Source organism: Rhinolophus hipposideros, assembly GCF_964194185.1.
Source record: "Rhinolophus hipposideros genome assembly, chromosome: 19".
Classification (NCBI taxonomy): Eukaryota; Metazoa; Chordata; class Mammalia; order Chiroptera; family Rhinolophidae; genus Rhinolophus; species Rhinolophus hipposideros.
Genome location: NC_138065.1, coordinates 23,885,469 through 23,957,557, shown reverse-complemented (window position 1 = coordinate 23,957,557; position 72,089 = coordinate 23,885,469).

The following is a 72,089-nucleotide window of genomic DNA, read 5'->3' as shown; positions in this document are numbered from 1 at the left end:
CAGTTTTAGATGAGTGGGGCTAAGTGGTCTGGATGGTAGTTTCTACAAAGTCAGTGCAGTTTTTGCTCTTGCCTCCACATATGCACACTGAAAGTAACACAACCAGCTCTGTGCCCAGGTCTCTTGAGTCTTAGGGCACTGCTTTTGTGTGTGTGTGTGTGTGTGTGTGTGTGTGTGTGTGGAGGGCGGTAGATTTCTGAGCTGCTGAAAGCCCAGAGCTGCATCTGCCACCTACTGCTGATCCCTGGCAGTGTCTCTGCAGTTGTAATTGCCCTGCCCTAGGCAGGCCAGAAAAGGTGGGGGCTGGGGGTGGAGGAGTCTTCTCTCTCTCAGTCCAGTAGTATCACACTCTTCCTAGCATCTTCCTTGGGTCAGAGCTGCACGCTGGGTCTTCCCTGAGCACTATGGCTTCTCTGTAATCTGACACTACTCCTCAGTTCAGGGGCCAGTTTAAGTCTCTGGAAGGGCAGGGGTAGGATTGGGAGAGTGGGGGGAGGGGCCCAGATATGGAGTTTAGATCCTTTGTCCAACCTTGGCCCAGCTGGAGGTCTCAGCTGAGGATATTGCCTCAAATGCTGGATATGCTGCTCTTTTGGAGGGAGAGATCAGCTGTGGGACACAGAGAAAGAGCCCACCTCCTGGCTTTTGTGATCTCTGTTCCATCCTGGTACCCCCTGCGTCTCTGCAGCCGTGGATGAGGGCCGCGGTCTCCACTCTGCTCCCTTCTCTCTTCCCCTGCTCACCCAATTTGCCCACCTTCAAGTAATCCTCGTACGAGTCTCTTAGCTGTTCTGTGTGATGAGCAGAGAGTCCTTTGATGGGTTATAGGTGTTCAATTTGTGGTAAGCTCCGGAGGAGAATTCAAATGCGCCTCGCCTCTGCCATTCATATGACGTCACTCCCAGGGATGGTATACTCTGTGTTTCATGTGCCAATCTACAGATGTTTCCCTTCCCCTGGGAATTTTCTAGAACTTTCATACAATGCTCATACATGGTTGGTGTTGAAAATATTAAAGCAATTATTGAATTACAAGGATAAACCCATTTATGTACAAGTACAATTACTGAACATGCTTACAGTATAAAGCATGGCTGGGATACAGCTGGAATAGTTTTAACCCCTTCCTTCCTGCTCTCAAACTCTCAAACTGAATTATATAGTGTAGCTGTATTTTCTCTCTCTCTCTCTCTCTCTCTCTCTCTCTCTCTCTCTCTCTTTCTCTCTCTCTCTCTCTCTCTTTCACACACACACACACACACACACACACACACACACCTACAAGAACGTGCTGGCAATCAAGTCACATGATTCAGCATTTGCTTTAGATTTAAAATTTTTTCAATGGCCTTTGACTGTCTCTAAAATAATTACTCTAGTTAATATTTTAGAATCCTTTGATAAATGTCCGAGATATAAATCTTTTTGAGTGCTGTTCAAGTGCACTCTGCAATGAATATGAATCTCTGTGTTTTCTGCAGATGGAGAACTCTGTTCTGGCGGCCACATAGATTTTTATTAGTGAAAGTCTCTCCTCACATTTTAGACATACTTGCGTTCAAACTCAGAGGCTGGCTGTATAGAGCTACATGATCTTGAGAAAGATGCTTAACTTTTTGAAACCTGTGGGCTCATCTGTAGAATGTGATTAAACATAAAAACATGGTTTTGTTGTGAGGATTAAATGCATTAATACGCTGTGTCTTTCTGATAGTGAGTACGCCATAAACATTTGCTATTGTGGTTTTTCTTGGGTTATAGTGGTTTGGATGAATTAATCTTAAGCCCCATTTTGAAGTGTTTTATGTAGACAACTTTAATGAACACACTACTACTTTCCCACCTTATGCTTGCATACGGCTTTTTATTTCTCAGCAGGCTTTAAGTGTGTTGTGGGGACAGAGCCCCAGAAAGCAGTTTCCAGGCTCTTGGCCTCACATAGAAAGGTACTGGCTCAGGTAGTAAATGGCCATCAACTGTGATCAGATGGCCATCAGCTGTGGCTAGTTGGCCGTCAGCTGTAACCCGTAAGCCATTGGCCATTAATGTAACTGCTGTGGCTACGCTAGCAGAAAAAATGACGGCTAGCGGACTGCTGTTAGGACGGCGGGTTGCAGATTATATAGATCCTGCTTCCTGTGTCTCTAGCCCAGCCACCAGCGAGAATATATTGGTTTGACTTCCCTATCTATGGTTCTGTGGGTGTTCCTTTTTGGCCTCACCATGTCCTGCGTTCTTATGTGGGGAGCAGGAGAAGAGACCCCGCCAGACACCCTGCCAACATATGTTATCTCATTTGAAGTTTATAGCCACTCTGTGAGGTCATCAGGAAGGCATTTTCATCCCCTTGGTCAAGGCTTCTGAGGTGGGTTTGAAGTCCACATCTCTTTCTCCTTGGTGTTGCTTCCCAATGTGAGAGTTTCTCATCTACAAGAAGGGGTATTTGCTTTTCATCTGAGGACTATGAATACAGCAATTTCTTAGGTGTTCTTTTCAGAACCTTCTGAACCAAAATTAATCCACACTATTCCTCTGAAAGGAACAAAGGGAAAAAAAATACATGATCTCTCGTTTGTAAAAATTGCCAAGGCTCCTTTTTCTTTATTTTTTAATTAAATGAGGATGGATGCCTTCACTCATCCGTCCTCTTTTTAATTTCCTATGTTCAATTTGATTAAGATGTGTTTCTTGACGATATGTGCTATCTGGTTCTTGTATAAAAGGTTTAATATCTTTCCCCCTTTTATTGGACTAGTAAGGCTTTTGACATTAAAAATAATAGCTTTGAATTTTCCTGTTGCTGTCTGCATTCAGTAGGGGGAATATTAAGAACAGATGGGGAAATTCATTTAGTTCTTTCTCTGTAGGGTCTCTCAAAGCATTATATTTAACATGATCTACTCTATAATCTACAGATGCATAGAATAAATAAAATAGAATGATAACAAATTCCTTAGCGTCTAATCCAGGAAATGAATGTCTTTTAAAGAAATATTAGTAGCACTAATATTTAATAAGATTAGTAGCCACTAATCTTCTAAAAGTCACTGAAAACTTATTTATTACCTTTGTGTTTAGCTGAAGTGAGTATGTCAGTTTATTCTTAAGAGAAATTGCAAGAGACCTTAAGAATACAATATTCTGTTTGTCGTGTGGAGCGGCAGGCGGGGTCTCTTTTCCCGCTCCCCACATAAGAACGCAGGACATGGTGAGGCCAAAACGGGACACCCACAGAGCCATAAGTAGGGGAGTCACATCACTATATTCTCGCCGGCGGCATCCGCCTCTCTGCAATCCGCTCTTGCTAGCCCCCATTTCTCTGCCAGCATAGCCACGGCAGTTATATTAGTGGCCAATGGCTCACTGGTTACAGCTGACGGCCAACTAGCCACAGCTGATGGCCATCCAATCACAGTTGATGGCCATTTACTATCTGAGCCAGCACCTTTCTATGTGAGGCTGAGAGCCTGGAAACTGCTTTCTAGGGTTCTGTCCCCACACTCCACCCCTACAGGGTCTCGCCTCACAATCTATGTGACAAGCGTCTTCCGCAAGGGGCCCTGTGCAAGGAGCCTGGAGGTGAATGCAATATCCTGGACACAGGCAGGCTCTCTGGGCACAGCCAGGGTTTCTCAGGGCACCACCAGTACTTCTGGGCACAGCCAGACTTCCTGGGCTTCTTAGGGTACCACCAATCTCCCCAGGCACAACCAGGACCTCTCAGGGCACTGCCACTCTCTCTGGACACAGCCAGACTTCCTGGACTCAGCCGAAGGTCTCAGGGCACTACCACTCTCTCTGGGCACAGCCAGACTTCCTGGACACAGCCAGGGCTCTCAGGGCACTGTCACTCTCTCTGGGCCTCTCAGGGTACCGTGCTGGAACAACAGCAACTCACAGTCAAGGTGCTTACATATTCTCGATGACGGCCAGTCAAGACACAAAAGCAAACCGCCAGTCCCACTACATGGCGGTATGTTCCCAAACAGTCAAGTAGTCCATTAAATTAGGGATGAAAGGCAATTCCCCATAGTCCATAGTCATTTGCCAGGGCTGTCCTGGGGGTGAGGGACGACCTTGACCTCACTCTCATCTCCCAAGGAGGACTCAGCAAGTGTTTTCTCCATCAAACCTGGGAAGTTTCCTGCGTCAGCAAGCACTTGCCAGCCCACAGGGCTGAAATAACCTTCGCTTTTTCTGGCCTCTGCTGGTTGGGGAACCATCTACGTCTTCCCACCCCTCCACGAGGGTCCAGCTCTCAGGTAACTGTTCCTCCTGGTCTTCCTGAGACCGAGTGTTCATACGCACAAACTGCTCCACTGCCCTTCGGAAAGCTTTGGCCAGCACCGTATCCTGCTGACTACGCCATGTGTTGTGCGGAGTGGCAGGCGGGGTCTCTTCTCCCGCTCCCCACATAAAAACGCAGGACATGGTGAGGCCAAAAAGGAACACCCACAGAGCCATAAGTAGGGGAGTCACATTACTATATTCTTGCCGGCGGCATCCGCCTCTCTGCAATCCGCTCTTGCTAGCCCCCATTTCTCTGCCAGCATAGCCACGGCAGTTATATTAGTGGCCAATGGCTCACTGGTTACAGCTGACGGCCAACTAGCCACAGCTGATGGCCATCCAATCACAGTTGATGGCCATTTACTACCTGAGCCAGCACCTTTCTATGTGAGGCCAAGAGCCTGGAAAGTGCTTTCTGGGGTTCTGTCCCCACACTGTTTTACTATTTAAACCTGCCAAGTTAGTACAACCTCTGAGTTGTGTTCTTTTATCCATCCCAAGTCTTTGTTTTTGGACAAAGACTTGGATTTGGGCACAATTTCTAGTGGAAGATAAAAGAATAAGCAAACAGCTGAGGTTTCTGCACTGAAGCACTACAGTGTCCTGATAAGATTTCCAGTCATACTGGAGTCTAATGGAGTAGAAACTTGCAGGTTTAAATAAGAAGGGTGGACCTCTAAATCTGCATGTTTTACTTTATCCTTGATTTCTATCATATTGGCTCCATAATGGCTTAGTTGTTCTAAAGGACAGGGGCTCCCAATACAATGTCGATTTCTCCAGGACTAACTTGACTCTTTGGGCATCAATATTTATGGTAGCCAGCTTCCAAGACAGTCTCCAATGAGCCCTACCTTGTGGTATTGATGCCCTTGTGTAATCACTTCTCATATTTACCAGTGGGTCTGGGTGACCAACAAAATATGCAAAAATGATGGTACTTCATTAATGAGATTAGGTTATAGAAGACTGAGACTTTCGTTTTGGTGGCTTTTGCACTTTCAGATCACTTGTTCTGACGGAAGCCAGCAGTTGTGTAGTAAGTAGCACCAGAGAGAGACTCACATAGAAAAGACCTGAGATCTCCTGCCAAAATATACCTGAGTGAGCTTGGAAGTGAATCATCTAGCCCTAGCCAAATCTCAAGTGACTGAAGCCCAAGTCAATATGTTGAGTGCATCCTCCTTAGATCCCAGGTCAGAACTAAGCTGCTGCTGGATTTCTGACCCTCAGAAACTGTGTGAGATAATATTTGCTGTTTTAAGTTGCTAAGCTTTGGGGATAATTTGTTATGCAGCAATAGATAAGCCATACAGGTTTCTCACTGGTAAAATGGGAGTGATAGTAGTAATAGTACCTACCCAGGTACTAAGTGAGATAGTATATGGAAGTGGTTAAATGTTCAATAGTTGTTATTATTGTTATTAGCACTTTTGAGCGGCCAGTTGACTCTTTTCTCAGATCTAAAAATAGTACATGTAACTTTTTAAAACTGGAAATTTTGCCAAAGCCATTTTGTAGCTATGCCTGGGTGTCTACATCTACATTTAGCAAACACTGTTCTTTTCTTTCTTTTGGTCAGTCCTACTCTGCTCATCACTGCTTCCAGTAGAGCGACTGGATTCAACTAATTTATCATAGAGTGTTTGCTGAGTCCTTGCCTTGGTATGCCCTAAGACACTGGATCAAATCAGCCTGGAAAAATCAGCCCTTAGAACAAGAAGGTTGCTTTCGAATGGAACTTTATCAATTAATTTTTCTCTTTTGACAAATGTTTTCCATTTTGAGAGAAGATGGAGAGTAAGTCATCAATGAAAAAGATAAGAGTCTTGGATGGAGTCAAGGGAGTGAATCTAAATTTATTTTTCAGTAAAAATGGAACAATGCTTTTTGAGTCATTTCTACTTTATTCATTTTAATGTGAGTTATCAGTATGCATTTGTAAGACATTGGTTACATAGTATTGATTTTCTTCTCCTGGAGAAGTATAATGCAGCTACTTGCAAATATTTATCAGAGAGGTGCTCACTCCTGCTCTTTTGGAAAGTCTTGGCTCTAGTTTATAGCTCTAGGAATTGTAGGAGAGGAAAGGGACACCAACCTAATTGGCCAGTGTGAGAGAATCGACCTTGGCAAGCAGTGGGAGAAACAGATGTCATATGTCGATGTCACAGATGGCTCTCACAGACCGGTTCTTTGGGCATTCACAGCTGTATATGTTATGAATGGGTCAATATCCTTTGATAAATGTGATATTTTCCTCCATAGTTAAAGGTTTTGGTGAACAATGGTTTTTTTCTGTGAGGGGTATGGAGGATAAACAAAATAACTTTTTTCACAGTGGGGTAAACTGAAGCACTGAACAATTATGCTATTTATCTCAAGACAGATAAAACTAAAAGCCAAGGATTTAGCTTCCACAGTAATATATGTTGCTTTATTGTTATCAGTGCTATTATTTTTAAATCAATGCAGCAATCACATGGCAAATGCCATAGATTATGGAGATACCAGATATTTTTGTGAACATGGTGCCATTTTTACTTTATTTACTTTAATGAAATATATTCAGATGAGTCCGTTAGATGTCTATCAGTCTTACAGTTCCATTTTGTTTCCAAATCTTTGGATATCAAAGATGTTCTGGAATATTCTACAGGTAAAAGAAAGCAGCAGATTTATCAAGTATAGACCTAGAGGGAAAAGATATAAAATAGTGACACGAGGCAGGGTGGTTCTCTAACCTTTAGGTGGAGTTGTTGATGGAATTAGGGCTTGGTTGCTGGCACAGTATCAGTTGTGTTTCAGTACAACCTGAGGGCTCCTATTTCTTTTCTCTTTCTCTGAGTCACTGCCCAGTCAGTATTACTGGGCAGTCAGTAGCTGGGCAGTATTTGCCCTGTGGCAATACTTTTGTGACATTTTCTTAAAAAGAGCCTGGAGATATATTATTGAAACATGACATCTCTGTTTTTTTTCCCACTTGGGTAATACTCATCATGTACATGTAAGAGTCCATAGGATTGGGGACACTAACAGAGGTGCTAATGTCATCGCCTCAGAAAGGCCTTTTCTAATCATGTCCTGCAAAGTAATTTTCCTTACTCTTTTGTTTATCACCTCCCAGTTTCTTTCCTTCATGCCACTTATGACAGTTAGGAATTAACTAATTGGTTTGCCTGCTTGTCTATCTCTCCTGGACTCTACACTCCCCAAGAGTGTAAAGTGTTGTATGCCTGGCATATACTGCAGTGCTTTGAAAGAGGAGATGCTCAATAATTTTTGGTTTAATCAATGAATAAAAGAGGGGAGTTGTGGATTTTTCTGCTGTGTCTGCTGCCTTCCCTTGCTGTGGCTTGTGTTCAGTGGATGTTGCGAGTTCATGCACTGGTACCATGCTCTTGCTCATGCCTTGCTACCAATGCTTGTATTCAGTCCACAGTCATTTCTCCATGAGAAAAAGAGTGAGAAATCTCTTAAAAAGGAATCTTGATACGTTTCCTGTGGAAGATATCTCTGCACATTTAACGTGGTCCAAAAAATAGGAACATTTGTTGAGTCACTCACCTGGAAATAGAGAGGTAAGGGGAGAGGTTTTAGTGTTAGTAACCCATGATGTGATAAAAACTCAGGTTCTGTCTATATCTGTGCTCTGTTGTCTTGTGATAGATTTAATCTAGCGCGGAAACTCCTTGTGGTTGTAACAGGTAGTTTGGGGGCTACATGTTTTGTCTTTCATATCTAGTGTGTGTGTGTGTGTGTGTGTGTGTGTGTGTGTTTGAGAGAGAGAGAGAGAGAGCGAGAGAGAGACAGAGAGAGAGAGAGAGAGAGAGAGAGAGAGAGAGAGAGAGAGAGAAGACCCCTCTTTTTAAACCACTTAACAAAAAGTTGTGTCTTTCCTTTCTTTCTTTTTGTGAGATTTGGCCAGATTGGATCATATGCCCATGTCTGAACCAACAATTCCCTCTGGCCTTTACCAAATGTCATCTACTCAATAAGGCCTTCCCTGACCACTCTGTCTAAAATCACAGCCCCAGCTTTGTAGCTTTGTTTCTGTCTAGTTCATTTACTATCATGTAACTAGCTACACATTTTATTTAGCTTTTTCTTTGTTTGTTCATAATCTCCATAAATGAAGAGTTTTGTTTGTTTTGTTTCCTGCTGTATTCCAGTATCTAGAATAGTACTTGACTTAGAAGTCATTTAATTAATATTGATTGATTGAATAAATGAATGAACATGGCCTGGGAAATTTCATGGTTCTTTTGACTTTATTTTTTTTGAAAACAGCTTTATTGAAATAAAATTCATATACCAAACAATTCACCAATTTGAAGTATGCAGTTTAATGGCTTTAAGTATATTCACAGAGTTGCGCATCCATTACCACAATCCCTTTTAGAACATTTTCATCACCTCCCAAAATACCTCCCCACCCTCTATTCATTACCCCCCAACTCCTCCATTTCCCCTCAGCCCGTGGCAGCCACTAATCTATTTTCTGTCTCTAAGGATTTACCTATTCTGGACATTTCCTACACATGGAATCTTATACTATGTGGTCCTTTGTGATTGGCTTCTTTCACTTAGCATGATGTTTTCAAGGTTCATTCATGTTGTATCATGTGTCAGTGCTTAATTTTCTTTTTATTGCTGAATAACATCGCAGAGTATGGATGTGTTGCACTTTATTTGTCCATTCATCAGTTCATGGACTGGCCTTGATTTTTAAAGCAGTCATTACTAAGGTGAATGAGTTTGCCATAATTGGTTTATAATAATTCTGACCCATTTTCATGTCAGTTTCTCCAGATGAAGTACTGACTCTCACAAAGGGAGGGACATAATGGATGCTAGTGGTCATCCACTAGCAGATCAAAATTGTGTCACAGAAAGTTTTTTCCTTCCACCTTGTATTGTCATATTTTTTTCCTTCCCAGTCATTAGTATTATTTTTTATATTGGAGTGTCAATGGCTGGTAGCATTAAAACCATAGTAAGGCTAGCAGCAGAGTGAATTATATTAGCTCTGTCTTCAGTTTAATTTCTTCATAAAAAAACTCTCATTTTTCAATGGATACACAGGTGTTATTCTGAAAAACTGCAATAAAAAAAATCACCATTCACCTCAGATGTAAAATACTTTCCTAAGGCAGTCTGTTCTTAATTTCCTGTGTTCTGTCTGTTGGAAGGCTCGCTTTTGCAAAGCCAATATGAGCTATGTTATATATCAACCAAATGCATTTTTGTTCGGGGAGACTGTGTACTCTTTTTTCTTTTCCAAGTAACTAAGCCAGTCAGGGGAAAAGATCAAATGTCATTTTGTTCATTTTTGGTCTCCTTTTTCTCTCTGATCAAGGTTGGAACATTCTTCTCATCCAGAGTATTTCCAAAGACACCTTTATGTAGCAAGTGAGGACATTGTCTACACTTTTTAATTCAGTGGCAGAAGCTTTGGGAAAGCAGCATGTTACTTGTAGTCCAAGCAAAGAGGTGTAAATGGCTTTATTGAAAATCAATGTGCTCTTATGAAGTGCTGCCCATTTCAGAGTTCCTGACCATTTGTTCTTTTGCACTGATGAGTGATACAAGGAAGTTTACAGCTGTATGTCTGATTTGAATGTTTTATTTTTTTCCCTGTGTTTTCTGCCATGAGCAAAAGGTTAAAGGATCATTTGGTGTTTTATTTGTTTACTCTTCGGAAGACAAGAGGGTGACTTTTTCTCTTTTTGATGACAGGAGTTGAACTGCCACTGAGGAGTGCAATTGTCACCCACAATATGATCTCATAAGTGAGGTCAAATTTGGGCAGAGTTTTGAAAGGGTGTTTGAGGCTTCAGAATGCTATAGAAAACTTACCGGGATTTCCAGAGACTAAAAACTGAGGTACTGGAGTGGTGAGTTCTGTCAGTGTGAGAGGGCGGATGTCTTCACATTATGTAGTGTCTAAGGAGCCAAATTTAGGTCTCATTCTGACCATTACTGTAAGAACACAGACCAATTTTAATTGGTCACAGTTGTGGTGAAAGATTAGCTGTGAGATTGGATTTATCAAAATTTATGTGCCAGTTACTGTTAATCTGAGAAAGATCAGGGTCATTTGTAATGACTTCATTTGATTTGTACAGATTTCATTGATTTATCACATTTTTCCTGTGCTGAGAAACTAGATAATTCCTCATAAATTTCCATCAATGCTTTAAAAAGTTTAACCTTCATTTTAAGCTTAGAGATAGCATAAATCTGAAAACAGTGATGTTAGCTGTGTCATAGCAAGGTCTTAATAAAATAGAGCATGAAAGGGGGCCATAAGAAACAGAGGACTGGAAAGTGCGTCTTAGGACAATTTTTTAATGAATCAATGCTCAAGGGTCCCTTCCTCCCTCCCTTTTTTGCTTTCTTCCTTCCTTCCTTCCTTCCTTCCTTCCTTCCTTCCTTCCTTCCTTCCTTCCTTCCTTCCTTCCTTCCTTCCTTCTTTCCTTCCTTCCATTATTATATTTTTAAAGGTTTTTATTAAAATATAGCTAACATACAATATTATATTAGTTTTGAGGTAAAGAAATTATAGGCAGTCAGGAAAATGTCAGTGGTAGATGGGATTTAAAAAGAAAACATAATAAAGCCAAAAGAAATAACTTTATTCAAGCTGTAGGACCATCAGAGCAAACCCTAGGTGTAGAGGGCAGAGGGCCAACAAAGCCTAGGTGTAGAGGAGAGAGCCATCCAGCTTGTAACAAAGCCAAGCTAAAAAGCCCATGAAAGCCCAGGTACAGGAGAAGGCCAATCAGTTTATAGTTAATAATTTCAAACTATAGAGAACATGTGCAGTCTGAAAAAATAAGGTAATTTCCTCTTGTCAATCACAGGTGTCAATCAAGTGGTCCCACACCTGGACAAGAAGAGCCCATCCCAGATAAAACCCTCAGGCTCCTGTGAGCCATGCCATTTTAAGCCTTGTTGTTGCTTGGTGGCCACTCCAAACCCCGTGGAGTGCACTTTTTCTCCTAATAATGCCACCTTGGGCCTTTGGGCCTTTCTGCCCCTTCTTGAGCCCCCTCTTGAGTTTGGGGCCCGCTCCAAACTCTTTGGAGTGTACTGTGCCTTTTAATAATGGCCCTTGAGCCACTGATTTCTGCCTGGGCCCACTTCTATTTCTTCGAAGTGTTCTTTTTCTTCTAATAAACTGCTCTTTCACTACTTTACTTTGGTTTCTCGTTCAATTCTTTGTTCGAGACGCCAAAAACCTGGACACCATGCCAAGGAGGGCCCAATCCCCAGGAACATAACAGCTGAGTTTCCCAGTTATCCTCCCTGAGGCCCAGGTTTAACCCCTGGTGTGGGAAGTTAGCCTAGACTCCGCCCAGACTCCTCTGGGTTGGACCCCCAGTGTGAGAACCAAGCCTAGACTCATCACCAAGAAGGGCCCACTCTCCGGTAATAGTTTCAGATGTATATAATCATTATTCAAGATTTATATACCTAAAGAAATGATCACCATAAGTCCAGCAACCACCCGACACCATACTGTGCTATGTTATTGACTATATTCCCTATGTTGTACATTATATCCCGATGACTATTTGTTTTATACCTGGAAATTTGAAACTCTTATTCCCTTTCATTCCCCACCACCCCTTCTCCCCTGTTTTTAAATTTTTCAATTACAGTTAACACTCTCTATTATTTTATATTAATTTCAGGTGTACAGCGTAGTGATTAGACATTTAAGTAATTTAAGAAGTGATCCCGCTGACTAGTCTAGTACCCACCTGACACTGTACATAGTTATTATCAGATTATTGACTGTATTCCCTATGCTTTACTTTACATCCTGTGACTATTTTGTAACTACCAATTTGTACTTCTTAATTCTTTCACATTTTTGACCCTGTCCCCCAAGCTCCCTCCCATCTATCACCCCAACAAATCTACCATGTTTCCGTGAAAATAAGACCTAGCCAGACAATCAGCTCTAATGCATCTTTTGAAGCAAAAATTAATATAAGACCCAGTCTTATTTTACTATAGGACTGGGAATATAATATAACATAATGTAATATAATATAGTATAATACTGGGTCTTATACTAATTTTTGCTCCAAAAGATGCGTTAGAGCCGATTGTCCGGCTAGGTCTTTTTTTTGGGGAAACATGGTAGTACCCATCTGACACCATTCATAGTTATTATAATGGAAGGATATTCCTTATCCTTCCATTACTTTTTTGCAAATACATGGTATTCAATGAATTAAGTTAAGCTGATTGGATTTACATTTACAGAGAGAATGAGACTTGACCCAAAATAATTTTGACTTTTGATTGAGAACAAAGTATTTTATATTTTCGTATTGTGGATCAGTAGGGAGTTGAGGACAAGCTCAGGAGTAGTTGAATACTCTTACTATTTAGCTTCCTCTTTTTTTTTCCTATAAAATTCTTACCTACACTTAAGCAAATAATATTCATCTTTGTCCTCATTTGCCACATCCTTTACCCAGACTGGTGTCTCCTATTTTTTCAATTCCTCCCAATCCTGTCCTGACACCTTTAGGCAATCCCAACAAGGCTTGCTAAGTCCCTAAAGAGGGACTATTACAATAAAGTATTACTAATATTCCATAGTGTAACTGAAGTATTGTCTGCTGTACAATTTGATTACTAGTTAATTAGGATTCTGTTTAATTTGATCAGGACCTCTGGAATTAAATCATTTTATATTAAAAAAATTACAAAATTTGATTGTTCTAAGAAAAGATTATTAGAGTGTCAATCAGGTGGTTAGAAAAAATTGTCATCAAATAATAAGACTAATTTTATAAATGAATTGGAAAACAGCCAGAAATGCTAGTCTAAGCTTGTTCTCAAAGTGTGCTCCAGGAAACTGAGCCAGTGGAAATCTTCCTAATGTTTCCTTGGGCTGACCTCTTGAAGCTTATATGTTTGTAATAAAACAGAGGCTCCATGTTTATTGTTGGCATGGATTGAAAATTTACTTGTGATAGTTAGTAAAATAAAGCCTAGGCATACCCACTATTGTTTTGACGTGTTAAGTGATATTATTCATTCACTTATTTATGTGTGCATACCTTTATTTATTTTTGGTGATTCTTCAGATGATATAAACTATATTACTCCTGGAAGGTTTTCTGGAATAGAGATCATTCATTTGCCAGTATTTGAACAACCACATCATCCATTTTTTTCTTCCTGTATATGCTACTGTATGTCATATTGTAGGTTAGAGTTCATGCCACTTATTTAGGCTATATTGAGAGGAAATGGTATCAGAGGTATTTTTCAATGACATTTTAAAATTGTTGCCTAGGAGATTTGACTTACTTCACTCTGGCTTGACCAGGTGAGGAAAGGCTAAAGGACTGCTAGCACTGGCCAGCAGATTTGGTTGCCTCAATCAACTTATAACGGGACAACTCCACGCTGACGTGACATGATCGTGTATCTACCTCTTGTTTTCACAAGATATGACTAATTTTGGGACATTTAAATACATATAACATGTTATTAAATAAATGAGGAATGCCATATGGACCTTTGTTAAAATAACAAAGAATCCTCTAACTACTGAATAGTATATTTGAGCACTTAATCTAATTTGCTATGTTCAATTTCCTAATGTAACTTCACAGACTGAGCTAGTTTTGCTTTTTTCTCCACCATACTGTGTTTTTGTTTGTTTGATGGCTTAGTTATTCTAAAGAATAAAACTTTTATCTCCGATAAAGGCCCTATTAATCTAACTATTCAGTGAGAGTTTTTCTATTGCTTCAGTTTTCTCCTGGCAAAACCCGACAGGTTTCCCTCACCTCTCAAAACCATATTTTTTTGTCCCTTTTATTTTTTACCAAAATTTTACCTAAGGGGAAACAACAAAGTTAATATATTTTATAGATGTAAGATGAGAACTTGGAAATTCTGTAGCTTATTACTCTTAACAAATTAGTATTATTAATATCACTACAGAATGTATAATATGGCTTATGTGAAATGTGTATCTGTCTTACTGGTCAGGTCTTGGAGATTACAAGAATAAACATTCACTTATTACCTCAGTAAAGGAAGATTCTTGGAAGGTAGCAGAATGCCATAAAAAGAGCATGGTCTTTGGTGCCAGAGACTGGAATTTTCATTGCACCTTCATCTCATACTAGTCTGTGACCTTGATCATATGGCTTTGCCTTTCAAATCCTCTACACTTGTAACATTGATGTAAGAATGGATGAGAACATTTATATCAAGTGCCTAGCCCAGTCACTAGTACATGGTGGTTTCATCATAAATATATGACTACTTTTTTCAAAGGATGGAGAAACCAGCTTCTGTTTATAGAGCAAAACTGCTAAATCTTAAATAATAGGGAACAATTTATGTTATTGCAAATGACTGAGAATGCCGTGGAGTTCAGTTCAAAGAAGTTGATGAAAGAAGAATTAACTAACCGGTGAGTCTGATAGGTGATAGTGTGGGTGGCCATCTAGAAAAAGCTGGAGCATTTAGGTAGGAGGTTCATAAGTACTTGCCATATTTAGAAGACTTCCTGGGTAAGAGTATTTCCCACTGAAACATGCTGAGCTATTTGTCAACGTCTTAGGTACTGAGGACCTGCCAAATAGCAACCCCAGTTGGGATGCAACCTCTGGAACACGTGGCTCTTGGATGGTATGGATGTCTTTCAGCAAACAGATAGTGGGATCTGTTGCTTGATTGTTACCTCCAGTGAAGGGCACTTGTTCAGGAGACAGTTGCCAAATTGCTAGCCAGACTTATCTATACTCTGGAACATTTTATTTATGCACTGCTTTCCATGTAGCCCATCTTCTAAAAAGGTTTCGGCCAGTAGTTTTGGAGAAAGGATTTCATTCTGCCCTATAGTCCCATATTTTGACTGGTGGCCTTAAGAGAGTTATTACTTTTCTTGGCTAAAGAACACTAAAATTTTATGACATTCTATATGGAACTAAAGAAATGAGGAGGTGACTTCTTTTGCATGGTATCATCAGTTCTGAATGTCACTCATCTTCTACCTTCAGCCATTTTTCTGGCCCCTGGATGAGGTGTATAACAGTGGTCTAAATTAATATTGTTTGGCTTCTAAAAGCTGTAATTTTCCTGAGGTGGCAGTTGTACTAGAGCACATTTTCCCTCTTTTTAATTTCCTAGATACGTCAACACATGGAAGTGAAATGGCCTCTCTTTACCGGCTGTGCGCATGGGACCTCTACACCTGTTCAGTCATGAAACCACTAATGAGGCCTCTCCTGTCCTATTTAAGATTTTGATGGGATGTGAAATCTCATTACCCAGAGTCAGTGAATGACATCTGTTTCCCATCCCACTCCTGAAGCCATCATTCCGGCTGCTTGGTACTCTGAAAAACACATGCCACTCAAAGAGAAAAGTAGAGTCCAGAAAGAAGGTGTCCCTCCCTTGCCCAGCTTTCCAGTATTTTGGCCCCCATGTACACCTTTGTTCTAGAAGAATTAGCACAAAAGAAAACTTTATTTCAGACTTTTAAAAAATCCAATTATTTATTTCTGAAACAACTCAAAACCTGGAAATGTGGGGTTTTCTTAATAAAGAAGATAAGAAAGACATGAACCTAAAAACATTCAGCTAAATAGATAAATGCCTGAATTGGTTAAATGTTAAATTGATTTAAAATGGGTATGATATAAAAGTTATTTATATAGTTTGGCCTCTCTCAAATCCTTCTTTTGGAATGAGGAGGGCTATAAATAAATATACATGAATATAATGAATAAATATCTACCATACAATTTTCATTTGGGGAGTAGCCATGCATTGTAATACACATATAACACAAAATCAATGTAAAATGCCATAGAATTACTTTATCTAAAATATTTCATGGTTTTCATTCATTTGTTGTTCATTCATTAATGAGAGTGGTCATTAGATAAACATTTATTGAGGATCCGTTATGTGTCAGACATTATTATTGCTGCTGTAGACACAAAATTGAATAAAAGCTCAATGTTTAGAAGAGGAGACGTGATAAAGTCAACCATTATAGGCTTTGAGGTGAGTTCTATGGCAGATGGCTTGGAGGAGTGAGATCATCGCTCCCTGAGAGGTGAAGGCCTCAGGAGGAGGAAGACACTGGCTGGAGTCTTAGGGTGGCCAGGAAGACGTTTTTATGGGGTTTTAGGTAGGGATCAACAATTATTTTTTCTACAATGAAGCAATTTTCCCAACACAATAGTTGTCTCCATGCTTTCTATTCTGTTTAATTAGTCTATTAGTCTTCCCTTGCATTAATACAACACGATATTGAATAGTATTCTTTCATTGTATTCCTTACTAGCTGGTAGGGAGAGTCTCCTCTCTGTACATCTTTTTGATAAGGCTGGTTTAGTTGTTCATGGATATTTATTATTTCATGTAAATGTTATAGTGTACTTATCAAATTCCTCATAAAATTGCAAACTGGCATTTGATTGGAATTGTACTGAAGAACGATAACCTTTTGAGTCTTTACCTTGCACTCAAATTTTATTGATAATTTGCCTGGGGACAAAAATCTAGGTTTAAAATTATTTTCCCTGAGAACTTTGAAAGCATGATGAGAAGTCATTCTTTGCAGGTAAATTTTTTTTTCTTTGAATCTTTCAATATCTTTTCTTATAGTCAGTGTTTTGACATTTCACAGTGATGTGTTCAGATATTTTTGTTGTTGTTGTTTTGTTTTAATTCACAATCCTGGACATTTTATTTCTTTTTTTAAACTGAAGAAAAATCTTTCAGTCTTTCTTTAGCATGGGGAAATTTTCTTTTATTTCTTTGGTAATTTCCTCCCTATTAGTTATTTTTCCCCCCTCTTTTTGGAATGCTTGTTAATTGGATGTTGGTACCTTTTAAATTTCTTTTTTCATATTTTAATATCCTTTTCCTTTTGTTCAATTTTAGGAAAATGTTTTGATTTTATTGTCTAGTTTTCTTCTAAGCATTTTATTTCAAGAATGATTTTAAATTTCCAATATCTTAATTTGTAATTTTCACGAATTATTCCTTGTCATAGCATCCTGATTTTGCTTTATGAATGCAATAGCTTTTATTAAATTGTACTGGGGCTGATCATGGTTAGTGAGATAAACGTTTCACAGACATTAAACAACACAATGCCACTAATGTATTTATTTTAAAAGTAAATAAAACTTCTAGAAGTCATCTGTTTCCAATCAAAATTAGATTAGTGGTATAAAAATCTGCTCTGGGTCAACAACCAATTTTAACTATTTGGGAAATATTGCCGCCAATATATATCTGCTAATGAATATTTTTCTCAAGTATTCAGAAAGTGACTCTTTAAAAAGTTCACACAAAAATGTTTACTTTAAAATCACATGTCTTTTGCACTTTTCTATTCCTTTGTTTTTCTCAGGCATCAGAAAATGCTTGTGTAACTGTCTGACCTTTTCAAAAATTATGGCAGTGCTTCATGGTACACTTTTGGGTCTTCTCTCCATATATAGAGGTCTTCTGCATCCTAGGGCATGGTCATTTCAACATTATGTTCTCTCTTCTTGGTTTTTATCTGTACTACCTTGTACAGAAAGTGGGAAATTTTACTATTCCTATTTCTAGCCTATAATGGTGCACAAAAGGATTAGGGATATAATGTATGTTGAGCATTTATTATGCACTGGCTGAGTCATAATTTTGTGACACAGAGACCACTAGCCTCTTTATCCAACTGAAGAAGGTGATTCTCAAAGAGGTTAAAAATATTGCCCCAAATCCTAGAGATAGTTAGTAGTAGATGCCAATTTGAGTTCTTATTCATCTGTCTTTGAAACCAACAGTCTTTACACTTACTAGGGTGTCCCCTGGTTAAGGATTTCAAAGAATATACCGAAACTTCATCAACCCTGTATTTTTTTTTTATTAGTTTCAGGTGCACAAGACAAATTAATACTTAGACGTTTATCATTTATATCCCTCACACTGTGTGAACCCCTCTCTCCCCAACCACTATCCCTCTGACATCGCACAGAGCCATTACATTTCCACTGTCTCTGTTCCTAATGCTGTACTCTGCTTCTTATAAGTATATACATACATATATATATATATATATATATATATATATATATATATATATATATAAAATTATAGTTGGCCTTCATTATTGTTCAGCTTCATGTGTACAGTGCAGTGATCAGGCATCTACATCATCCCTGAGGTGGTCTCCCAAATGGGACACGTGTCCATCGGATACCCTACAAAATCTTTACAACATTATTGATTACGTTCCCCAAATTAATTTTCAAAACCCCGTGGCCATCTTGTGGTTACTGACTGTTTTCTAATCCCCTCACCTTCCCCCTTATCCCCACCCCCCGCCCATCTAGCAACCCTCAGTTTTTCCTCTTTGTCTCCAAAACTGTTTCTGATTAGTTCATTCACTTATTCTCTTCTTTAGATTCCACATATAAGTGAGACCATATGGTATTTGTCTTTCTCTGTCGGACTTATTTAACTTAACATAATGTTCTCTACGTCCATCCATGTTGTTGCAAATGGTAAGATTTCTTTCTTCTTTATGGCTACGTAATACTCCATTGTATAAATGTACCACAGTTTCTTAATCCAGTCGTCTACCGATGGGCATTTCGGTTGTTTCCATGTCTTGGTTATTGTGTACAGTGCTGCAATAAACATAGGAGTGCATACAGATTTTTGAATTGGAGTTTTGGGTTTCTCCGGATAGGTACCTAGGAGCGGAATTGCTGGGTCATAAGGTAGTTCCATTGTCAGATTTTTGAGATACCTCCATACTGTTTTCCATAGTGACTGCACCATTCTGCAATCCCACCAACAGTGCACAAGGGTTCCCTTTTCTCCACATCCTCACCAGCACTTGTTGTTTGTTGATTTATTGATGACAGCCATTTTGACTGGGGTGAAGTGGTATCTCATTGTGGTTTTTATTTGCATTTCTCTGATGGTTAGTGAAATTGAGCATTTCTTCATATGTCTGTTTGCCATCTGTATGTCCTTTTCAGAAAAATGTCTCTTCATGTCCTCTGCCCATTTTTTAATTGGGTTGTTTGTTTTTTTGGAGTTGAGTGAGTTTTTTTATAAATATGTGATATTAACCCCTTATTGGATATGTCATTAGCAAATATCTTTTCCCATTCAGTAAGATCCCTTTTTGTTTTATTGATGGTTTCCTTTGCTGTGAAAAAACTTTTTAGAGTTATGTAATCCCACATATTTATTTTTTCTCTTACTTCCCTCACGTGAGGGGATATATCAGTAAAAATCTTACTCCAGGTTATGTCTGTGAAGTTTCTTCCTATATTTTCTTCTAGGAATTTTATGTCAAAGATATAAAGACAAAACAAAACCAAACAAAAACAAAACAAAACAAAAAGCAGTGCCAGTCTTGGCTTAAGCCCACCAAGTAATCTCCAAGTTGTCCTCTGCTGTACCAAGGAGTCCCTTGCATATTGTGCAGGCAGAGCCGGTCACCTGGTGCCCAGAGTGAATTTGGGAGTGTAGATTTAAATGCGTGGGGCTGAGGGGTCTGGAATGTAGTTTTTACAAAGTTAGTGCAGTTTCTGCCCTTGCCTACACATATGCATACTGAGAGTAGCACCACCAGCCCTGTGTCCAGTTCTCCTGAGTCTTAGGGTACTTCTTCCGTGTGTGTGTGTGTGTGTGTGTGTGTGTGTGTGTGTGTGTGGCTGGAGGGAGATTTCTGAGCTGCTGAAAGCTGGAAGCTGTGTCTGCCACATACTGCTGATCCCTGGGACTGCCTCCGCAGTTGTAATTGCCCTGCCCTAGGCAGGCCAGAAAGGGTGGGGGCTGGGGATAGAGGGGTCTTCTCTCTCCCAGACTAGTCATGTCACACTCTTCCCACAGGCCAGAAAAGGTGGTGGCTGGGTATGGGGACAAAACCCCAAAAAACAGTTTCCAGGCTCTCGGCCTCACATAGAAAGGTGCTGGCTCGGGTAGTAAATGGCCATCAACTGTGATCAGATGGCCAGCAGCTGTGGCTAGTTGGCCGTCAGCTGTAACCCGTAAGCCATTGGCCACTAATATAACGGCTGTGGCTATGCTACCAAGGAAGGAATGGGGGCTAGCAAGAAGATGGTGGCTGGCAAGCGCGGACTGCTGTTAGGCAGATTATGTAGATCCTGCTTCCTGTGTCTCCAGCCCAGCCGCCAGCGAGAATATATTGGTTTGACTCCCCTACTTATGGCTCCATGGGTGTTCCTTTTTGGCCTTACCATGTCCTGCGTTCTTGGGCGGAGAGTGGGAGCTGAGACCCTGCACGACAAATGGCGCAGCAAGCAGGGTACCCCGCGCCACACTAGGGGTAGAGGAGTCTCTTCTCTCCTAGCCTAGCAAAAATCACACTCTTCCCAGCCTCTTCCCTGGGTCAGAGATGACTGCCAGTCTTCCCAGAGCCTGAGCACTAAGGCTCCTCTGTAATCTGACACTACTCCTCAGTTCAAGGGCCAGGTAAGTCTCTGGAATGGCGGGGGTAGGATTGGAAGAGCAGGTGGGGAGGGGCCCAGGTATGGAGTTTGTGTCCTTTGTCCGGCCTAGGGCCCAACTGGAGGTCCCAGATGGTTATTGCTTCAAATGTTGGATATGCTGCCCCCTTGGCGGGAGAGATCAGCTGTGGGATGCAGGGAGAGAGCCCACCTCCTGGCTTTTGTGTTCTCTGTTCTGTCCTGGGATCCCCTGGGTCTCTGCAGCTGCGGATGCTGGTGGCGTTTCCACCGCTGCAGATGTGGGTGGTGTTTCCACTGCATCAGATGCGGCCACGTCCCCACAGCTGAAGATGCGGACTGCGTCTCCACTCTGCTCCCTTCCCTCTTCCCCGGCTCGCCCAATTTGCCCACCTGCAAGTAATCCCGTTTGTGATAAGGTCTGAAGGAGAACTCAAAAAGTGCGCTCTGTTGCCGCCATTCTTATGACATCACCCCTCACCCTGTATTTTAAGCTTTAGTTATTTGTCCCATATTTCTACTGCGTAGATACTTGTAGCTTCTGGAGATGTGCTCTCCTCCAATTTTTTCAAGTAAACCTACTTCAGCTGCTAATGATGGGGTGAAAAAAAGAAGTCTTATAGATTTCTCTGCTTTTTGGTGAAAAACTTCCTGACCAAGTTCCTCCTGAAAAAAAAATTCTCCAGTACTGAGAAACCCTTTTATTTATAATTGCTTTTCAGGTAAGATGAGCAGAGACCTCTCCCTAGCTGCAATAGCTGGGTTGTCAATTTTCTGCACTCTGTCTTGCTGAATTCTGATGGTTTAATTCTTCCGTGCCACTTATATGGGGCTACATTTACAGATGCAAAGAGCAGGTGGCCTCACATGTAGCCATTTTGCACTCTGGAGTTTCTCATACCCCAGGAAAAAGGTTTGTATCCAAGATTATCCTTCCTCTGAACCGTTTTCCTTTCTGTGTTTTGACCTCCCCAAAAGCAGTAGAGTCACTTTGCATCTTGGGAAAAATGGAGAAGGGGAAGGATTTATGATTTGCCGAGTAGGATAGTATCTGTCACTGCTCAGTCTTTTTTCTGTTCTGCACATGAGAACCTCTGGCTCCAATCTTTTTTGGTACATCACAGACTATCAACGATCTCATATCTGGCACTCTGAAGTAAACCCAATGCATTAACTAGTTTAATAAATTTTAGGTATTGGGGCTGTGAAATGTCTGTAAAATTTGGTAGGAAACTTTGTTCTTGTTGTTGTTACTCTAGTTGCCATTACAATTCCTGGTTGGGGCTAATGGTGTTTGTCTTTCATCTTTATTGATATTGGTGTTTGTCTTTTTGGCTTTTTAAGAAATCTGTTCTAGAAATCTGATGTAAAAAGCACAAGAATCTTCATTTGCATTCCAACAGTTGTGGTGACAGTGGTGAGTTTGAGTAGGAGGACGCAATTGGCCAGGGAAAAGGTAAAAACTTAGACCTATGTCATTGATTTATTTGTCTTCTTCGATTATTCGTACCTTTAAGACCAGTGGTGGTATATCAAGTAATAAGAGGGGCCCCAGTCTTTTTCTTGCCTTCCTCCTAAAGGCAGTCACGGGAGATGTGTAGGTAGCATAGCGTATTATGTTGTCCCTAGGTTCCATATCAGCTAACTGGCCTCGCCATTGTAAAGTCATTTTTATTTGAGGGACCCAAGCAGCTCTTTATAATGTACCATTATAGCAGAACTTCTTCCTACATGAATGGCAACCCAAATTAACATAATAGCATTCCAATGGGTCATATCACTTTCAACTTGCCAAATATATTCAGAGTATGTTTCTCTATAGCAGTGTCATACCCAGTCAATCAAGCAATCCATTTACCCATTCACTCCTAGTTGAAGGAAAGGTCATATGTCTGCCTTGTAATACAAAATAGGATTGTTGCAAAACTGAGGTCCATTGTAGCCTATTTCATATGGCTTTTGCTACTTGAGAATCCTAAACTTGACTAACCTCATGATAGGTAATACCTACTGAGTCAGATCTAAGTAAAAAAAACAAACAAAGAAAAACCAGACAAAACAAAAACAGAAGGCTTTTCACTCTTTGATTGAGGGCCTTATTTCAGCTTTTGTTTAGAAGAAATGATTGCTATCAATACTCAGGAAGCCTCTGTGAGGTGTTCAAATGTGATATGGCAATAGTCAAAAATGCCATGTAAAGAAATATTAGAGAAGTAATTAGATATTCCTCAGTTCATTCTCTAATTAGAGGGCAGGTTAAAGTCCAAAATAATGAAATTAAAATCTAACCACTGTTAAGACTGTGATGTTCTTTGCTGAGTGCTACCAGAGCACTTGGCACCACAAGGGACATGAGGACTTATATGCCCTGAAGGCTGAGTAGTGTAAGGCTTGAGGTAGAATGTGACAGGGTTTGATTTGAAGCTGGGAGACTAAAAAATGAATCTGCAACGTGCCAGAACATAAGTGTGAATCCTTTGTAGAAAAAAGAATAATACTAACATATAGAACTCTCAATTTCATCAATTTCTAGGTTATTCAAATTTTCTAATAGGCCTAATGAATGGTTACTTTTCCTTTCCTTTCTTTATTTTTAAATTTATTGGGGTGGCAATTGTTAATGAAATTACATACTTTCAGGTGTACAACTATGTATTACATCATCTATAAATCCCATTGTGTGTTCACCACCCAGAGTTAGTTCTCCTTCCCTCACCACATATTTGATCCCCCTTACCCTCATCTCCCTCCCCCTACCCCCTCCTCTTACCCTCTGTTAACCACTAAACTATTGTCTGTGTCTGAGTTTTTGTTTCTCATTTGTTTGTCTTGTTCTTTTGTTGTTTTTGGTTTATATACCACATATCAGTGAAATCATAAGGTTCTCTGCTTTTTCTGTCTGACTTATTTCGCTTAGCATTATACTCTCAAGATTCATCCATGTTGTCACAAATGTTCCAATATCATCTTTCCTTAACTCCGAAAAGTATTCCATTGTGTATAAATACCACAACTTCTTTACCCATTCATCTATCAAAGGACATTTTGGTTGTTTCCATGTCTTGGCCACCATAAACAAAGCTGCAATGAACATTGGAGCACACGTGTCTTTATGTATAAATGATTTCAAATTCTTTGGGTAGATACCTAGGAGAGGGATTGCTGGGTCATATGGTAATTCTATTTGTAATTTTTTGAGGAACGTCCACACTGCCTTCCATAGCAGCTGCACCAGTCTGCATTCCCACCAACAGTGTATGAGGGTTCCTTTTTCTCCACAGCCTCTCCAACACTTGTTACTGTTTGTCTTGTTGATGATAGCCATTCTGATTGGGGTGAGGTGATATCTCATTGTGGTTTTTATTTGCATATCTCTGAAGATTAGTGATGTTGAGCATTTTTTTATGTGTCTATTTGCCATTTGTAAGTCCTCTTTGGAGAAATGTCTCTTCAGGTCCTCTGCCCATTTTTCAATTGGGTTGTTTGTTTTTTTGTTGTTGAGTTTCATGAGTTCCTTGTATATTTTCGATATTAGCCCCTTATCGGAGGCACTGTTTGCAAAAATCTTCTCCCATTCAGTCGGTTGCCTCTTTATTTTGTCGATGGTTTCTTTTGCTGTGCAGAAGCTTTTAAGTTTCATATAGTCCCATTTGTTTATTTTAGCTTTTACTTCCATTGCCTTTGGAGTCAAATTCATAAAATGCTCTTTGAATCCAAGGTCCATAAGTTTAGTACTTATGTTTTCTTCTATGCAATTTATTGTGTCAGGTCTTATGCTTAAGTCTTTGATCCATTTTGAATTAATATTGGTACATGGTGACAGATAACAGTCCAGTTTCATTCTCTTGCACTTGGCTATCCTATTCTCCCAGCACCATTTATTGAAGAGGCTGTCTTTCCTCCATTGTATGTTTTTAGTTTCTTTGTCAAAAATTATCTGTCCATATTTATGTGGTTTTATTTCTGGGTTCTCAATTCTATTTCTTTGGTCTATGTGTCTGTTTTTCTGCCAATACCATGCTGTTTTGATTATTGTAGCCCTGTAGTACAAGCTAAAGTCAGGCAGTGTGATACCTCCAGCATTGTTCTTTTTTCTTAAGATTGCTTTGGCTATTTGGGGGTCTTTTGTGGTTTCAAACAAATCTGATGATTTTTTGTTCTATTTCTTTAAAAAATGCCAGTGGGATTTTGATGGGGATTGCATTAAATCTGTATATTGCTTTGGGTAATATGGCCATTTTAACTATGTTGATTCTTCCAATCCATGAACATGGAATGTCTTTCCATTTCTTTGTGTCTTCTTTAATTTCTGGCCTTTATTATGTTAAGGTATTATCTTTCTATAACTATTCTATTGAGTGTTTTAATTATAAATGGATGTTGTATCTTGTCCAATGCTTTTTCTGCATCAATTGATATAATCATATGATTTTTGTCCATTATTTTTTTTATGTGATGTATCACATTGATGTGTTTGCAGAGGTTGAACCATCCTTGTGCCTCAGATATGAACCCCACTTGGTCATGATGAATAATCTTTGTAATGCATTGTTGTATTCGATTTGCTAGAATTTTGTTTAGGATTTTTGCATCAGTATTCATCAGAGATATAGGTCTGTAGTTTTCTCTTTTTGTGTTGTCCTTACCAGGTTTTGGTATCAGGGTAATGTTGGTCTCATAAAATGAGTTAGGGAGTACTGACTCTTCTTCAATTTTTTGGAATAGTTTGAGCAGGATTGGTATTAGATCCTGTTTGAAGGTTTGGTAGAATTCACTAGTTAAGCCATCTGGTCCCGGACTTTTGCTTTTGGGAAGGTTTTTAATGACTGATTCAATTTCTTTACTGGTGATCGGTCTGTTTAGATTTTTCAGTTCTTCATGGTTCAGCCTTGGAAGGCTATATGTTTCTAAGAACTTGTCCATTTCTTCTAGGTTATTGAATTTGGTGACATATAGTCCTTCGTAGTATTCCTGCATGATCCTTTGTATTTCTGTGGTGTCCGTGATAACTTCCCTCTTTTCATTTCTGATTTTGTTAATTAGTGTCTTCTCTCTTTTTATCTTAGTGAGTCTAGCCAAGGGTTTGTCGATTTTATTAATTTTTTCAAAGAACCAGCTCTTTGTCACATTAATTTTTTCTATTGCCTTTTTGTTCTCTATTTCATTGAGCTCTGCTCTGATTTTTGTTATTTCCTTTCTACTGCTAACCTTGTGTTTCACTTGTTCTTTTTCTAGTTCTTTAAGGTGTAACATGAGGTTATTTATTTGGGATTTTTCTTGTCTCTTGAGATAGGCCTGTAATGATATAAATTTCCCTCTTAAAACTGCTTTTGCTGCATCCCAAAAATTTTGGTAGGATGTATTTTCATTGTCATTTGTTTCTATGTATCTTTTAATCTCTCCTCTAATTTCTTCTTTGACCCAGTCGTTCTTTAAAAGTATGTTGTTTAATCTCCATGTATTTGTGTTTTATCCTGCTTTTTTTTTGCAGTTGATATCAAATTTCAAAGCCTTGTGATCAGAGAATATGCTTGGTATGATTTCAATCTTCTTAAATTTGCTGAGGCTGCTTTTATGCCCCAATATATGGTCTATCCTTGAGAATGTTCCATGTACACTCGAAAAGAATGTACAGTCTGACGTTTTAGGATGAAATGCTCTCTATATGTCAATGATGTCCATTTCATCTCATGTGTCATTTAGGGCTGCTATTTCGTTATTTATTTTCTGTTTGGATGATCTATCCATGGCTGTCAATGATGTATTTAAGTCCCCTAGTATAATTGTGTTTTGGTCAATTTCTCCCTTTAGTTCTGTTAGTAGTTGCTTGGTATATTTTGGTGCTCCCTGATTTGGGGCATAAATATTGATGACTGTTATGTCTTCTTGTTGCATAGTCCCCTTTACCATTATGAAATGTCCATCTTTGTCTCTTGTTATCTTTTCCACCCTGAAGTCTGTTTCGTCTGATATCATTATGGCTACACCTGATTTTCTCTGGGTACCAATTGCTGGAGTGCCAATTTCCACCCTTTCACTTTGAGTCTATGCTTGTCCTTGTAGCTGAGATGTGTCTCTTGGAGACAGCGTATGGTTGGGTTTAGTTTTTTGATCCAATCTGCTACTCTGTGCCTTTTTATTGGTGCGTTCAGTCCATTGACATTTAGGGTGATTATTGATACGTGAGGATTTCCTGTCATTCTATCTTTAGTTTTCTGGTAAGGCTGTGACTCCATTGTTTCTTTGCCTTATTGTTGTTGTCTATTATTTCTGTTGGTGATATTCTGTTATGTTTCCCTCTGTTTCTTCTTTCTTACAGTATATATTTCAGTTCTGGATTTTTTTTGAGTGGTTACACTTAAGTTTATGGAAAAGAAAGTTTGATATTTAGAGTATTCCATTTTCTTCAGCACGCTTACTTTCTCAATTCCCATATTCCGATTCAGGTCTTACTCTCCCCTTTTTTATGTTTCGGTTGCCACAAATTGTCCCCGTTGATGGTGGTCGATAGCCTCCTTTAGTATTTCTTGTAGTGCAGGTCGTGTATTAGAAAATTCCCTCAGCTTCTGAATGTCTGGAAAGGTCTTTATTCCTCCTTCATATCTAAAGGAGATCTTTGCTGGATATGTTATTCTTGGCTCATAATTTCTCTCTTTCAATAGTTAGAATATTTGGTTCCACTCCCTCCTGGCTTGTAGAGTTTCTGCTGCAAAATCTGATGATAATCGAATGGGCTTTCCTTTGTAGGTTACCGTCTTCTTTTCCCTGGCTGCCTTGAGGATTCTTTCTTTGGCGTTGATTTTAGACAGATTTAATACAATGTGCCTTGGAGAAGGCCTGTTGGGATTGAGGTAATTAGGTGTTCTATTTGCTTCTTGGATTCGAGGATCCAGTTCTGTCCACAAATTTGGGAAGTTCTCATTAATAATTTCTTTGAGTATATTCTCTGTTCCCTTCTCTGTTTCTTCTCCTTCTGGTATGCCCATTATTCTTATATTGCTCTTTCTGATAGAATCAGAAAGTTCTTGTAGAGTTCTTTCATTTCTTTTAAGTCACAAGTCTCTTTCTTCTTCCATCTGTGTAATTTCCAGGTTTCTATCTTCGATGTCACTGATTCTTTCCTCCATCTGTTCAACTCTACTATCTAAGCTGGTTATTTCATTCTTAATTTCTTCTATTGAGTTCTTAATCTCCAGAAATTTCATTTTTTTTTTTAAATTTCAATTTCTTTCTCAAAATGCTCATGTTGTTCTTTGGTTGTGTTTCTGAGTTCATTAAATTGCCTTTCTGTGTTTTCTTGCATCTCTTTGAGGTTTTTCAGAACCGCAATCTTGTATTCTCTATCATTTAAGTCTCATATTTCCATATCTTTAAGTACCTTGTCTGGAGACTTTTCACTTTCTTTCTGAGCTGTCTTGTTGCCTTGGTTATTCATGACAATTACTGATGTATTATGTCTCTTGCTAGACATCTAGAGGAGTGGCTTGTGCAACAGGTTGATAGGAAGAGATCTTTCTTTTGTTTTCCAATACTTGTTGGTAGAGTGTTTTATTTTCTCTCTTACTGCAGCCTTTTTTTCTCTCTCTCACACAGTAGTGCTATGTTTTCTCTGCGGTATTCCAGCTTCTCACTCAATGGGGGGATTCCCTGGGAGACGGGCCTCTCCTCTGTTAACAGTCCCCCTGGTTTATAGGGCACCACGTCCTTGTGGGGGTGCGGAGAGCTTTTGAAGTTCCCAAGCTCTTTCTGCATCTGATTCAGAGCCTGTATGTTTCAGCAGTCCTGTTTACTCCTGCAGGGATCTGCCCAGATAGGTGGGGTTAGGGGCGAGGTGAGTTGTGAGAGGTGGCCCAGAGCAATCCAGCAACCACCACCACAGCTGGTCCTGCTTCCACAGCTCCCTCCTTTTTGCCGGAACTTGTTGGGCTGCAAATCTGTGTCTGTGGTCCACAGTTCTCAGAACAGCAAATATCGTGTCCTTTTGATCTGACACTGCTACTTTATCGCTTCCAGCACTAGGCAGTTGGTGTGGTTTGAGCTCTGGGAGGGTAGGGAGGGGGCGGCTATTCTCAGTGCCTCAGGCTTCTGTTGTCCGCTCGGCAGTGAGGGCTTAAACCACTGTTTTCAGCCTTCTTCCCTCAGTTTTTGCTCCGAGGTCTCTGCCTTGAACGTTGGGTTCAGCTGTGTTATATGCTACCCCCTCAGCCCTGTGGGCCGTAAACGGAGCCCTAGCAGTCTGAGTTCTTCCCTCTCCCACAGCTGCGGTAGTTCCGTGATGCAGCGAGCTCGGAGTACTGAGCTATATCTGCGTCCTGCGCCCATGCTGCTCTGCCCCCGCACCCACCCCTCCCTCCTCTCCCGCTGGAGCAATTCGCCCACCTGGAGGTGAATTAAGTAGTGGGCCTCTTCGTCTTGCCTGTCTGCTGTGCAGGGAGTCCTTTGTGGAGTTATTGTTGTCCGATTAGTTGTAAATTCCAGGGGAGCTTTACAGAGGCTCACTTCATGCCGCCATTTGATGACTAACAACTGATATGTTTATAATACTGTCATGCGGGGCACCCTGCTCGCTGCGCCATTTGTCGTGCAGGGTCTCAGCTCCCACTCCCCGCCCAAGAATGCAGGACACGGTAAGGCCAAAAAGGAACACCCATGGAGCCATAAGTAGGGGAGTCAAACCAATATATTCTCGCTGGCGGCTGGGCTGGAGACACAGGAAGCAGGATCTACATAATCTGCCTAACAGCAGTCTGCGCTTGCCAGCCACCATCTTCTCGCTAGCCCCCATTCCTTCCTTGGTAGCATAGCCACAGCCGTTATATTAGTGGCCAATGGCTTACGGGTTACAGCTGACGGCCAACTAGCCACAGCTGCTGGCATCTGATCACAGTTGATGGCCATTTACTACCCGAGCCAGCACCTTTCTATGTGAGGCCGAGAGCCTGGAAACTGTTTTTTTGGGGGGTTTTGTCCCCACAAATACACTCTTCCTATCCAAGAATAGTGTATACTTTCTATTTATTCAAATCTAAGTCTCTCAGGAATGTTTTAAGTTTCCTTCAAATAGGTTTTGCTTATTTTGTATTAGTTGAATTACAATGTCAGTGACAGTCATTCTATGGAGCTCGAGGCAGTGTTCTGATGTGTTTTCCTGCAGCCTCCCATGTGTTTATCACTTGGTTTTTGCCTCCTCTGCACGATTTCCCTACACTTCAGGCTACTTGTTTCTTGGTCTTCACACCTGTTCTTTCTGTTACTGGCTCTAGCTCAGAAGGAGAACATATTCAACAGTGGAGAGGCAGAACTAGAAGTTTATAGTTCTACTTCAGCTTCCTATGAAAGGATGAAACTATCCCTTTGTGTTTCCTTATTCCTTCAAAGATGTTAAAAGAATGAGAAATTGCTTTAACCAGTGGTAAGGGAAATTTGGTGTGTGTGTGTTTGTCTGTGTGTGTGTGTACTAAACCAGTAAAGTATTATCCAGGAAACTCCCAAATAAAATTCACCAGGTATGCTTGGTAAAAGTACAGATTCCTGAGCTCATCCTTATACCTGCAGAATCAGAATCTTAGAGGTAATGCCTGGAAATCTGCATTTTAAATAAATACTAAAGTCAGTGCTTCTTAAACTGTAATTGGCATGGTGTTACAATGCAGAAGCTGACTCAGTAGTGTTGGAAGTGGAGGTGAGATTATAAATTTTTAACCAGCATTCAGGTGGTAGTGATGCAAGTGGTCTATGGTCATAACTTGAGTAGCAAGGCATTTTTTGCTCCATGAACATGACAACCACTGAACTGACCTGTAATGGGGTGTTAGGATAGAAAGAAGACTTTCCCATAGAGTGATCCTTTAGAAAGAGAATGTATAGTCCTCTGTGTGGGGCATCTTATAGGTAGAACCCTGATCCTGACCCTCTTTACTCTGCTTCATGAAGTTTAATGTACTCATCACTTCTGACTGAGGATTTAGACTACCCTAATTCCTGAGTAAGTCTGACACAGGCAAGGGCTGTCAAACAGCCTCTTCCACGCCCTTCCTGGGAAGGCCCAACCATGGGAAGGCATGATGGAGTTCAACAATGCCTTTTTATCAAGGTGTAATCTGAGGCTTGCAAAACACAGAAGACTTCTTCATAGGAACTTCTGGTGCCCAGAAGTCTTCTCCCTTTCACGTGGACTATGCACATGCTGGTGTGGTAAATGCAGTGTGACTAGAGGGCCCCTGGCATTGGAATGTAAGTGGGAGGACTCATACACTACTATTAATGAGCAGAACCATAGAATGAAGACTAAGATTCTCTTTTCATCTCTACTGACCTCTGGAATGAGAATCTGAATAACCCACTAAACTCTCTGCTATGGCTTTTTCCAGTCTTCGGTACCCTTCATCCTCCCACATTTATGATGGGTGGCCCATGCTACTGTGTAGGTGAGTCTACAGTCATAGAACACAGCTTTCTGTTCTTATACAGCACACTAGTCTGTTTGGAGCACACCTGATCATTTTCCCTTCCATAAACTGTATGCTAACATGGCTAAGTGCAAAAGCTAGTTGTACTCTCTTCAGTATAAGTAAGAGTGCCCATAATGGTCATCAGCAGGGCTTCTGTGTAGACTATGTATTGTGCAATTCCAATGGAGGTGACTCACATTTGTAGGAGGAACTTCTGAGGTTTTGCAGGGTTGTGGTTCTAAAACACTTGCAAAAAATCATGGAATTGGGAGGAATTGGGAGTAGGAGAATGTTGGTCAGAGAAAAGACAATGGGAAGAAAAACATTGTAGTTACTCAAATTTTTGTGAAAATAGAAACAAAAAACAGAAACGTGTGTCCTCCCTTACAATTGGCGAAGAAATTGAGACTAGATAAGATTGTAGTAGGACTCTTATATAAAGTGATAGAAATTTAAATCAAGCCAATTTAGACAAAAATGGAGCTTATTGCCCTACATAATCCAAGAAAGGACTGAGCAACAAAATGTGGGGAGAGCAGCGATACAGATAAGCCCAGGAAGGTCTGTAGCCAGGGATTCAAATTGTTTTAGAATTTGTCCTTTGTCTCCGAGTGTTGGCTTGATTCTCTCTCTGCAGGCTGCCTTCCTTTGTGAAGGAGAAAACATGGTCTGCTGACAGCTCCCAAATTTTACATTTTGAATCTTCCATTTCTACACACTGATTCTCTTTCTTGGTTCCAGTGTGCAAAATCCCTAGGGAAGATTCTGGTTGATCTGATTTGGACCAATTGGTTGTGGCCACGTAAGCAGTGTCATGTAGGCAAATGACAGCTTTCCCATAGGAATCATGTAGAGTGGAGTTAAGTTTGGAAAAATTCCCAGAAGTAGGAAAGTCTGCTTAGCAGGCAAACTAGTAGATGTCCAGCAAGAAGCTTATTTGCCCTTCTACATATACTGTAATCTCAGAGGGTTGCTGTGGACTGCCTGAAATCCCATCTGTATTCAGCAAGAACTCAGCTCTCTTCCGCCGTTTGGTTCCACTGACGGCTTTACCCTAATGCTGTTACAAGAGGCAGCTGTATCATAGCAATAGTTGCTTATTTATTCACTGTAGTGACAGTTACATTTCATGGAGCAGCTGCTGAAGCCAAAAATGTTCAGCAAGGGCAAAATGTGATAAAAGTTCAATGCAATTTGCTTGCACATTATTAGGTTTTAATTTTTGGTTCAGGAATAAATTTTGTTTTGTGTAGCTATTTTTAACTTGTTTCTACAGTCGAAAAAGGAACAAATTACTCTCACCCTACCAATTAAACTGGCTAGAACTCTCTCTTGGATTTAAGACCTGAGTTAACTCTGAGTTGAAAGACAGGCAAAGTAAGCGTTTATTTTGTGGTGGAAGTAGGGTCCCACTTGTGCTAGAAAATGAATTTATAATGGAGTTAACTTTTCTGCATTATTATTTCTTTACCTGTAAAATGAAAATAAAATTAGCATCTTGTGTGGATCAAATGAATGCACAGCACTTAGAATGCACAGCACTAAATGTTAGCTAATGTTACTATTTTGTTAATGAAATGTTTTGTGTTAAACATAGTCGACAACTTTATTTGCAAGCAGCAGACATCCTCTCAAAAAGTAGGGTTTATTGTAAGACTACATTAGACAATGTCATGGGCAGAGAAAGGCTAAGATTAAGCATAGGTGGACCTCAAAGAGGCAGGTGTCAGGAATGGCGATGATCTCTTTCCCAGGGCCATGTTGTTTCTTTCACCTGATTCTCTGTGTTTCTTTCCCATTCTCTTTTCAGACCAATTTCTTCTCCCTATACATGCTTTCTCTCTCAAGGCCCACACTGCAACTTACCTGTGGCGTTGGTTTGGCACCAACTTCAACCACAAACCTACATGGTTCTAGTTCCGGAGCCCATCACAAAGAGGTATATTCTCAGTGTCTCAGTTGGATTCTTGGCCATAGATGAGATGTTCCACCCTGGGACATCCACTGACATGATAAAAAAGCAGAGAGGTCATGTAAAACTACTTGGATTTATCCCTTCAACTGCCACTAATTACCAGACAGAGGACTGTGGGCAAGAAAGGTATTGGAGACCGTGTCTGCTGCAAATGGTTATGAGTGAAATGATGAATTACCAAGGTCCTTCTGATTATAAATCCTGAGGATGGGATTGTTCAGTGCTCAGGGCTGCCATGGCAGCAGGAGTGTCAAACACAGTGCTCTAGAGGTTGGTGCTAAGCCAGCTTCCAGACATAAATATTCTAGGATAGTTACCTCAAAGGATGAACATTCAGGTGAATAACTCTTTAACATGCTTGAGCCTTAGTTTCATCTTTAAAAAGGTAATAATGTCTATCTTATAGGTATTTGGATTAAGTGAGGAAAGGCATTTTATACCTAATCCGAGACACGTGGCGCTTAGTAGGTGCTCAATAAATGTTACTGCCTCCTTTTTTCTTTCCCTCAACATTATGCATTGTCCACTGTGGAAACACATCCATTTAAAAGTAGCAATTGATGTAGGATGTCATATGGGCACTTGTCTTATTAGGGAGACCACTTATGGACTGTGTAGATGCCTGACCTCTGCATTGTACACCTGAAGCGGAAAATATTGAATGTCACTGTAATTATAGTTGTACAAAATAGGGAACAGAGTCAATGGAACTGTAACAGCTTTATATGATGTGAGAGGGGTAGTAGATTGGGGAGGGTTATCACTTTGTGAGGAGTATAGATATCTATTACATTGTTTTATACACCTGAAACTAATTAAAATAAAAAAAAGAATTCTTGTCAGCAAGTGGGATGGGAGGGAAGTAGGGCAAACACACAGCACTTAATATATCACTTTGTATCCCATCCCAATTAAGGACATGCCTATATTCTCATGAACCATTAAAAAAAAGTGGCAATTGAAATGATTTTTCTATTTTGTTGTACTTGAAAATAAATTCAATTATTTGTAGGTAATTGATTTAAGTGATATCTATCCAAATAGCTTACTAGATTTTTCCTGTTTCTGATGGTAAAAGGAAAATCAGAGCCACTTAATACTTCTTATTGATTTCTTGAGATAAATACTGGTGTGACTTTGTAAATACCATTTGTGCATTGAATTTGTAATGATGGACTATTTCAGGGTCCTTTCTTAGTACACAGCTTTCTCTTGGTAAAATGGTGTCAGTGTCTTTAAGATGCAGCCCATGTGGAAGGTGAAACTTTTCCTAAGCTGCTTCCTGACCTCATATTTAGAAAAGGGCACCTGGTTATTTTACCTTTCTAGTCCTGAAGACTCACGCTCTCTCCTAGATGAAGCATTCTCAGTTCTTTCTTCCAAGGCTCACTCCATCTCTGCTCTGAATCCTCTCTTCGCTCTCCCTTGGGCTTTCTCCCACAGCTGTGCCCTTCCTCTCCTGAATCTTTAATCTCTCATTTAATCCACAAATATCTTATACTTTTCCTTATTTTAGAAAAGTCCGCTTGAACTTGCTTCCTTTTCAAGCTTATCTGTTATGTGTCTCCTTCCCCACCAAACTATTAAACAGGGTATAATGGGTTGATTTTCACTGCTTCCTCATGTTTCAGTCACTCTTGAACTGACAACCACAAGTTTTTATTTCATCCACCCCACAGATTCTGCTCTTCAAAGCCATCAATGGCCATCTAATGCTAATCAGAGAACCTCCCAGTGTTTACCAGCTTGTCCCTTTCTTACTGGTATTTGCTGCTTCCTTGGTTTCTCTGACACAAGACTTCACTGCTTATTTTCCTACCTCTAAGTAGGAAAATAACTTATTAACTCTGCTTATTTTCCTTCCTCCCTCATCACCTCATTTTCCATCTATTGGTTTCTTTTGTAGAACTTGACATATTTTATTAGCTTACTTATTTATTGTGTGTCTACACTAGATTATCAGCTTCAAGAAGGCAAGGCTCATGCCTGTCTTGTTCACCATCATATCACTCTGGTCTTTGAGGATGTCCATGTGCTCTTTCCCACACTTCTTCATCTCACTAGGCAGAGAGGCCAATTCTACCTCCAAAATAGCTTTCAACTTGGTCTCAACATTCCCATTCCCACTTCTCTGCTTGAAGCCCTCATGAAGCTCAGCAGAGTAGGCTTTGGGGTGAGTTGACAAATCGATGTCCCTGCTTTCAGCCTATTCTCATGCCATTCTCTCCCTGTCACTGCTGCCACAGTGACCTTCATAAAACACAGCTCGGATGGCCTCACACCCTGCTTGCAGACTTCCAATTCATCACAAGTTAGGGAATCAAGTTTGTATTCCTTTCCCTTCTTACATTGCTCTCAGTTTACCTTTGATTCTCCTCTCCTGCTGCTCTCCTGCTGACTTGTGTGCATGCAAGACACAGAGGTACCATCAGGCTTCCAGAGACGGGCAAGAGAGTGACTTTGCACTTCTTTGGGGTGGTGTCTGTGTCACTCTAGAACTTCAGTAACCACCTATTACATTGGGATCGTGAGACAAATTTAAAAAATAATATCTATAGCACAAACTAAGGAAAAACAATAGCTAAACACAAGAAATATTCTGGCTGTTTTTTCATCAACTATTCATTCATTCCTCAACTTGGAATGAATAGACTTTGAGTCTGGTGGCAGGATTAAACCTAAATGTCCCAACATAGAGACAGTAGAGAATGGTGGTTGAGACATGGACTCTGAAGCTAAACTGCCTGGAATTGAGAAGCAGTTCTGCCTTTTTCACTACCATGTGTCTCTAAGCAAGCCACTTAATCTCTCTGTGACTCAGTTTCCTCATCTGGTAAATGGGGATGATGGAGTTATGAAAATTATACAAGTGAATACCTATAAAATGTTTTGATGAGTGCCTAGCCTATAGTGAGCCTATATAACTTTTAGCTATTAGTGGTGCTGATTCAACAAATATTCACCAAATATATATAATGGGCAAGGCATTGCCTAACTATTGGATAGGTAGGGAGGACAGGAGTGAAGAGGAGAAGATGAAAGTTGGAAAAGAAAGTCTAGGATAATACTTTTTTTTCTGAGTTGCACGCACACTCAGTGAAATATTTTTACGCAGGGAAATACAGAAAGAAAAACACGGAGTAGAACCCCCTGTGTTCAAGCTTTATGTTTTAATTTCCATTGGTTTATTTCTAGATCTTTTCAACTGACCAGTATCTCTCAAAATGTGGAACACACAAATGTATATTATTTTTAAATAACTTTAAGGGCTAAGAAAAGCATATCTTTAAGTAGATTAGAAAAAGGATTCGCAGATAGGAAGAAGTAAAGGTTTATGGGATCATATTCCTATTCCAAACGATCCCTAAGAGAAAGCATTGGTGAAATTAGAAAATATGGCCAGAATATGATATAATAATGGGTCTCTCACTCTACGTCCTACGAGTAAGATAAGCTGTGAGGGACTGCTTACCCCCTTTCTCCATGGACCCAGCTGGGGTCATATTCTAGGTCTGAGCTGTGCAGTGTTGCTTTTCTCCCTAAGTTAAAACAGCAAGTGTCCAAAGAATAATTGATATAACAACAGTGATGGATGTTAGATGTTTATATTGTTATTAATAATAACCATCAGCTACTCAGCACTTAAGTGCAAGGCATTGCATTAGGAACTTTACAAGTATTATTTAATTCAGTGGATTTTCATGTATCTGTAGATTATTAGTACAAGGTGATGCCTCAGAGCTAATATAGTCCATTTTATAAATGAGCAAACTGGATCCATGGAAAAGATCAGATAGCTTGCGAAAGATCTCATAGTGAGCTATTGTTACTAACAAGCTGGCAAGACCACAGACTGAAGAATAACCAACTGGACACTCGGAAACCATTCGGGTTCCTCAATCTTTTTTTCAGTTATTGGCAAAATTAAGTAATTTCTACAATTGTGTCTTTGCTCACAATTTAACTAACTCTGTACCTGACAATCTTTAAAAGGACAAAGTATAATTTTTAGAAGCACTGAAGTTGTGTCCTTTTGTGTTTTATGAATCCAACCCACTTAGGTTTTTTTGAAAAACATGAATATTGCATGGAGCTGAATTACTTTTTTTTTCTATTTTGATCCTTATTTATATCTCTTTTTAATACCCTATTAATATTTTAGATAAAAAAATTGTGATAGTATGTTCTCTCTCTCTCTCTCCCTCTGTATTGAAGAAAGGAATTTACTTAAAATTTCTACTTCCTGAAACAAGCTAAAGAAAAAATAATCAGACAAGGGGGCAGGGTATTTTGCCTCTAGCTAAAATGGCCTGGTAAATACTCTGAGCAATCTCTCCCCTCTGTTCTCTCTGAGTTCTCTCACATGCTCTGTGTTCTGCTTCTTGAAAATCCAGCTGCTCTGGGCTGCAGCTTGGTCTCTGCCGAACATCTGATTTGAAACACTGCACTGAAGCCATCTGCTGTATTTGGGGAATAAAAGGTGGGGTGAGCAACGCGTTTTACAAATGTTTCCAAATAGGGCAGTTGAGAGAAGGATAATGGGATGTGGGTGCCTGTCTGGTGCGCAGCTCTCTGGTAGGCCACCCAGAGGCTTCTCAGGGTATCTGTGTCCCTGCCTTACGCCAAGCTCGTTTCAGCTTGTGCATCTTATGGTTCCTTGGCAGTAAGATATGTGTTATACCCTGACTAAACTGAACATTTTTAATGGTGAAGTGAGAATTCTGAATTTCAAAATCAGAATGTGATGGATTGAAAAGTTACTATTCTTGAAAGATGTGCTTGAGTTCCTCGGCATCCTTTGTGACACGGGTATCTGGAACAGCTATGATTCTTGTTTCCTTCCCGCATTGCAGACCCACTTCCAACTGAGCTGGACATGTGCCCTTCCCAGCTCTGTGCAGGGAATTTGGTGTGCTGTTCATAGGTTTCATTGAACATCTGTAAATCCTCAGCTTGAGTATGCTTCCAGCTATTACTGTAATCTTTTACTGGGATACAGTACTCTAGGTTTTTAGCAGAGGGGGCTGGGGAGACATCTGTTTGCTGCTGCAAATAGAGAATCGAATAGTACATTCAGTTTCCCATGTACTGTGGATCACAATGAGGAGCTCCTGGGAGGGAGGCCTCGTTTACCATCTTTGGCACAACGTGTTCTTTTTTTTAGAGAAGTAAAATCTCTGAGAATCATGTTTGTCAAGTTATGGTAGGTAAAGCATCCAGGGCTGCTTGAGGTAGGAAAATTATGCATAACTTCTTTTTTAAAATGTTATTCTTTCTGGGAGAGGAGTGTGAAGATAGGGCTATGTCTGTGGGGCTCCCATAGACACCTAAAGGAGACACATTGAATGAGTAGTGAGAGGATAGAAAGGTGGCTGACACTGACCTGGGGCAGAGGGTACAGAAGGCTTGGGGTGGAGGGCACAATAAGAAACCCTACTCAAAAAGTCTCTGTGCTGGGCTCTCTGTGCCAGTCCTTCCTGCTTATCTCCTCCTAGAGGCTGGGTCTGTGTGTGGCCAAGACCTGTTGAATTGCTGGCTTGTACGTGGGTTTTCCAAAGAATTGGCTCATGGATACGTCAGCCTCTTCACATAGCACAGTTGTTTCATCTACGAGAAAAGCGACTCAACCCGTTCTCCTAGTACTTCTGTGCCACTGGATGCATCGGGTCTGATGGTTTCAAACCAACTTTTCAGCATGTTTGTCAGTCTATCAGGGGTGAATCTTTGCTAAGAATTTTTCTTCCATTCCACAGAAATGTGAAGTACTCCCACATTTTTTCACAAACAATCTGGGAAGTTCAAATAGTCTCTTCTAATCTTTGAAGACACTGACAGTCAATTAAGAACTTTAAAATTGAAGAATCTCAAGTCAATAGAAAAGTCTTTGTTCTACTAAAAAAAAACAACATTAATTAAATTCTCTGAACATTTAAACCTCCCGCCACATCCTGCTCCTTCCCACCCTCAGAAAGGACACAGCAAGAGTAAACTGAAGCTAATTTGTGGTGACTGGAGTTTTTCTGCTATCATCTGAATACTTTAAAAATGTATATGTTAATGGATTTAAATTGAAGGCCGTCTCCTCTGGCTGGAGTGTGCTGAGGAATTGTTTTCTCTTTATAAGAGGAAACAGTAATTCCTAGGAAGTCTTCGATTCAAAAACCCCAGTCTGGGGCAGCTGGTTAGCTCAATTTGTTAGAGCTCGGTTCTCATAACACCAAGGTTGGAGGTTTGATCCCCACATGGGCCACTGGGAGTTGCACCCTCCACAACTAGATTCAAACAACTACTTCACTTGGAGCAGATGGGTCATGGAAAAACACACTTAAAATAAATAAAAGTTTAAAACAAACAACAACAACAACAAAACACACAAAAACCCAGGCTGACAGTTTAACTTTTTATGTATTAACATAAAAATAATAATAACAACAAATGCCAATTTATTAACTACTTATTATTGGCCAGACTCTTTATCCCCGTTTTAAAGAATAAAAATATTGAAGCTCAGGGTTGAGTTGATTAAGCTAATACAGAATTGGAACTCAGCTCTGTCTGAATCCAAATCTCATGATTCTTATTAATGTCTCTTCCTGGGGTTAATTGCATTCTCCACGAGAACTAAGAATGTTGAGCACATTGTAGTTGAGTGACATTGGTAATTAAGATAGTAGAGGTGGTAATCATAGCATTTGTTTATTAATTACATAGCAGTGGCTTACTAATTACAAGAGCCTTTACATGCATTATCTTACTTATTTCTCACAACTCAAGAGCATGTCTTCCTTGACCTTCAAGTCATCCTAACGCAGTGATATGCCTTGGAGTCACTGATAGTGCCAGGACATACACTATTTCCCTGAAAATAAGACCTAGCCATACGATCAGCTCTAATGTGTCTTTTGGAGCAAAAATTAACATAAGACCTGGTATATTATATTATATTAATTATATTATACCTGGTGTTATATTATAGTAAAATAAAACTATGTCATATTAATTTTTGCAACAAAAGACTCATTAGAGCTGATTGTCTGGCTAGGTCTTATTTTTGGGGAAACATGGTAGTAGAGTTGCCTATAGCAAATGCCCAAGACCTAGGTACCAGCTCACACTTTTTTCATTCCTGACCTGTTTTTGTTTGGTTCTATTGCCACACTTCCAAGTCCAAAGGATATCCTCTTTCACTGTCAACCTAGCTTTTGTCTTTTTGATTTGTTAACTACTCTTGTTTGACTCACAATGCCAAGTCTTTGGTTGCCATTCACTCTGATGCTATTTGGCTGACCTGGTAGGACAGCCCACCCAGAATCAAATTAGATTGGAAGGTCAGATTGGAAAGTCAGGGAGGAAACCCTACCCAGACTTAGCTTAATTGGGGAGGTCAGGTGGGTCATTTCCGAGAGTGTCAATAAATCAGAGTGCTACAATACCTTTGGGGTCTAAACTATCCCTGAAAATATAAAAAGGTAGAGAAAAATGGTATTTCTAGAACTCTTCTCAAGAAGAGTTCTGTATATATTGATGAGGCAGAAAAAGAGTTAACAAAAAGTGAGCCCAAGGGGGATTAGCAGAAGGTAATTTGATCAGAACTTTGCCCTGCTCTGTTCACTCCTGGGCATCACCCAGGCCTGTGTCCACTCCCCAGGGACTGCCTAGGCTCATCCCCTAGAAATAAATTTTTGTGTCTAAATATCCCTAGAAAAAGGAGATAAGACCCTGACCAGAATTATGTAGTTTTTAGTGCTAGTGCAGTCTGTGCTGGAGCCTGCCTGTAACTTGAACTCCAGCCTCATTATAATACAATTAGAATAAAATGAACATTATGGCTTGCCCCTTCCCCCCATGGATTTTTCTGTATGCATTATGGGTAAGAGCATGTGCAGAAAGAAACTAGTTATATATCCAGCATATATCATTCAAATGACCTCAGTCCATACGGAAAATATCCTGAGTTTGGACATCACATCTTTGGCTGTAAGAAAATTTACCTACCCTTTCCTATATAAGAAAAAGCTAATCTAAAGTCTGGCATAGCCATCTTCTATAGACACTGCTATGGGCATCCTTGCTGCCTAACTTTCAATAAATCTTTTCTTGCTTTCTTACTTTTCTGAGTCTTGTGAATGCTTTCACATTCTGAGAATGACCAGACAATATGCATATTATAAGAAAAGACAATACGCATATTATAAGAAAAACACAGACAAGCTGCTTTGAAGGGGAAGGTGACAGGACACCCAAGGCAATTTCTTGAGTAGCACTAGTTGGCAAAAGCTAAAATGCTAAGAGAAAAGAGAGGAGATAGAATTAACTGATTTACAGCTCAAGCTCCTCTTTCTCATCTTAGCCTTCAACATTTCCTGTAGATGATGTGGAACAAATATTAAACAAATAAAGCAACACCTGATGGAGGACCACCAAGTGGCTAGCTTACTGGGTCACCAATATGTCTTGGTCTGATGCTGACCCCATCAGTCCCAGGACCTAGATGTTACAACAAGTCTCCTCGGTTAGTACTCAAGTACTAGCCCCTTCCTAGTCCTATGAGATTGATTTAGACTGGATGTAGGTATCATTACCATCATCATCATCATCATCATCACATTATCTGATGAGGAGCTCTAAAAGGTCAAGTGAAATACTCAAGGCCATTTATCCAGGAAAAAAATGATGACATCTAAAACTTCACTATGATCTCCCATAGCAGTATACCTTGAAAGGAAAACTAGAGCTATTCCAAAAATGTAAAATGGTCATAGAGAACAACACTGATTTTACATGTATCCTGCTAAATGAACTATTTCTGTATCTCTTCCTAGTATGTTAGGAATGCTTATTTCTTAAAAGCATTCTAGCTTATGCTAAGAGAAAGTGAATCACACTAGTACTTTCCTCTTGTTCTAGAACACATTCTCAGTGAATGATAATGAACACATATATCTTCCCTGACCACTTTAGAGGGCACTTTCATATTCTTTCTCACAAGGGCACTGCCATCATATCTCCAGCTGACCAAGAGTTAGGTTGGGTTCCCTTGGTTCAGGAATATTTCCATTGAAGTGTCTGAAGAGTTCTGCTTAGGACTTTATCAGCTCCTAAAAAGTTGAGCGGGGAGGAGATTAAGATGACCCATGAAATGAACCATACATATCACATCAAAAGTGAACTTAAGTTTAAATATATTTTAAAAATTCAAACCATATACAGTCATCTTTCTGATGTGAGGGTTTTAATCCGTTCTCACTAGAGTGCTCTTAGTGCTCTAAAGCTGGAATTGTTTGGGAGTGGTGATGCCCTTCTTCAGTCACTCTCATGCCTCTCCTCCTTTGCTGGATCTTATTCACAAGGGACTCCACGGCTCTCTGGTCCAAAGACAGTGTTCTGGGACTTCCTCTAGGAGTGCTGTTGTCAGCTGAATCCTGCCCACTGTATTGTCATATAAGAAGTCCATATGGAGTGTGGGGCTTCTTGCGAAGTCATGGGAACACTGAAGGCAATGTAACTCATAGCTTGTCTTTCTCAACCAGAAAATAAAGCACATTTGGCTCTGGTAGAACTGGAAGGGATAGGTATCTCTCCTGTTCCACCTGTTTAAAATTAACAAAGAATAACAGTCTACAGAAGACCCTTTCAAAAAAATTTAGAAAGAAAAAGTAATAAAAAGAAAAGAAGAAAATTAAAAAGTGAGGAGGAGGTTGAGAAAGCTGACCCAGACCTTCCACCCTTGTTTCAACCAGATGTGCTCTGTCATTATCTTTTTTTTTTATATACTGGAGTTTTTCTGAATAAAATTTTCATTGAAAAAAGGAATCTGCTACAAAGACAAAAAACTGAAAACCATTTATCTTGTTCATTCCCTTCATTACACAGATGAGTAAAATGTACTATAAGTAGGTTTTAATAGCTAGGGAATATCAGAAATACTATACATTATCTTTTTTTAGTTTTGGATGAATAAAATATATTGTGGGGTATAATGACCTGTTACTACTAGATATATTATAGTCAGATATGATCTATATCCATACAGCCTTTCTAGAAAATATTATTCCCCTTCTTTTGTCAGGGGCGGGGGTGGGGCAGGGGCTATTCAATGCACTTAAGACGGATTCCTTGAAAATCCTTGAAAATTCCAGAGAAAAATTCCTTGGGAATAGTCTTTTTTCTTAGAAGTGTTTCATGTACTGCAAAGTTGCTGCCATATGGTTCCTATAAATGGTTCTGCCAAAATTCTCGTGGTTCTCACAAGAGCTCCTATCTCCTCTGTTCTTTAAATCTCTTGCTGTGGGTGACAGACATGGGAGAGGCAGACATGCTGCAAAGGGAAGTCAGTGAAGTAAAATTATAAACCTACAGTTGTGTTTGTGTCAGTGTAGATGGGGTCCCTCCTCTTCGGTTTGCTTGTAGAAATGCGTGTGAGAATCTGTAGGGGTTTCTGGAAGAAATCTCATGGAAGTCAATTTAGAAGCTGGAGAAGCAAAAGGCAAGTGTTAAGTCTCTTGGAAGACCTGGGTGGAGGGGTGAAGCAGCGGGGGTGGGGTTTTGGGGAAGCTTTTGGGGATTATTAGTTTTTCAAGAAAAGAGAACAGTACTTGGAGGCTGGTCCGCATTTGTAAAACAACGTAACAACATATAGAAAGAGACAACATACAGAAGACCACCATTCCTTATTATATGTCCTGGAAGGCAGGGAAGAAACAGGCTTGGTGTCCATGTGAGGATTATGTATTTTCTCACTTACATTGCTGCTTTGACTCCCTTTTGTTTCTTGGAGAGCTGTATTATAGTTTTTCCTCCACACCCATATCCTAAATTCTATGTATTCAAGTGAATGACACCTTCCTCCTGTAGAAAATCTCAAAATACTCTTGAAGTTCACGGGACATCACAAGCTAGGCTCGTGGTCTGCAGTTTTAGAACATAAGCTATTGCTAGCTGATTTTGGACTGCACATTTTAAAATAAATTCCTTGAGATTAGTAAATAATTATTACTGTGTTTCCCCGAAAATAAGACCTAGCCAGACAATCAGCTCTAATGTGTCTTTTGGAGCAAAAATTAATATTATATTATATTACATTACATTACATTACATTACATTACATTATATGAATTATATTATGTTATGTCTTATGGTAAAATAAGACCGGGTCTTATATTAATTTGTGTTCCAAAGAACGCATTAAATCTGATTGTCTGCCTAGTTCTTATTTTCAGGGAAACACGGTAGCTCTGGAAGGGTGCTTGCTAAGTTGGGTATGGATTCATTTTGTATACATTGTGTGTGCATTGGTTTTATTTTTAATTTTTAATAATAACTTATGTGGATCACCTGTTTTTATTTTGCTGTCACTTTTCAAAGTAGGTAAGGTGAAAAGAGAATTTTGCCATCTGCAACTCATTCTGAGAATTATACTAAAGAAATAAAATCCTAGTCCAGGTTTGCTTAGCCCAATCAGTCCCATAGGGGTTATGTTTCTGACCTAACGTGACTTCTGTCCCAGTTGGCATGCTGTGGACCCATCAAGAGAAGATTTCCCTAACATGTTAGAGAACAGTGAGGTGAAATAAATGTTGCCATGGCATAGCATCCATGCTGGTCCTCATTTTAGCCCGAGGTCTGTTTGTGTAAGTTCTGTGGGTGATCTCTCCGTGGCTTGGTAAGTGTTTTCCACTGCACTCTTCCATGGCTCCTACTCCTGAACCAGTAGGGAGTATGTTGTTTTTTTGATGTGGGCTTGGGGCTGAAACAGTGAATGGCTCTCACTCCTATTTGAATTGTCTTTACATGCTTGAATACGAGGTAATTAAATACATCCTTGCAGCATACAGAAAACAATAACACTCTCCTCCTTGCCTCTATTCTGGGGGAGTGCAATCCCTTAAACTACCAGGTTGTCTTGTCCAACGAGTTATTGTTTTTCAAAAGATAGCCTGAATGGCATCCTTTATAATTAAGGCTTCTGGCTTTCAGTTTAAAGTGATATTTGCGAGTAAAAGCCTGCCAAAAAAATAAATAAATAAAAGCAGGTTTACTGTTAAATATTGATTTAAGCTCAGAAACGGGCTCCAAATTTTGTTACACCAGTCTTGATCTCCATGGCCTCTGGGTGCCTGTTTCAATTTGGTCAAATTGAAATGGGGAGGGGTAACAGGCTCCCCAGGCTAACAGCAAGGTGATCCAATATAGTAGGATGACTTGTATTTGATGAAAAAAAAAAAACAAAAACAGGCAAAGTCTTCTGCAGATCCTGGGGACAGATGAACTGTGCTCAGATAAAATCCAAGCTATGGGCATCTTAACCTAGCCCATGAGGTGACTTGAGCCAGAGATTATTTGTTTGAAGTGTGTGCAAAATGTTGAGTTATCTTTTGAGGGCTTTTTTTCCTGTCTGCATAACTTACTAAATAATTTCTTTATCCCCTACCCAGAAGTTTTCTCCTATCTAGGGAAAGGATAGGGTTCTCAGAAGAATTTTCTCCTCCAGAATGTAGATGCTTGAGATTTGTTAGGATCCACTTCTGTCTCCAATAAGAGAGGGCAAACAGGGAGGGGAGGGTTAAAAGTTCCTGAAAAAAGGGTCCTTGATGACACTGAATTGCATGGGTATGAAGTGTCCAAAATCCATTGGTTTTGACAACGTCTGCTTTTGGTGCCTCTTCTCATCTATAAAGTTAACAAGAGCTGATAAAACGTGATGCGGCAGGGTATTTCCAGACACGTAAATACTTCACAATACAATTTTCTCACAATCAGATACACAAGTTTGCCAAGTGTGGATGCTGCTGGATGTTCACTGTGCACTGGTTAACAAAAGCCCTGCCTTCAAATCAGCAGACATGGGGCCTTGAGGGGCTCATTGCTTGCTATTGCACCTTGCTTTCAAATGCATGTTCTAATTTGAGTGAGAGAGTTGGTATTTGACCTCTATAAAGTGCTGCTGTCTATCTTGAAAAATATATTGCTATGTGCTAAGGGCCAAAAAGCATCCATCTTAGCCACAGTCTCATATTCTTTCTCATTATCCAGCCCTGCCGATGCCCTTGTGTTTCTTTGTATTAGGTTGGTGCAAAAGTAATTGCGGTTTACAAGGTTAAAAATATTTGCAAAAGCCGCAATTACTTCTGCACCAAACTTTACTTCACACTGTGGGCAGTAGAATCAGGAGCCAAAGGGTGTATTTAATTTGGAACAGACCTCTATCTTGATAGAACTGCCTTTACTCAGGCTTAAACACAGCTACCTCAAGGTCCTGAGGCTGAGCCTTACTTGGAGCTATCACAGGCTCTAAAAATGAAGTCCAGCTTTGGCATCTCCCATAGCTAACCCAATCCCAACAACAACACAGAGTGGTGTGGAGGCACAAGTCAGCCAGGGAACAACACTTTCTCCCTGATGTAATCAAACGGAGTGCATGGATATCACTTGATTAACAGCTGCAGTATTAATTTCCCTTTTTGGTTGCTTGACTCACAGCAAGAATCATGTCAAGGCAGCAGAGAAGCAATTAAATTGATTTTAATCTTTGTCAGAGAAGATAACATGCCTCTTTCTCTTCTCATTTAAATAATTAAAATTTCAGTAGGTATTATTTCTGGCTTTAAAGAAATTAGTATCTTAATGTAATAGAATCCTTGTAATTATATACTTAATGGTTTTTAATAAGTTAATCATGGTTTTTCATTTAAAATGTATTTTTTACTTATTAAACTTTTATTTGTCATAGAATCTTTGCTTTTAAGAAGGGGGAAAACACAAAGAATGATAGGTATAAAACAGTTCTGTCATTTTTCCTTATTAATCCTTTCAACAGCTATCTCATCCTCTTTTTGTGGTATGTTGGACTTAAGTTTGAAGCAATATTTTTATATTTTAATACATTTAAAAGAAACCCACTTCTTTTAATGAAAACATGTTGAATTTTAATGATGATGGAGTTTTTGGCTTCTATGAAAATTCCTTCTAGAATATCACATGTATTTAAATTGTGTGGAGATCCTTTAAACTTAAAATATCATTAAGTTCTTAGAGAAATATTGAAAAAAATATTGCAAGTAGCTTTGTTCTTTTTGATATTTGGTCAAACATTGCATAGTTATTTTATCCTGACTCCAATATTGTGAAATGCATTATGAACATTTCAGAGAAAAGAAAATAGGGTCAGAATTCAGAGATCAAGTGTCAGTTGCAATGCATGCACAGCCCACAGGATACTGAGCATTGCATAATTTAATTGTCATCACCCTGAGTCCCTACCATTGGGATGAGTGACTCCTGAAACAGATGACTTGTTATCTCAGAGAGAGACTAGTTCTCAATTCAGACCCCAATCAAGTAGTGTGCTTTTCACCAAAAGGTCTCAAAAATGCTTCCTCTTTCAGGATGGCAGACAGTGATTAAGAGGGAAGAGCACACAATCCACAGACACCATGGACTTTGGACCTGAAACATCAAGGTTAGAGAGAGGCCAACTCGTCATCTTGGAGCCAGCCCCTTTACTGAGGGTTTCAGAAAGGTGCAGTTTTCTGTGATATTAATTGATAATGACTGAGTTGTTTAACTGATATCTTAAGAAGAGGGCTCCTGCTAGTTTATGTACTGCAAATTGCAAAATGTTGCTTCTTCTGGGTGGACAGATTACAAAAATACACCTCTTCTGCCTGGTGTGGTTAGCAGAGGACAGACTCGATTTTAGCCCCTTTTCTTCCCCCTCCCTACACCTCCAGCAAGCTGGATGCATCTTTTAAGTGCATGGTTTGAAAACATGCATAAGCAAAGAATAATGACTTCTGAAACAAATTCTGAAGCAAGGGGTGAATATATTAATGCAGATGGCAGAGGAGGTGAACAGTATGGGCAGACAGAAGCATCACAAAGACTGCAAGAAGAATGCTGTAGACCAACTCATGGTAGACACTTTACCTCTTCGCCATGCTGATTAAGAATTATCACTGGTTTATTAGCACTTGGAAACATACTGTATGTCTTTTCTAGTTTGTTATAGAGTACAGTCATATATCACTCAGTGATGGGGATACATTCTGAGAAATACATCATTAGGTGATCTTGTTCTAGGAATATCACAGAGTGCACTTATACAAACCTAGAAGGTATAAACTACTAATGTAATTGTGTGCGCTATACTTTTCTATGACTGGCAGTGCTGTAGGTTTGTTTACAGCAGCATCACTATAAACACATGAGTAATGCATCCACTACAAATTTATGATGGTCGCGGCATCACTAGATGATAGGAATTCTTCAGTTCCATTCTAATCTCACGGGACCACCACTGTATATGTTGTCTGTTGTTAATCAAAATGTCATTATGTGGCGCATGGCTGTATGTATGTGTGGTTCTCATTATAGAGTGTATCATCAGTTTCATTTAATCTTGAGGCTGTTTCTTCCTACATGACTGTTACACTGAAGATTCGAGAGCCCAGAATATTCAAAATCAGCATTCCTCTGAGTTGGAGTATGTTTGCACAAACTTTGAGGCATGGGAGAAAGATAGGAGGAAGAGGGAAGTGAAAGGACATTCCAGGCAGAGGAAATCTTTTACGCAAGGTATGGAGGTGTACAAGAGTATGGAATCTTTTAGGAACTAGTTTTGGACCTGGATTAACTCTAAATGTTCCTGGAGATACTGAGTTGATTATGGCACATTGCCTGCCCCATAGGACCTAGAAGTATTGTCACACTTACCCTATTTGATTCTCACAGAAATTTTATAAGTTAAGTAGGAGACATTTTATCAATAACTAGCTCTAGGTGAGCTGACATTGGTCCCCAGCCTGGGGGCCAGCCTGAGCCTTTCAACTAGACCGAAAAAGGGGGATAGATTTTCCCTCTCTCCCTAGACCAGAACAGCAAACATTTTCTAAAAAGCATTGTTATTGTAATGATTATGATTATTAATTACCAGTCAGTGAAGGTGGAGGAAGAGAGTACAGTCAGGTACTCCTTTTGTTTCTCTCTACTATCAGTGAAAATAAAAAATTCTTGCAAGATGAGTTAACAGGAATGAAATGCAATGAAAAGTGTTTATGTGAGCAGAGTAAAGTTGACTAAAGGAGTGCTAAGTATTTTTATGCCTTTAAAGTTTATTTAAAAATAAATTGTTACAAAATTAACTCATTCTGCCAAGTGAGTTTTCTGCTAACAACCATATACCTCTCCCAAGAACACTGACCACAAGAGCATATTTCTAAAGGGACACTACCACTGTTCAGGGATTTGTCTCATTTATTCTTTTGCCCCAGTCCCTAACAAAATGGGCTAGAGGATTCATTCTACAAATGTTTATTGAGGACCTACTATATGTTAGACATTATTCTAGAAACTTAGGATATAGCAGTGAACAAAATAGATAAGATTCCTACTCTAATAGAGCTTATATTCTGGTGGAATAATTCAGTATTTACACAAGTCAATAAACAACCATGATTTATGTTATGAGGAAAATTAAACAGAGGATGTGACAATAACTAGATGGGGATGATTCACATATGAAGCTTCTCTTTATGGAAGTGACATTTGAACTGATACCTGAATGTCAAGATTTAAATGTAAGAAAAAGCTTGGTGTATCTTGAAGATGAAAAAGAAGGATAATGTGGCTTACAGCTCAATGGACAAGATGAGACAAGGGGTGTACAGATGAATGGGAGGGATGCAAAGGTGGTCATGTCAGGGAGGGGGATAAAAGAGTTAGGCAAAGTATAAAGCTGATCCACTCTTCTGCTGGGGTGTTGAATACACCATCCTGCTAAAGTCTCCAAAACCTATAACATAAAAAATATTTGTGCTCCAAAGGACAGCATTGAAAAAGTGAAAAGAGAACCCATAGGATGGGAAAAAATATTGGCAAATCATATATCTGATAAGGTACTTGTATCCAGAATATATAAAGAACTTTTACAACTCAATAATAAAAACAGAAATAATCCAATTAAAAAATAAGGCAAAGGATCTGAATAGACATTTCTGAAGTAATATATACAAATGGCCAATAAGCAAATAAAAAGATGCTTAGCATCATTAGTCACTAGAGAAATGCAAATCAAAATCATGAGCTACCCCTTCATACACACTAGGATGGCAATGATAAAAAAAATCAGATAATAACAAGTGTTGTCAAGGATGTGGAGAAATCAGAATCCTCATTCCCTTATGGGAATGTAAATGGGATATTAAATGGTATAGTCACTTTGGAGAAAAGTCCAGTAGTTCCTCAAATGATTAAACATAGAGTTACTGTATATACCATCAATTCTATTCCTAGGTATATACCCAAGAGAAATGAAAGCATTTGTCCACATGAAAACATGTACACAAATATTTACAGTGGCATTATTTATAATAGCCAAAAGGTAGAAACAAACAAAATGTCCATCAACTGACAAATGAATAAACAAAATGTGGCATAGTCATACAAAGAAATTTTATTTGGCTATAAAAAGCAATGAAATATTGATCCATGCTACAGCATGGATGAACCTCAAAAACGTTATGCTAAGTGAAAGGAGGCAATCCCAAAAGACCACATATTATATGATTCCATTCATATCAAATTTGCAGAACAGGGAAATCTATACAGACAGAAAGTAGATTAGTAATTGCTTAGGGGATGGTGGATATGGGAAGAAAGAGGGGCGATAGCTAAAGTATATAGTGTTTCTTCTTGAAGTGATAAAATGTTCTAAAATTGACTGTGGAGGTGGTTACACATATCTCTGAATATACCAAAAAACATTGAATTGTACACTTGAAATGGGTGAATTGTATGGCATGGGAATTATGTCTCAATAAAGCTGTTAAAAATCACATTAACCCCCCCCACACACACAACCAAAGATACACTTCACACTCTCTGAAAGTTTCAGGTTCTTCAGATAAAATTTACAAGACTATCTCTGTGCCCAAATAGAAGAATCATAAATGAAGCTATTCTTAAAACAAAGCTTTCCTTCCTAAAACATGGGAAAGAAACAACACCTTGAACACTGAGGGAAACCCTCAAGTATTTAATTTGCACCACTGCATGATAAAAGCAAGCTTCTTCTTCCACTCATTAGCAATACTCAAAAATATATACTAGCTTTTTGCCTGCTAATAAGAATATTTACATTTGCTCTTTGTACCAACCATGTGAGCCCTATTTATTCCAATTGTATCTCTGCACCTCTGGTCCAACTGAACTGTGTTTGGAAAGCAGGCAGAGAACTGTTCTGGGAAAAACATAATGCTAAAAAGTGGGAGTACTCGATATACGAGAACTTATTTAAATTAATGCATTTGGAATCATGGATTTCTAAGTGAGTCTGGAAATTGGAATTTGTTTCAGTTTCCTAGATGACAGGAAGTTAGCCATTGTATTCCGCAACCAATAATGTGTGATTTCTCCTGCAGATGACATTACTCATTGCAGAGGAAAATTTTAAGCCCTTTACATTTTTAAGATAAAAAAATCTTATTCATCTTTGTACTCTTTATAAGTTAGTGTTTTTGTATAATGTGTAAATTGAATTAGAATAGATGCTAAAGTCAGGAAAAAAATAAGATTTTTATTAAAATATAGCTAAAATACAATACTATATTAATTTCAGGTGTACACATAGTTATTCAACATTTATGTACCTAAAGAAGTAATCACCATGATAAGTCCTGCAATGATCTGGCCCCATACCACACTATCACAATATTATTGACTATATCCCTCATGCTGTACATTACATCCCTATGACTTCTTTGTTTTATACCTGGAAATTTGGACATCTTATTCCCCTTTATCTTTCCTCCCTTTTTGATTTTTCAATTACAGTTGACATTTGATATTATTTTATATTAATTTCAGGTGTACAGTGTAGTGGTTAGACATTTACATAATTTAAGAAGTGATCCCCTGACTAGTCTAGTACCTACCTGGCACTATACATAGTAATTACCATATTATTCACTATATTCCCTATGCTTTACTTTACATCCCCATGGTTATTTTGTAATTACCAGTTTCTATTTAATGCCTTTACCTTTTCACCACCCCACCCAAATCCCCTTCCATCTGGCAACAATCAACATGTTCTCTATAGCTATGATTTGTTTCTGTTTCATTTGTTTACTTATTTTGTTTGTTAGAGTTCATATATAAGCTAAATCACATTGCATCTGTCTTTCTCTGTCTGATATACTTCACTTAGCATAATAGCTTCAAGGTCCATCCATGTTGCTGAATATTCTCTGGTGGAGAAATATTCCTTTGTATATATGTACCACCTCCTCTTTGTCCATTCATCCTTTGATAGACACCCAGACTGTCTCCACATCTTGGCCATTGTAAACAATGCAGCACTGAACAAATGGATGCACACGCCCCCTCCAAGTAGTGTTTCGGGTTTCTTTGGATAAATATCCAGAAGTGGGATTACTGGGTCCTTCTTTGTCTCTTGTTATAGCCTTTGTTTTAAAGTCTATTTTGTCTGGTATAAGTATTCTTACACCAGCTTTTTGTTTATTTGTTTGTTTCCATTTTCATAAAATATCTTTTTCTCATTCCTTTACTTTCAGTCGGGGTGTGCCATTTGATCTGAAGTGAGTCTTTTGTAGGTAGTATATGTAAGAGTTTTGTTTTCATAACCATTCAGCCAGTCTATATCTTTTGATTTGAGCATTTAATCCATTTACATTTAAAGTAATAATAGGCAGATATGTAGTTATTGCCATTTTATTATTCATATTTTTTATTTCTTTTCATCTTAAAAAAGTTCCTCTAAGACTTCTTGTAATACTGGTTTAATGTTAATGGACTCCTTTAGCTTTTACTGGTCTAGAAAGCTCTTTATTTGTCCCTCAATTCTAAAAGACAGCTTTGTTGGGTAGAGTAATTTGGTTGTAGATCCTTGCTTTTCATCACTTGGAATATTTCTTGCCAATCCCGTCTGGCCTGCAAGTTTCTGTTGAAAAATCAGTTCACAGTTTTATGGGAGCTCCCTTGTAGGTAACTAATTTTCTTTTGCTGCTTTTAAGATTCTCTCTTTGTCTTTAATCTTTGGTATTTTAATTATAATGTGTCTTGGTGTGGGCCTGTGTGGGTTCATCTTGTTTGGTACTCTCTGTGCCTCTTGGGCTTATGTGTCTTTTTCCTTCACCAGTTAAGGGAAGTTTCTCATCATTATTTTTTCAAGTAGGTTTTCAATTCCTTGTTCTTTCTCTTCTTCTTCTGGTATCCCTATAATGTAAATGCTGGTATGCTTGATGTTGTCCCAAAGGACCCTTAAACTATTGTCATTTTTGTGGATTATTTTTCCTTTTTGTAGTTCTGAATGGGTGTTTCCTGCTACTTTCTAAATTGCTGATTCAATCCTCTGCTTCATCTAATCTACTGTTGATTCTCTATAATGTGTTTTTTATTTCAGTTATTTATTCTTTATTTCTGACTTTTTTTTCTTACTTTTTTTTAATTTATGTATTGGGGTGACAATTGTTAATGAAATTACATAATTTCAGGTGTACAATTCTGTATTACATCATTTATAAATCCCATTGTGTGTTCACCACCCAGAGTCAGTTCTCCTTCCATCACCATATATTTGATCCCCCTTACCCTCATCTCCCTCCCCCCACCCCCCTTACCCTCTGGTAACCACTAAATTATTGTCTGTGTCTATGAGTTTTTGTTTCTCATTTGTTTGTCTTGTTTTTGGTTTATATACCACATATCAGTGAAATCATAGGGTTCTCTGCTTTTTCTGTCTGACTTATTTTGCTTAGCATTATACTCTCAAGATCCATCCATGTTGTCACAAATGTTCCTATATCATCTTTCCTTAATACCGAATAGCATTCCATTGTATATATATACCACAACTTCTTTATCCATTCATCGATCGAAGGACATTTTGGTTGTTTCCATGTCTTGGCCACCGTAAACAAAGCTGCAATGAACATTGAAGCACACGTGTCTTTATGTATAAATGATTTCAAATTCTTTGGGTACATACCCAGGAGAGAGATTGCTGGGTCATATGGTAATTCTATTTGTAATTTTTTGAGGAACCTCCACACTGCCTTCCATAACAGCTGCACCAGTCTGCATTCTCACCAACAGTGTATGAGGGTTCCTTTTTCTCCACAGCCTCTCCAACACTTGTTGCTATTTGTCTTGTTGATGATATCCTTTCTGATTGGGGTGAGGTGATATCTCATTGTGGTTTTTATTTGCATATCTCTGAAGATTAGTGATGTTGAGCATTTTTTCATGTGTCTATTTGCCATTTGTAAGTCCTCTTTGGAGAAATGTCTCTTCAGGTCCTCTGCCCATTTTTCAATTGGGTTGTTTGTTTTTTTTGTTGTTGAGTTTCATGAGTTCCTTGTATATTTTGGATATTAGCCCCTTATCGGAGGCACTGTTTGCAAAAATCTTCTCCCATTCAGTTGGTTGTCTCTTTATTTTGTCGATGGTTTCTTTTGCTATGCAGAAGCTTTTAAGTTTCATATAGTCCCATTCGTTTATGTTAGCTTTTACTTCCATTGCCTTTGGAGTCAAATTCATAAAATGCTCTTTGAATCCAAGGTCCATACGTTTAGTACCTATGTTTTCTTCTATGCAATTTATTGTGTCAGGTCTTATGCTTAAGTCTTTGATCCATTTTGAATTAATATTGGTACATGGTGACAGATAACAGTCCAGTTTCATTCTTTTGCATGTGGCTATCCAATTCTCCCAGCACCATTTATTGAAGAGGCTGTCTTTCCTCCATTGTATGTTTTTAGTTTCTTTGTCAAAAATTATCTGTCCATATTTATGTGGTTTTATTTCTGGGTTCTCAATTCTATTCCATTGGTCTATGTGTCTGTTTTTCTGCCATTACCATGCTGTTTTGATTATTGTAGCCCTGTAGTACAAGCTAAAGTCAGGCAGTGTGATACCTCCAGCACTGTTCTTTTTTCTTAAGATTGCTTTGGCTATTTGGGGTCTTTTGTGGTTCCAAACAAATCTGATGAGTTTTTGTTCTATTTCTTTAAAAAATGCTATTGAGATTTTGATGGGAATTGCATTAAATCTGTATGTTGTTTTGGGTAATATGGCCATTTTAACTCTGTTGATTCTTCCAATCCATGAGCACGGAATGTCTTTCCGTTTCGTTGTGTCATCTACAATTTCTTTCACAAATGTTTTATAGTTTTCAGCATATAAATCCTTCACATCCTTGGTTAAGTTTATTCCTAGGTATTTTATTCTTTTTGCTGCAATTGCAAAGGGAATTGTTTTTTGTATTTCTTTTTCTGAGATTTCATTGTTAATATGTAGGAATGCAATGGACTTCTGTACGTTGATTTTGTAGCCAGCAACTTTACTGTATTTGTTGATTGTTTCTAACAGCTTTTTGGTGGAGTCTTTAGGGTTTTCTATATATAGCATCATGTCATCTGCAAAGAATGATGTTTTAACTTCTTCCTTCCCAATTTGTATGCCTTTTATTTCTTTCTCTTGCCTGATGGCTCTGGCAAGGACTTCTGACACTATGTTGAAAAGCAGAGGTGATAGGGGACAGCCCTGTCGTGTTCCTGAACGTAGAGCAAAGGGCTTCAGTTTTTCACCATTAATTATGAGATTAGCTGAGGGCTTGTCATATATGGCCTTTATTATGTTAAGGTATTTTCCTTCAATACCTATCTTATTAAGTGTTTTAATCATAAATGGATGTTGTATCTTGTCAAATGCTTTTTCTGCATCAATTCTGCATCCTTCATTTTGTTTATGTGATGTACCACATTGCTGGATTTGCGGATGTTGAAACATCCTTTTGCCCCAGGGATGAACCCCACTTGGTCATGATGAATAATCTTTTTAATGCACTGTTGTATTCGATTTGCTAAAATTTTGTTTAAGATTTTTGCATCAGTATTCATCAGAGATATAGGTCTGTAGTTTTCTCTTTTTGTGTTGTCCTTACCAGGTTTTGGTATCAGGGTAATGTTGGTCTCATAAAATGAGTTAGGGAGTACTGACTCTTCTTCAATTTTTTGGAATAGTTTGAGCAGGATTGGTATTAGATCCTGTTTGAAGGTTTGGTAGAATTCACTAGTGAAGCCATCTGGTCCCGGACTTTTGCTTTTGGGAAGGTTTTGGATGACTGATTCAATTTCGTTACTGGTGATCGGTCTGTTTAGATTTTCCAGTTCTTCATGGTTCAGCCTTGGAAGGCTATATGTTTCTAAGAACTTGTCCATTTTCTAGGTTATTAAATTTGGTGGCATATAGTCCTTCGTAGTATTCTTGCATGATCCTTTGTATTTCTGTGGTGTCCGTGATAACTTCCCCTTTCTCATTTCTGATTTTGTTAATTAGTGTCTTCTCTCTTTTTATCTTAGTGAGTCTAGCCAAGGGTTTGTCGATTTTATTAATTTTTTCAAAGAACCAGCTTTTTGTCACATTAATTTTTTCTATTGTATTTTTGTTCTCTATTTTATTGTGCTTTGCTTTGATTTTTGTTATTTCCTTTCTTCTGCTGACCTTGTGTTTCACTTTTTCTTCTTTTTCTAGTTCTTTGAGGTGTAACATGAGGTTATTTATTTGGGATTTTTCTTGTCTCTTGAGATAGGCCTGTAATTATATAAATATCCTCTCTTAAAACTGCTTTCGCAGCATCCCAAAAATTTTGGTAGGATGTATTTTTATTGTCATTTGCTTCTATATATCTTTTGATCTCTCCTCTAATTTCTTCTTTGACCCAATCGTTCTTTAAAAGTATGTGGTTTAATCTCCATGTATTTGTGTTTTTTCCTGCTTTCTTTTCGCAGTTGATATCGAACTTCAAAGCCTTGTGATCAGAGAATACGCTTGTTATGATTTTAATCTTCTTAAATTTGCTGAGGCTGCTTTTATGCCCCAATATATGGTCTATCCTTGAGAATGTTCCATGTACACTCGAAAAGAATGTATAGTCTGTCGTTTTAGGATGAAATGCTCTATATATGTCAATGATGTCCATTTCATCTAATGTGTCATTTAGGGCTGCTATTTCGTTATTTATTTTCTGTTTGGATGATCTATCCATAGCTGTCAATGATGTATTTAAGTCCCCAGTATAATTGTGTTTTGGTCAATTTCTCCCTTTAGTTCTGTTAGTAGTTGCTTGGTATATTTTGGTGCTCCCTGATTTGGGGCATAAATATTGATGACTGTTATGTCTTCTTGTTGTATAGTCCCCTTTACCATTATGAAATGTCCATCTTTGTCTCTTGTTATCTTTTCCACCCTGCAGTCTGTTTTGTCTGATATCATTATGGCTACACCTGATTTTCTCTTGGTACCAATTGCTGGAGTGCCAATTTCCACCCTTTCACTTTGAGTCTATGCTTGTCCTTGTAGCTGAGATGTGTCTCTTGGAGACAGCATATGGTTGGGTTTAGTTTTTTGATCCAATCTGCTGCTCTGTGCCTTTTTATTGGTGCGTTCAGTCCATTGACATTTAGGTGATTATTGATATGTGAGGATTTCCTGTCATTCTATCTTTAATTTTTTGGTAAGGCTGTGTCTTCATTGTTTCTTTGCCTTTTTGTTGTTGTCTATTATTTCTGTGTGGTGGTATTTTATGATGTTTCCCTCTGTTTCTTCTTTTATTACAGGATATATTTCAGTTCTGTATTTTTTTTGAGTGGTTACCCTTAAGATTATGTAAAAGAAAGTTTGATATTTAGAGTATCCCATTTACTTCGGCACGCTTACTTTCTCAATTCCCATATTCCGGTTCAGGCCTTTACGCTCCCCCTTTTTTTGTTTCGGTTGCCACAAACTGTCCCTGTTGATGGTAGTCGAATAGCCTCCTTTAGTATTTCTTGTAGTGCAGGTCGTGTATTAGAAAATTCCCTCAGCTTCTGGATGTCTGGAAAGGTCTTTATTCCTCCTTCATATTTAAAGGATATCTTTGCTGGATATATTATTCTTGGCTCATGATTTCTCTCTTTCAATAGTTTGAATATTTGGTTCCACTCCCTCCTGGCTTGTAGAGTTTCTGCTGCAAAATCTGATGATAATCGAATGGGCTTTCCTTTGTAGGTTACCGTCTTCTTTTCCCTGGCTGCCTTGAGGATTCTTTTTTTGGTGTTAATTTTAGACAGCTTCAGTACAATGTGCCTTGGAGAAGGCCTGTTGGGATTGAGGTAATTAGGTATTCTATTTACTTCTTGGATTTGAGGATCCAGTTCTGTCCACAAATTTGGGAAGTTCTCATTAACAATTTCTTTGAGTATATTCTCTGTTCCCTTCTCTGTTTCTTCTCCTTCTGGTATGCCTATTGTTCTTATATTGCTCTTTCTGATGGAGTCAGAAAGTTCTTGTAGAGTTCTTTCATTTCTTTTAAGTCTCAAGTCTCTTTCTCTTTCCATCTGTGTCATTTCCAGGTTTCTATCTTCGATGTCACTGATTCTTTCCTCTAGCTGGTCAACTCTACTACCTAAGCTGTTTATTTCATTCTTAATTTCTTCTATTGAGTTCTTAATCTGCAGAAATTTCATTTGGTTCTTTTTCAAAATTTCAATCTCTTTTGTAAAATGCTCATGTTGTTCTTTGATTGCGTTTCTGAGTTCATTAAATTGCCTTTCTGTGTTTTCTTGCATCTCGTTGAGGTTTTTCAAAACTCCAATCTTGAATTCTCTATCATTTAAGTCCCATGTTTCCATATCTTTAAGGTTTTTTTCTGGGGATTTTTCACTTTCTTTCTGAGCTGTCTTGTTGCCTTGGTTATTCATGACAATTACTGATTTATTATGTCTCTTGCTAGACATCTAGAGGAGTGTCTACTGCAACAGGTTGATAGGAAGAGATCTTTCTTTTGTTTTCCAATACTTGTTGGAAGAATGTTTTATTTTCTCTCTGATTGCAGCCTTTTTCTTTCTCTCTGACACAGTAGTGCTATATTTTCTCTGCACTTTTCCAGCTTCTCACAGAATGGGGGGATTCCCTGGGAGACAGGCCTCTTTTCTGTTAACAGTTCACCTGGGTCACAGGGCGCCACATCCCTGTGGGGGTGCGGAGAGCTTTTGAAGTTCCAAAGCTTTTTCTGCACCCGATTCAGAGCCTGTATGTTTCAGCAGTTCTGTTTATTCCTTCAGGGATCCTCCCAGATAGGTGGGGCCAGGGGCGGGGTGAGTTGTGAGAGGTGGCCCAGAGAAATGGCGGCCACCACCACCACCACAGCCGGTCCTGCTTCCACAGCTCCCTCCCCTTTGCCGGAACTAGTTGGGCTGCGCATCTGTTTCTGTGGTCCACCGTTCTCAGAACAGCAAAAATCCTGTCCTTTTGATCTGACACTGCTACTTTATCGCTTCTAGCACCGGGCAGGTGGGGGTGGGGCGAGCTCGGGAGGGTTGGGAGGGGCAGCTAGTCTCAGTGGCTAAGGCTTCTGTTCTCCGCTCGGCAGTGAGGGCTTAAAGCACCGTTTTCAGCCTTTTTCCCTCAGTCTTTTCTGCAAGGTTTCTGCCATGAGCGTTGGGTTCAGCCATGTTATATGCTGCCCCCTCAGCCCTGTGGGCCGTAAGCGGAGCCCTAGCAGACAGAGTTCTTTCCTCTCCCGCAGTTGCGATGGTTCTGGGATGCAGCGAGCTCGGAGCACTGAGGTAGGTCTGCATTGTGCGCCCGCGCGGCTCCGTCCCCGCACTTCTCCCTTCCCTCCTCCCCTGCTCGCGCGATTCGCCCACCTGGAGGTGAATTCAGTAGTGGACCTCTTCGTCTTGCCTGTCTGCTGTGCAGGGTGTTTTTTGTGGAGTTATTGTTGTCCGATTATTTTAAATTTCAGGAGAGCTTTACAGAGGCTCACCTCACGCCGCCATTTTGATCGACTTTTTTTTTCTGACTGTTTAAAAATGTTTTCTATCTCATTTTTATGTTTCTTATCTCCTTGTTGAAGTTCTCACTGACATTATTGGGCATCCTTATAACCAGTGTTTTGAACTCTGTGTCTGGAAGATTGCTTGTCTCCATTGTGTTTAATTCTTTTTCTGGAGTTTTGTTCTGTTCTTTTAGTTAGGGCATGTTTCTTTTTCTCTCCATTTTGGCTGCCTCCTTGTGATTATTTCTATGAATTAGGTAGGGCGGCTATATCTCCTGGTTTTAGTAGAGTGGACTTATGTAGTAGGTGTCTTGTGGAACCCAGTGGTGCCGTCTCCCTGGTCATCAGAGCTGGGTGCTCCAGGTGTGTCCCTTGTGTGGGTTGTGTGTGCCTTCCTGTTGTAGTTAATCCTTGGTTGCTGTTTGCACATCAATGGGAGGGATTGACCCTCGGGGTGATTGGTTGTGACTTTGGCCATGACTACAGAAACTGTTGTGCAGGGGTTGACCCTAGGGAGCAGGATTTGCCGTAGCAGGGCTCTAGTATCTGCTCTTGTGTCCTTTGGGAACGTTATTCCCAGAGGTGGCCGGGCGATGCTTTGGCTGGGTATAAAACTCTCCACTGGGCGTGCCAGCCCCAGGGTCTTTGGGATGGTCCCCGCTGCAGGCCAAGTTCAGCCACAGCCTGTGTCCTGCCTTTGGCCACCTGGCATGAGCCACAGAGTAATGCACAGATGATTGTTGCCTGCACTGGATTTGGAAGCACCTTGAGAGGACAAGCCATGAACCGAGGTGGGCTGTAGAGAGTGCCAGACTTAGGATTGCTCAGCCATAGGTATGGGACACAATGAAGCCAGATGCTGCTTGTTTGGATTTTGTGAACCTTTGAGAAATTTTAGGAAAGTCCACAGTATAAGTCAAGACCAGCCGTTTATACCAAAACATCACTGGAACTGGCTTGGTGTTCCTGAAGTTTGGGTGGGACACAGTCTCTGGGAATCAGGGTGAAAAAATGTCATTAGCCAGGTTGATGGAAACTCAGATATAGCAGCTGCCTATATCTGCATGCTGGGATGGGTGAGGGCTCAACAAAGAAACAATGGCTTTTGTTTTGTCAAAAGCTTTTGCCAACTTCTGTCTGGGACAAAGCTGCCTCTCCAGCCCTCACCTTGAAGTCAGACAATTCAGTTTCTCCCCATATGTCCCTGGCACCTTTTAAGTTTCTGCCCCAGCACTGGAGCTCAGAGAGAATCAATCCAACAGCGAGTAATTCCATGCATAGGTCCTTTATGAGAAGAACCTTGGACTCCAGCCTCCCTCGTCTCACTCAGCCACAGTCTCCACTGATTTTTCACTGCCAGAAGTTATGGGGCTTCTCTCTCTCTCTGGCACTGAAACTCTGGGCTAGGGAGACTGCTGTGGGGCTGAGACCCCTTGCACTTCTGGGAGGTCCTCCACAACAGAGGTATCCCTCCCAATTTTTAACAGTAACACATGGTTGTGCACTAACCTGTTCCATGTCTTTGCCCCTCCTACCAGTCTTGAGGTGACTTCTATGTGTCTGGGTTGTAGAGCTTCAAGAAAAATATATAGTTTTTAAATTAAAATTTATTGTGGTGACAATGATTAGTAAAATTGCATAGGTTTCAAGTGTATAATTCTGTAATACATCATCTATCACATTGTGTGTTGACCACACAGAGTCAGTTCTCCTTTCATCACCATATATTTGATCCCTTTTTCCCTCTTCTACCATCCCCTCTCCCCTCTTACCCTCTGGTAACCACTAAACTGTTGTCTGTGTCTATGAGTTTTTGCTTGTCTGTTTGTTTCCCTTGTTCCTTTGTTGCTTTCAGTTTTATATCCCACATATCAGTGATGTCATAAGGTTCTCTGTCTGACTTTTCTGTCTGACTTATTTCGCTTAGCATAATAATCTCAAGATCCACCCATGCTGTTGCAAATGACAGTATTTCATCTTTTCTTATGGCAGAATAGTATCCCATTGTGTATATATACACCACATCTTCTTTATCCAAACATCTATTGGAAGATATTTTGGTTGTTTCCATGTCTTGGCCACCACAAATAAAGCTGCAATGAACATCAGAGCACATATATATTTATGGATTACTGTTTTCAGATTTTTTGGGTATATATCCCAAAAAGGAGAGGGATTGCTAGGTCATATGGTAATTCTATTCTAATGCCTTCCATAGTGGCTGCACTAGTGTGTACTCCTACGAACAATGTATGAGGGTTCCTTTTTCTTCATAGCCTTTCCAACACTTGTTGCTATTTGTCTTGTTGATGATAGCCATTCTGACTGGGGTGAGGTGATATCTCATTGTGGTTTTTATTTGCATTTCTCTGATGATTAGTGATGTTGAGTGTTTTTTCATATGTCTATTGGCCATCTGTCTGTCCTCTTTGGAGAAAAGTCTATTCAGGTCCTCCACCCATTTTTAAATTAGATTGTTTGTTTTTTAGTTGTTGAGTTGTAAGAGTTCCTTATATATTTTTGATATTAGCCCCTTATCAGAGGTGTTGCTTACAAATATCTTCTCCTATTCGGTTGGTTGCTTCTTTATTTTGTCAATGGTTTCTTTTGCTGTGCAGTAGGTTTTTAGTTTGTTATAGTCCCATTCATTTATTTTGGCTTTTACTTCCCTTGCCTTTGAGCTCAAATTCATAAAATCCCCTTTGAACCCAAGGTCCATAAGTTTCGGACATATGCTTTGTTCTAGAACCACCTATGCTTTCTTCTATGCAGTTTATTGTTTCAGGTCTTATGTTTAGGTCTTTGATCTATTTTGAGTTAATTATGGTACGTGGTGACAGATAGCAGTCTAGTTTCTTTTGCACATGGCTTTCCAATTCTCCCAGCACTACTTATGGCAGAGGATTCTTTTCTTCATTGTATGTTTTTGGCTCCTTTGCTGAAAATTATCTGTCCATATTTATGTAAGTTTATTTATGGGTTTTCAGTTCTATTCCATTGGTCTATGTGTCTGTTTTTCTGTCAATACCATGCTGTTTTGATTATTGTTACTTTGACAAGCTAAAGTCAGAGAGTGTGATACCTCCAGCATTATTCTTTTTTCTTAGGATTGCTTTGGCTATTTGGGGTCTTTTGTGGTTCCATACAAATCTGATGAATTTCTGTTCTATTTCCTTAAAAAATGCTATTGATTTTGATGGGGATTGCATTAAATCTGTATATTGCTTTGGGTAATATGGCCATTTTAACTATGTTGATTCTTCCAATCCATAAATACTGAATGTCTTTCCATTTCTTTTTGTCTTCTTAAATTTCTTTTAAAAATGTCTTATAGTTCTCAGTGTATAGGTCTTTCACATCCTTGATTAAGTATTATATTCTTGTTGCAATTGCAAAAGGAATTGTTTTGTTCTTTTTTTTGTTTGTTTGTTTTGTTCTTTTTATTTCTTTTTTCTGAGATTTCATTGTTAGCATAGAGGAAAGCAATGGATTTTTGTATGTAGATTTTGTAGTCCGCAAATTTACTGTACTCATTTACTGTTTTTAATAGCTTTTCGGTGGAGTCTTTAGGGTTTTCTATATATAACATCATGTCATCTGCAAAAAGTGACAATTTAACTTCTTCATTCCCAATCTGGATGCCTTTTATTTCTTTCTCTAGCCTGATTGCTCTGGCTAGGACTTCCAATACTCTGTTGAAAAGCAGTGGTGATGGGGGACAGCCCTGTCGTGTTCCTGAACATAGAGCAAAGGGCTTCAGTTTTTCACCATTAATTAGCTGAGAGTTTGTCATATATGGCATTTATTATGTTAAGGTGTTTTCCTTCTATACCCATTTTATTAAGAGTTTCTTTTATGGAATGTATTGTCTTTTGAAAAAAAAAATTATTGGGGTGACAATTGTTAGTAAAATTACATAGATTTCAGGTGTACAATTCTGTATTACATCTTCTATAAATCCCATTGTGTTTTCACCATCCAGAGTCAGTTCTCCTTCCATCACCATATACTTGATCTCCTTTCCCCTTATCTACCACCCCCCCACCCCCCCTTACCCTCTGGTAACCACTAAACTATTGTCTGTATCTATGAGTTTTTGTTTCCCAATTGTTTGTCTTGTTCTATTGCTGTTTTTGGTTTATGTACCACATATCAGTGAAATCATAGGGTTCTCTGCTTTTTCTGTCTGACTTATTTCGCTTAGAATTATACTCTCAAGATCCATCCATGTTGTCACAAATGTTCCTGTATCATCTTTTCTTACTGCTGAATAGTATTCCATGTCTATATATACCACAACTTCTTTATCCATTCATCTATTGACGGACATTTTGGTTGTTTCCAGGTCTTGGCCACTGTAAACAAAGCTGCAATGAACATTGGAGCACACGTGTCTTTATGTATAAATGTTTTCAGATTTTTTGGGTAGATACATAGGAGAGGGATTGCTGGGTCAGATGGTAATGCTATTCGTAATTTTTTGAGGAACCTCCACACTGCCTTCCATAACGGCTCCACAGGTCTGCATTCCCACCAACAGTGTACCAGGGTTCCTTTTTCTCCACAGCCTCTCCAATGCTTGTTACTATTTGTCTTGTTGATGATATCCATTCTGACTGGGATGAGGTGATATCTCATTGTGGTTTTTATTTGCATTTCTCTGATAATTAATGATGTTGAACATTTTTTCATGTGTCTATTTGCCATTTGTATGTCCTCTTTGGAGAAACGTCTCTTCAGGTCGTCTGCCCATTTTTCCGTTGGGTTGTTTATTTTTTTGTTGTTGAGTTTCATGAGTTCCTTGTATATTTTGGATATTAGCCCCTTATCGGAGGCACTGTTTGCAAAAATCTTCTCCCATTCAGTTGGTTCTCTTTATTTTGTCCATGGTTTCTTTTGCTATGCAGAAGCTTTTAAGTTTCATATAGTCCCATTCATTTATGTTAGCTTTTACTTCCATTGCCTTTGGAGTCAAATTTATAAAATGCTCTTTGAACCCAAGGTCCATAAGTTTAGTACCTATGTTTTCTTCCATGCAGTTTATTGTGTCAGGTCTTATGCTTAAGTCTTTGATCCATTTTGAATTAATTTTGGTACATGGTGACAGATGGCAGTCCAGTTTCATTCCATTGCACGTGGCTATCCAATCTCCCAGCACCATTTATTGAAGAGGCTGTCTTTTCTCCATTGTATGTTTTTTTGCTTCTTTTTCAAAAATTATCTGTCCATATTTATGTGTTTTTTTTCCCCTGGGTTCTCAATTCTATTCCATTGGTCTATGTATGTGTTTTTCTGCCAATACCATGCTGTTTTTTATTTTTTTAAACTTTATTTTTTTTTATTTTTATTTTTTGGCTTTTTTTAATTTAATTAGTTTCAGGTGTACAAGACAAGGTAATACTTAGACATTCATCATTTATATCCCTCACAAGACAAGGTAATACTTAGACGTTCATCATTTATATCCCTCACACTGTGAACCTCCCTCCCCCCTTCCATTATCCCTCCGACCTCACACCGATCCATCACATTATATATATAAAATTATAGCTGGCATTCATTAATGTTTAGCTTCTGATGTACAATGCCATCATCAGGCATCCACATTATCTCTGAGGTGGTCTCCCAAATGGGACGCATGTCCATCGGATACCCAACAAAATCTTTACAACATTATTGAACAAGTTCCCCAAATTAATTTTGAAAAAACCCTGAGGCCACCTTGTGGTTACCAGCTGCTTCCTAATCCCTTCACCTTTCCCCTTATCCCCAACCCCCCCCACCCCCCGCCCATCTAACAACTCTTGGTTTTTTCTTTGTGTCCTCAAAACTATCTCTGATTAGTTCATTCAGATATTCTTTTCTTTAGATTCCGCATATAACTGAGATCATATGGTACTTGTCTTTCTCTTTCTGACTTATTTCACTTAACATAATGTATCTAGATCCATCCATGTTGTGGCTTATTGATGATAGCCATTTTCACTGGAGTGAGGTGGTATCTCATTGTGGTTTTTATTTGCATTTCTCTGATGGTTAGTGAGATTGAGCATTTCTTCATACGTCTTCTTGCCTTCTGTTTGTCCTTTTTAGAAAAATGTCTCCTCAAGTCCTCTGCCCATTTTTTAATTGGGTTGTTTGTTTTTTTGGAGTTGAGTTGAGTAAGTTTTTTATAGATTTGTGATATTAATCCCTTATCAGATATATCATTGGCAAATATCTTTTCCCATTCAGTAGGATCCCTTTTTGTTTCATTGATGGTTTCCTTTGCTGTGAAAAAACTTTTTAGTTTGATGTAATCCCACATGTTTATTTTTTCTCTTACTTCCCTCGCACGAGGGGATATATCAGTGACAATCTTACTCCGGGTAATGTCCGTGAAGTTTCTTCCTATATTTTCTTCTAGATATTTTATGATTTCAGATCTTACATTTAAGTCTTAAGCCATTTTGAATTTATTTTTGTATATGGTGTAAGGAGGTGGTCTAGCTTCATTTTCGTGCATGTGTCTGTCCAGGTTTCCCAACACCACTTATTGAACAGACTGTCTTTACCCCATTGTACATTCTTGCTTCCATTGTCATAGATTAGATGGCCATATAGGCATGGATTTACTTCTGGACTCTCTATTCTGTTCCATTGATCTATGTGTCTATTTTTATGTCAGTACCATGCTGTTTTGAATACTGTAGCCTTGTAGTATAGTTTGAAATCAGGTATTGTTATGCCTCCCACTTTGTTCTTATTTCTCAAGATTGCTGAGGCTATCCGGGGTCTTTTATGGTCTCATATAAATTTCAGGATTATATGTTCTATTTCTGTGAAAAACGTTGTTGGTAGTTTGATAGGAATTGCGTTGAATATTTATATTGCCTTAGGCAGTATGGACATTTTAACTATATTAATTCTTCCTATCCATGAACATGGAATGGGTTTCCATCTATTTATGTCTTCTTTCATTTCTTTCTTTAGTGTCGTATAATTTTCTGAGTACAGATCTTTTACATCATGGTTAGATTTATTCCCAGATATTTTATAGTCTTTGGAGTAATTGTAAATGGAATTGTTTTTTTAATTTCTCCTTCTGATATTTTATCATTGGTATATACAAATGCAACTGATTTCCGAATATTAATTTTATATCCTGCTACTTTACTAAATTCATCTATCAGTTCTAATAGTTTCTTGGTGGACTCTTTAGGGTTCTCTATATATAGTATCATATCATCTGCATATAGTGATAATTTTACTTCCTCCTTACCAATTTGTATGCCTTTTATTTATTTTTCTTGTCTGATTGCTGTGGCTAGAACTTCCAGCACTATGTTGAATAGAAGTGGAGAAAGTGGGCAACCTTGTCTTGTTCCTGATCTTAGGGGGAATGGTTTTAGCTTTTCCCCATTGAGTATGATGTTAGCTGTGGGTTTGTCATATATGGCCTTTATTATGTTAAGATATGATCCCTCTATTCCCACTTTCTTAAGGGTTTTTATCATAAATGGCTGCTGGATTTTATCAAATGCTTTTTCTGCATCAATTGATATGATCATGTGATTTTTAGTTTTCATTTTGTTAATGTGGTGTATCACATTAATTGATTTGCGGATGTTGAACCACCCCTGCATACCAGGGATGAATCCCACTTGATCATGGTGTATGATCTTTTTAATGTATTGCTGAATTCTGTTTGCTAACATTTTGTTGAGAATTTTTGCATCTATGTTCATTAGAGATATCGGTCTGTAGTTTTCTTTGTTTGTGGTGTCTGTCTGCTTTTGGGATCAGGGTGATAGTGGCTTCGTAAAAAGTGTTTGGGAGTCTTCCTTCCTTCTGGATTTTTTGGAAGAGCTTGAGGAGAATAGGTGATAATTCTTTTTTGAACGTTTTGAAAAATTCACCTGTAAAGCCATCTGGTCCAGGGCTTTTGTTTGTTGGGAGATTGTTGATTACTGATTTAATTTCCCTGGTGGTAATCAGACTGTTCAGGCTTCCTGTTTCTTCTTGAGTTAGCCTTGTAAGGTTGTGTGCCTCTAAAAAATTGTCCATTTCTTCCAGACTTTCAAATTTGTTGGCATATAGTTGCTCATAGTAATTTCTTAAAATTTTTTGTATTTCTGTGGTGTCTATTGTCACTTCTCCTCTTTCATTTCTGATTTTATTAATTTGGGTCCTCTCTCTCCTTTTTTTAATGAGTCTGGCTAAAGGTTTGTCAATTTTGTTTATCTTCTCTAAGAACGAACTCTTGGATTCATTGATGTTTTGTATTGTTTTTCTGGTTTCTATTTCATTTATTTCTGCTCTGATCCTTATTATCTCCTTCCTTGTGCTCCCTTTGGGCTTATTTTTCTGTTCTTTTTCCAGATCCCTTAAGTGTGAAGATAAACTGTTAATTAGTGATGTTCTTGTTTCTTTAGGTAGGCCTGCAGTGCTATGAACTTCCCTCTTAGGACTGCTTTCGCAGCATCCCATTTATTTTGGGTCGTCGTGTTCTCATTCTCATTTGTCTCGTGATCTTGGGTTTCATTTGTTCTTTTTCTAGTTCTTTATGGTGTAACATGAAGTTATTCATTTGGGATTTTTCTTGTTTCTTGAGATAGGCCTGTAATGATATAATCTCCCTCTTAAAACTGCTTTTGCTGCATCCCAAAAATTTTGTACGATGTATTTTCATTGTCATTTTTTTCTATGTATCTTTTGATCTATCCTCTTATTTCTTCTTTGATCTGGGCATTCTTTAAAAGTATGTTGTTTAATCCTCACATATTTGTGTTTTTTCCTGCTTTCTTATTGCAGTTGATATTCTATTTCAAGGCCTTGTGATCAGAGAATATGGTTGGTATGATTTCATCTTCTTAAATTTGTTGAGGCTAGTTTTATGTCCTGATGTATGGTCTATCCTTGAGAATATTCTATGCACACTAGAAAAGAATGTATAGTCTGATGTTCTAAGATGAAGTGCTCTATAAGTGTCAATTATGTCCATTTCATCTAATATGTCATTTAGGGCTTATAGTTCCTTATTTATTTGCTGTTTGGATGATCTATTTATACATGTCATTGGTGTATTTAGGTCCCCTACTATAATTTTATTTGGGGTGATTTCTCCCCTTAGTTCTGTTAGTAGTTTTTTTGTATGTTTTGGTGCTCCCTGTTTGGGGGCAAAATATTGATGACTGTTTTGTCTTTTTGTTTTATAGTCCCCTTTATCATTATGAACTATTCATCTTTGGCTCTAGTTACCTTTTTCACCCTGAAGTCTGTTTCATCTAATATCAGTATGGCTCCACCTGATTTTCTCTCTGTGCCATTTGCTCGGATTTTCAAGTTCTACTCTTGCACTTTGATCTGTATTTGCCCTTGTAGCTGGGATGTGTCTCTTGGAGACAGCATGTTGTTGGGTTTAGTTTTTTGATCCAATCTTGTACTCTGTGCCTTTATATTGGTGAGTTCAATCCATTTACATTTAAGGTGATTATTGATATATTAGGATTTCCTATCATTCTATGACTTATTTTCTGGTCGGTTGGTGTCTCCGTTGTTTCTTTGCCTTTTTGTTTCTGTCTTTTATTTCAGTGTGGTGCTATTTTATGATTTTTCTTTCTGTTTCTTCTTTGTTTTATGTTATATATTTGATTCTGGATTTTTTTGAGTGGTTAACATTAAATTTATGTAAAAGAAAGCCTCATATTTACAGTATTGCTTTTTCCTCAGCATGTTTCTTTTCTCTATTCCCCTTTGCTGTTTCAGACCTTTAGTATCTCCCGTTTTATGTTTTTTGTGTCACAAATTATCCCTACTAATGCTTTGAGTCAATTTCTATGTTGCTGTAGCAAGTTCTCTTTTTTCTTTTTCTTAATGTTTTTTTCTTCTTTACCTTGTATATTATACTTTAGTGTATGTCATATTTTGTGTATCGGTTGCCATTTACTTCTGTCTGTGTGTTCGTAATACTTCTTATGGTTTTGCATTCTTTTGCTTTTTTGTTTCAGGTAAAATAACCTCCTTCAGTATTTCTTGTAATGCAGGTCACGTGTTAGAAAGTTCCCTCAGCTTCTGTATGTCTGGAAAGGTTTTTACTCTTCCTTCATATCTAAAGGCTATCTTTGCTGGATATATTATTCATGGTTCATAATTTCTGTGTTTCAATAGTTTGAATATTTGATTCCACTCTTTCTTGGCTTTTAGAGTTTGTGCTGAAAAATCTGATGATAATCAAATGGGCTTTCCTTTGTAGATTACTGTATTCTTTTTCCTGGCTGCCTCGAAGAGTCTTTCTTTGTTATTAATTTTTGACAGCTTCCATACAATGTGCCTTGGAGAAGGCCTCTTGGGATTGAGGTAATTAGGAGTTCTATTTGCTTCTTGGATTTGAGGATCAGGTTCTTTCCACAAGTTTGGGAAGTTCTTATTGACTGTTTGAGTATACTCTCTGTTCACTTCTCCCTTTTTTCTCCTTCTGGCATATCCATTATTCTTATGTTTCTCTTTCTGATGGAGTCAGAAAGTTCTTGTCGTGTTCTTTCTTTTAACTTTCAAGTCTCTCTCTTTTTCCATCTGTGTCATTTCCAGAATTCTATCTTTTTTTGTCACCAATTCTTTCCTCCGTCTGGTCAGCTCTATTACCTAAACTGACTATTTCATTCTTCATTTCTTTTATTGAGTTCTTCATCTCCAGAATTTTTTTTTTCATTTCAGTCTCTTTGGTGAAATGTTCATTTTGTTCTTTGTGTTTCTGAGTTTATTAATCTGCCTGTCTGTGTTTTCTTGTGTCTTGTTGAGTTTTTTCAGTACTGCAATCTTGAATTCTCTGTCATTTATGTCACATATTTCCATGTCTTTAAGTTAATTTCCTGGAGAGTTTTTATTTTCTTTCTGAGCTGCCTCGTTATCTTGGTTACTCATGGCAATTAATGAATTATTATTTCCCTTACTAGGCATCTACAGGGGTGGGTTCTGCAGCAGGTGGATAGGAGGAGGTCTTTCTTTTGCTTTCCAATAGGTTTTGGTAGAATTTTTTATTTTATTTCTGACTGCAGACTTTTATTTTCTCTTATGCTGTAGTGTTATATTTTCTCTTGCACTGTTCCAGTTTCTCACACGATGAGGGGAGGGGAGGTTTCCTGGAAGGTGGGCTTCTCCTTTGTGAGCAGGCCACCTGTGTCTCAGGGCACTGCCTCCATGAGATAATGTGGAGAGCTTCTGAAGTCCCAAAGCTCTTCCTGCAACCAGATTCAGAGCCTGTGTGTCTCAGCAGCTCTGGTTACCCCTGCTAGATCTGTCCAGATTGGTGGGTGTGAGTTTTGAGAGGTGGCTCTGAGCAATGATAACCAGTCCACAGTAGTCTTGTCCCTACTGTTTCTTCCCTTTCACTGGAATTAGTTGGGCTGTGAGTCTGTGGCTGCAGAGTTGCAGTTCTCAGAGCTGTACATATTCTGTTCTATAGATTGAATACTGCTACTGTTTCTTCTGGAGTCTCCTTCTAGCACTGGAAGGATAGGGGTGGGGAGAGTGCTGAAAGGGGTTGGCCAGGCTCTTTGCATATGTCTTCTGTCCTCTGCTTGGCAGTGAGTGCTTAAATCACTGTTCTCACCCTTCTTCCCTCAGTGTTTGCTCCAAGGTCTCTCCCATGAGCATTGGGTTCAGCCGTGTTATATGCTGAGCCCTCAGGCAGGAATGTGGGTCATAGGGGATGCACTTCCCTCTTGCATGACTGCGGTAAGCTCCAGACTGCAGTTAGTTCTAAGCTCCAGTCCATGTTATGTGGCTGGCAGTCCATTTCTGTGCACTTCCCCCTTCTCTTCTCCCATGCTCGCCCATTTGCCCACTTTTAGATGATTTCAATTGTGGGTCTCTCAGGTGTGCCTGTGTGCTGTACAGGGAGTTTTTTGTTGAATTATAGCTGTTCAATTTTCTATAAATTCCAGGAGAGATTTCAAGAAGAACTCACACTGCCATTTCTGTGATGTAATCCCAAGAAAAATATTTTAATGGTTGAAACTAATAAAACTGAATAAATGATGGGTGGTATGAGTCAC